General features: G+C 39.6%; 2 protein-coding genes across 8 annotated transcripts; both read left to right on the top strand.

Annotated features, from left to right (window-relative positions):
* Nucleotides 1-21,023: 21,023 nt before the first annotated feature.
* On the top strand, nt 21,024-33,398 carry GLYATL2 (glycine-N-acyltransferase like 2). 2 transcript variants are annotated; one of them, XM_036029491.1, is made up of 7 exons: nt 21,024-21,266; nt 21,964-22,078; nt 26,879-26,996; nt 28,114-28,221; nt 29,965-30,091; nt 30,186-30,366; nt 32,641-33,398. In XM_036029491.1, exons 3-7 carry the CDS (start codon nt 26,919-26,921, stop codon nt 33,047-33,049), a joined length of 903 nt encoding a protein of 300 aa, XP_035885384.1. In that variant the 5' UTR covers nt 21,024-21,266; nt 21,964-22,078; nt 26,879-26,918; the 3' UTR covers nt 33,050-33,398. The 2 variants fall into 2 exon arrangements, with proteins under 2 accessions (XP_035885384.1, XP_028373486.1); XM_028517685.2 differs by lacking the exon at nt 21,024-21,266 and having other exon boundaries at nt 21,820-22,078.
* Nucleotides 33,399-43,018: 9,620 nt separating this feature from the next.
* On the top strand, nt 43,019-64,412 carry LOC114500945 (glycine N-phenylacetyltransferase-like). 6 transcript variants are annotated; one of them, XM_036029488.1, is made up of 6 exons: nt 43,019-43,676; nt 48,944-49,039; nt 53,471-53,578; nt 61,081-61,207; nt 62,060-62,231; nt 63,915-64,412. In XM_036029488.1, the coding sequence occupies exons 2-6, from the start codon at nt 48,962-48,964 to the stop codon at nt 64,315-64,317; spliced, it is 888 nt and encodes a 295-aa protein (XP_035885381.1). In that variant the 5' UTR covers nt 43,019-43,676; nt 48,944-48,961; the 3' UTR covers nt 64,318-64,412. The 6 variants fall into 6 exon arrangements, with proteins under 6 accessions (XP_035885381.1, XP_035885383.1, XP_028373488.1 ...); XM_028517687.2 differs by lacking the exon at nt 43,019-43,676 and adding an exon at nt 47,100-47,204 and having other exon boundaries at nt 48,950-49,039; XM_036029486.1 differs by lacking the exon at nt 43,019-43,676 and adding an exon at nt 48,571-48,621 and having other exon boundaries at nt 48,950-49,039.
* The last annotated feature ends 7,677 nt before the right edge of the window (nt 64,413-72,089 follow it).

The following is a 72,089-nucleotide window of genomic DNA, read 5'->3' as shown; positions in this document are numbered from 1 at the left end:
GTAATGTCTCTCTGTGAACTGTTTCTCTTTTAATTTTCACTTTGCTTCAAATATACTCAGTTAATGGCCAGCATTGTTATCATCACGAGCCGAAGCCCCTCTCTCTGGCTTTCTTTGGGTTCGTATTCTTCCCTCCCACGTACACTCCCTGGCCCTTCTTGACCCTCCCTGGGCTTCCACCACTAAGCGCATCGTCTGCTTCATTCCTTATTTTCCATTTGGACTGGGTTAGCATCTCTGGTTCTACGTGCCAAAAGTAGAATTATTGGCGCACACACCCACGGTTTGTTCTTCTCCTTCCATGAGTTCAGACGGGTCACCCCACCGTGCCTTAGAAGCTCCCCCTATTTGAGAGGGCGGCGTCTCTAAACTTCCAGCATCCAGCTTTGCGGCAGCCCCAAGCCTCAACAGCCAAACCTTCCCATACAGACCCGTGGCCCACCTATGCTAAGAAAAGAAGGCACACATAGGAGGGCACCTTCCAGTACGGCTCCCCGCTGCCCCCACACATCCCTCTGTGACCCTACCTCAGCGTCCCCCGCTCTCTAAGTTTCAGCTTCAAGGACCACCCTGGCGTTTAAGGAGAGAACACTCAAACCACGCCCAGCGCGAGGCCTGAAGATAGCACCAGATGGCACACGCGAGGCCACGGGTACTCGCTGAGACCAAAGGCTTCTTCAGGAAGGTTGGAGTTCTGCGCTCGGCCTGAAGATGGCACCAGAAGATAAGTCTGATAGACCTGGGAGACGGAAAGCGGTGTGAGGATTGACACTCCTGGTGGCCAATGGGAGCACGGTATCAGTTTGTCCACTCTGATTATCTGGTGTCAGAGAGTTTCCCACCCCTTGAGGGGACTGCACGTGTGGGCAGGGTCTGGAGAGGTGCGGGTGGGAGATGCTGCGTCTAGTTCTCCCTGAAGGTGCACATGCTAGTCCAAAGTTGCTACAGCTCGTGGTTTTGTTTTTTTTTTTCTTTCCTATTTACCCTCTTTTCAGTTAAGGACCACCTCATCCATCTTTGACCAAACTTGTCTTCACTTTGGGTCCTTGGGGCTTTTGTAAAAGCCTTTGTGGAGGCAAAGCCAGCCTGGTGTTCGTCATTTCTGGCACTGTGGGGGAGTGGGGGTGAAGAGAGTAGAGGGGGAGATAACTTGTGGGAAGGGTCCACCGAATGCCAAGCATTGTGCTCTGGCATTGTTCATAGGATTGTCTCATTTCATCTGCTTTCTATTTAATTCAATTTCTGTTTCACAGATTAAGAAACAGGGTAAATAGGTTGTCCAAGGGCAGTGCTTCCAAGGGTGATTTTATCTCACGTCAGACGCCAAGCCCAGAGTCCTTTAGTGTGCAGAGGCTGTCCTTGTGGCGTTTTCATGCTGTAGGCCAGGTGCATCACCGCTCCCCACAGTGAACCTTCCTTCATCCATCCATTCACCTGTTCTTCATGAGGGACCTATCTGCAAGGCTTGGGTCGAGTTGCTATAAAAATATGAAAGCATAGGGACTCTGCTGTAAAGTAGGGGAGATTAAAAAGATGGTCACTGGACATTGATGCCTAGTTTTTTCCAGATAATATGATGAGGTCTGAAGATAGAGACGTGGATAAAGCCTACCCTTGCCTTTCAAAAGATCACTGCCTTAGGCAGGACCAATCTCTGAACTTTTCATTCCCCACCCCTACAGTTTTTAACAAATTGAGCATCTACCCCATATATCCGTATTTGAATTATAGTTTTCCTTTTAAAATTAATATACTCAGTGTCAGACACACTTCATTTCTTATTTTCAGATAAAAATATTAATGGGGTTTCAAGCATTTTCTTTGTTCACCCCAGTGACCGTCTTGGGCCCTTCCCTCGGGTTCCTCTGTCTGGGACCCTTGCCCACAGGAATGTGCCTGACTCTCTCCCTGCTTTTCTCAGGTTTCTGTCAGATAACAGGTTTGCAGCATGGCCTCCCCTGGGACTTTCTGTACCATGTTGCCTTCTCCCCCTCTGTCACCTTCTGTCCCCTTATCCTAATTTATACTACATTTTGATGTGTAGTAAATGTGATGATTGGTTTTGGTTTTGTCTTTTGGCATCAAAACGTAAGCCCCAAGCAGATCAGGAAGGTGTTTTCAAGAGTGGGGAGCATGAGAGGAAAGCAATAAAATCAAAAGAGTCGGGGGTGGAGGGAGAAAGCCTTGTCTAGGGTCTCCCGACAACCCCTGGGGCGGGCTGGGAGCAGAAGGAAGATGGGTCATCCTTCTGGTTCCTAATTCTTGCAATCCTCAGGGCCAGGATCACCCAGCCCTTCCCTCTACCCCTGTTATCTGCATTTTCACCCTCTTCTCTCTGACTTTTAGTGAGGGATAGCACATTTTCAGTCCCTACCACCATAGGTAGCAAAGATAAAGTTCTGATATGCAAAGACCTCCAGTAAGATTCAGTTATAGATCAGAGAAAGATGCTGCTGTTTGTCTCTCTCAGTATCTTCTCACCTTAGGTGTTTGTGGGGTTGCAGAAAGTGTTCTGGGCTAGGAGCCAGAGGACCTAATCTCCATACCTGGGTGTGCCTCCAAAAAAAGGAGTGAATGAAATGGTTGAACACCCTGTGCCCACACTATCCAATTCCCTTCCCTCATATAGGAGCCATGGACACCTAAGAATTGACCCTAGATTGAACTTCTTACCAAAACTGTAACCTGAACTCATGATGAATGAGGAACCTTCTCTGGTTGTAATTTCTCTGTAGGGTAAGGAGAACATCCTGAGAAACCTACACAGAGAAGTTATTCTATTGTATGACTTATAATATAATGTAGACATTATTTATTATAGGGCTTATAATTCATGGACCCAGCTGCACTGTGGATGGGAACCAGTCACACCTTCCCCTCCCATCAAAGAGCTAGCATGACCAGGAAGGTGTAAAGTTGGTTGTGCACACATGGACTTGCTTCTCTGTACTGAGATGGTGCACACTCCAGCAGCCAAGTGCCCAGCAGCCAAGTGCCCAGCAGGCAAGCATACTCCTCACTGTGGCTGGAACTGGAAGCTCACATGGGTCATTGCAGCCCTCCTGATTAGAAAACACATACTCTGCCAGCTCTTTGCAGCCCTGTATCATTCTTTAAACTTGAACTTGGGTTAAGTTCTATTTTATCCTAGGATTTTGATTGTTAATTCCAGTCAAACCCCCACTGTCAGTCATCCACCTCTGCCTAGCTGCGTGACCTTGAACAGATTACCTTCTTTCTTTGAGTCCCAGTGTCCTCATGTGTATAATGGAGACAGAAGAATTTGGCCAGCCTAAAACATGGGTTCCTCCCAGATCCATGAAAGGCATTTGTGGTTTTAGAAGACTTCAGAAATCATATCACTAACATACATGTGGAAAATCCTGGAGTAAGAAGTCTAATCAAACATAAAATAAATAGGAGCAGAGGCCTGAGTTGAGAGCAGGGAAAACAGAGAGGAAACAGCTGAGAAAAAAAAATCTGGCATGTTTTATGTATATAGTTAAATCTAAATGGACAGTGACAGACCCTCTGGGAATGTGTACTTAAAAGTTCTAAAGAAGGATTCTTTTAAACAATTTATTATGCGTTACTTTCAGATGTACAGCTTAGTGGTTAGACAATCATATACTTTGTGTAGTGTTCCCCTCAATATTTCTGGTACCCCAACTGGCATAACACACAGTTATCACAATATTATTGGACTACATTTCTTATGCTTTACTTACTACCCCCTGACTATTTTGAAACTATCCATGTATGCTTCTTAGTCCCTTCATCTCCTTCACCCAGTGCCCCAACACCCCTCCCTTCTGGCAACCACCAGTTCTCTCTCTGTATCTATGGATCTGTTGCAATTTTGTTTGTTCATTTATTTTGCTTTTTAAATTCCACATATAAGTGAAATGATATATATGGCATCTGTCCTTCTCTGGCTGACTTGTTTCATGGAGCATAATACCCTCTATCTAGGTCCATCCATGCTGTTGCAAATGGTAAGATTTTATTCTTTTTTATAACCAAGCACTATTCCATTGTGTAAATCTACCACAGCTTTTTTTATCCACTTGTCTATTGATGGGCACTTGGGTTGCTTCCATGGCTTGGCCATTGTTATCAACACTGCAATAAACATAGGGGTGCATATATCCTTCCAAATTAGTATTTTGTATCTTTGGATACATGCCTAGAAATGAAATCACTGAGTTGTAAACTGATCCATTTTTCATTTTTTGAGGGAACTTCATACTGTTTTCCACAGTGGCTGCACCAATCTGCATTTCCACCAGCAGTGCACTAGGGCTCGCTTTTCTCCACATCCTTGCCAGCAGGGTTCATTGTTTTAAGTGCATTTTATTCATTGTGATATTACAGTTGTCCACTGTCATTATGATTTCAATTTGCATTCCTCTGACAATTAGTGACATTGAGCATTTTTTCCCACATGTCTGTTGGCTAGAGAAGGATTCTTTAAATAGAAGTGACTCAATGAAAGGGGAGTTTTATGATAATGGAACTGAAATATCCAGGGCTTGGGCTCAGAGACAGTGGGGTAGAGGACCAGAAGCATATTGTCTCTCATCCATTCACTCTTCTGGGTTTGAAGTGGGAGAAGAATAGAGGAATGATGGTTTCAGGAAAAGAATCACCTTATTGGGATGCAGGAGAAAGCAGAGGGAGAAGAGCTGGTACTTCATTTCATATAATAATAGAGAAATTTGAGTTCAACCATGAGCACTAGGAAAAATTCAATTGATTTAATAACAACTTAACAAGGGGATATGATAGGTAAGTGAATTAATAAGATTTTAATGGAGGCAATATCTCTTTTGAAAAACATCTTTTGAACAGACAAAGTATACTTTTCAAAAGTAGAAAAAGCATATGCAGGTATAATAAATTAATTTCACTACATTCTCTAGACACTTAACCTTTCCAGAGAGGATCTATGTATGACTCTACAGGCATGTTGCATAGTCCTGTTGTATAGTCATTGAGTGAGTGGACATCACTCATTCACTGGGTTGTCAAGAGTCAGAGCCAACTGAATAATGCTGCATACCAACGACATATAAGCACTAACTCCTTTTCAGTATATTTTTGCAGGAACTAAGCAGTTCAGTGTTTGCACATGAGATTGGCTGATCTGGTCTGAAATGGAAAATTCTACCTCAGATATATTTCTCCTGAATAGTTTTTAGGAGGTCCGTGAACATCCTCAAAAGGGGATTCACAAAAGCACTACAACACATGAGTTTGGGGCAAAGAGAGGTAAAGATTTGGACTGATTTTAGATGAGATCAAGGGCCAAAGAGGATAGCTCTATGAGAGTGTGTATGGGGGGGGGGGAGGGCAGGTGTGTAGCTAGTGAGGTCCCACAGTCTCCAGGTCCTGGAGGAGGTCTTTGGGAAGACAGAGTGTTCTTCACACTTGGTACCCTTACTGAGATTTAAACACTTTGATTGTCATTCCTGAGCATCTTGTTAAATTAAGAAAACAAACAAACAAACTCAGCTCTGGGCACACAGGCTGTTCTTGGCAACAATGCAAGGCTCAGCTGCCAAGAAGTTCTGTTGGACTGTCCCTAATTTTTCCTTATGGAAATAAGAGCTCCTTCAGGGTAAGGAAGGAAGAAACTGTTCCTTTAACCTACTGTCTCTTCTGTGTACCCTGCAAAGGTAAAGTAAGTTCATCTTCTGAGACAGTGTATTGGGATCTACTTTGGTGCTGCCTGTACTCCTGAATTGAGGTCTTCACTGAGGGTAAAAGAAAAGAGTCCTTCTGTGTCAAGGGAAGATTCCTATGTAAAGCCTGAGACTCATGTAGTATTTGAGAGGAGTTGGTGTCTGTGGTCAAGTAGGATTGGCCCAGGTTCATCTGACTCTAGTGGCAAGTGTCTGAGGCAAATAGGAGGGACTTGGTACAATGAGGGGTGGGATCAGGGTAGTGGTGAGGAAATGGAGACAATTGTACTTGAACAACAATAAAAAAATTACAAAAAAATAAAACTCTGTAAATTTTCAAGAAAAAGATAAAAAAGGTAGTGATCCAAACACGTGTCTGCTTTCTTCACACCAAAAATGATATGAAGTAATGGAAGAAATAAAAACAAAGGAAATATACAACAGTAAAGCAAAAACAAAAAAGCACTATCATTGGACCAGAAATTTTGAGCAAATGGAAGAGCCTGGAGGAAACACATTGAGGGTGCACTTTGGAGATGGGAACTGTAAAAATCCTTCAAGTTTGGGATGCCAGAATAGGAAGTGGATGGGAGGTAGCCTAACATGTGCTTTCATTGTGGTCCATCTAGTCAACCCTGCCTTTCCTCGATCCTCACACCCGCATTTGTCCTAAGCCTCATGACAGCTATGGCATTTATTCACAGGCTAAAGAGATGGCTGTCCGCACTGGGGCTCGAGATGCAAAGCCTGCCCAACAGATAGAGGATGATCACAGGGAGGAGCGTCTAGACTTAAAAACTAGTACCCACACTCCCTGGTGGCAGCATATCCCTCTGCTCCCCCGTAGTCCCCGTAGGTCAGCCACAATAGACAGGCTGATGCACAGCTCTCAAACACAAAATAAGTAGATAACCAAAGATCTTCAAAATATCAAGTTATAATGGTATTGTGTATATCCAAATGGTCGTCTTCTTTTTTTGCTTTTAAATCGACTTGATCTGTTACTTGGTAAGGAAAGTATTCTGAATCTTCCCACTAGGATTTACTAATCTCTCCATGCATGTCTATATATTTGATAGCTTCATTTTTGTTAGGAAGATTCATGACCTACCTTATGGAAATCTTTTGTATTTATCAGATGAAATTCTATTTTGTTACATATTGATGTTATTACCTTTTTTCAGTTCAACATTAATCTACTGCAGTAATTTTCAACCAGTGTGCCACAGCACACGGGTGTGCAGAAAGACGTTTTAAAACATGCAATACCTGACTATTTAGTCAGGGGCACTGGCCTCTTTTCCTTTAGACTGCCCAGTTAAAAAAAGAAAGAGAAAACAGTCAACACAACAATAGCTGTCTGGTGTGAATGTCAAAATTATATCTATTTTTGTCAGATCAGCAAAAAATATATTTGGGGGGTACCACAGAATTTTAGTAATTAGTTTATGTGTGCCACGAGATGAAAAAGGTGGAAAATTATTGGTCTAGTATTTGTTTTTTCCATTTTTAACCCTCTCACGTTATTTATTTTAGGTGAGCTTTATTGAGCTCATGGAGTCAATGTTTGTGTCTATCCCAAATCCATGTTTAAGCTCTAAACTCCAGTGTGAGGTGGAGCCTGTGGGAGGTGATGAAGTTCAGATGAGGTCATGAGAATGTGGCCTCCACAGTGGGATTGCTGTTCTATGCAGAAGAAGAGAGACCATAGCTCTCCGTGTGTCCACATGTGAGGACATAGAGAGATGGTGGCCATGTACAAGCCAAGAGCAGAAGCCTCAGAATGACACCTACCTTGCTAGCACCTTGATCTTGTGCTTCATGGCCTTCAGAACAGTGAGAAATACATTTCTATAAACCACCTAGTATGTGGCATTTTGTTATGGCAGTCTGAACTAACTAATACATGCTTTCTGGACTTTGTGTTGAAATCAATTTATGAGAAAGCAATGTTTTAACAGAAAAATGAATCCATTCACTTTTATTGCGGTTCTTGATATTTGAGTTCTTATTTTTGTCATATTTAAAAGATCTCCTTCCTATTTCCTACACGTTCTTGTTGTTTCTTTAATCCAGGTACATGATGAAGTTTGAGAATCACTGTCTTAATGGAGTCATGCAGGGTCAGGTATAGCAAGCTGCCAAGTAGATTGTGCTAAGGTGGCCTGAGACGCAAACCCTGGATGCATATCCTCTTTTGGACCTGCCTGAGGCACCATTTTTAAATAGGCAAATTTTATTTACTTTCCCTTTTTCACCTTTGTATTCACCTGTACATTTTGAGTGCCAGAATATAGTTATAATAGTTTCATATAACACTAAACTCTACATTTTATTTTTTAGCTAAGACTTTTTTACCCTTCAAAGTTCAAAATATCTTTGCTCTTTTTTTTTCTCAGACCACACTTTCATTTAGTCAATATAACTTCAGCCAGATCTTAGGAGTTTAACAATCTGATTGGACTGATTTGTACTAAAGTGAGATTGGCAAACCTACCACAGTCTTCTAATATGAACTGGAATTTTTTAAAAAGCCCACTAACTTATATATTTAATTCTATAATTGCTGGAATTTCATTCTTTAAAATCATATAAAATATAAACATTATGTTCCATGGAGGTTTACCTTTTTGTGAGTAGATGGGGCTGGCATTTAATTACCCAAAGCCATTATTATGATTTCTTTTTTTTGCACAAGCTGCAGTGTCCATGACAGCCTGGGTTCCAGTGGCAGGGCTGCAGGGCAGTGACCAAAAATCCATTGTTCTGAGTGCTGTTTCTGAGTGCATTTATTTTTTTAAATTAGGGATTCTGAATTGGTAATATATAAGTTTTCAATCATAAGCTACTTTTTAATAGTGTCTGGCACATGGTCTCTCTTTCATCTGGAATTTCCCCCCACATTTTTCTGGCACATTCCTGCTCACGCTTCAGTCCTCGCCTTGTTGTTCCTTCTTGCAGGAACTGTCCTGACACCACTCTTACCTCTGAGACAGACACAGCACAAACAAAAAGGGCCGGACAAACAGCCAGAGTCTCGGGGAACATGTTACTTCAGAGCCAGCTTCACAAACAATTAGCAGAGGGCACAGGGGAGGAGCCACAGCAAACAGCCCCTCTGTAACAGAGTCCCTGGATCCACCAGGCTCTATTGTCTGGGTTCCGTTTTCCACACGACAGTGATGAAAACTGTGCGAGTGGGTGAAGTTAGCCTAGGGAAGCCATCTCTTTGGGATTTCTTCACCTTTCATACCTTATTAGTGACAAACTATGAGACTGGCTTCCTTGCTTCAGTGTATTTGCATATACCACCTATACTGACTAGGTATATTCTAGTGACAATTTTATTAAAATCCCCATTGATCTTCCAGATCATAGATTCTGTCATTCCAGTTTTTATGATCATATAGAGTTCTGAGCCCCAGAAGTAAGAACTGCCCCTGGCTTCCCAGGTACAGGCTTAATGGTAAACCCCTTCCTTCCCCAGAAGACATCATACATTTTGAAAATCCATAGTACCACCCACACTCCAACCCTCACCAGATTGTAAACTCCTCAGGATTATGATGGTGTCTTTTAAAAATACCAAATCTCCATGTTAGAAGAGTTCCTGGCATACCATAAATGCCCAATAAACATTACTGAGTGAAAGAGTTATTTTTGCAATGTCAGTCTTGAGAGGACTTTCCCAAGATGACTAAACAGCTTCACGGTTGGTGGAACTCATTTCTGTGGGTCACACTGCTATTGGCGCCATGCAAGTCGGGCCTCAAGGAGACCAGCTGCATCACGGATGTGTGGGATTTTACATTCTCTGCCAGCAAAGAGAGGTAAAATGCAATATTCTCCCAGTGGAGGTATTGTATGTAATGCATCATCAGGATGCCCTTGTGTTGGTATTCCTCCAGAGTAGACCATTCCCATGTCACTAGTTGGATCCATGACGGCCCATGTGACCAGTCCCCTCTGGATCCAGTGTGCAGTGAGCTGGCAAGGTCCCACACAGAGGAGGCTCTTTTCATTCTGACCTTTACGCCAGCAGTCATTCACTAGCCCCAGGTGAGAAACATTCAGTCGGGAAAACTTCAAGTTCAAATCCTCATTGTGGAAACAAAACAAATGAGCAAAACTTAGGATATATTCCCAGAAGTGGGATCGCTGGGTTAAAAGACAGTATACACCAATAATGAACTATCAGAAGGAGAAACTAAGAAAACAATCTCATTTATTGAGCAAAAACAATGCAGCAAAAAAAGGTACCTAGGAATAAATTTAACCGAGTAGGTAAACCTATCCTCAAAAAACAATAGAACATTGAAGTAAGAAATTGAGAGAGATATAAATAAGTGGAAGCATATACTTTGTTCGTATATTGGAAGAATTAATTTCATTAAAATGCCCATACTACCCTAAGCAATTTATAGATTCAACACAATTCATATTAAAATACTAATGGCATATTTCTCAGATCTAGAACAAATATTCCAAAAATTTATACAGAACCAAAAAAAAATCCTGAATAGTCACAGTAATCTTGTGAAAGAAGAACAAGGTTTGAGGTATCACAATACCTGATATCAAACTATACTACAAGGCCATTGTAATCAAAACAGCTTGGTACTGACATAAGAACAGGCATACAGATCAATGGAACAGAACAGAGAACACAGAAATCAACCCATGCCTACAGAGTCAATTATTTGACAAAGGAGGCAAGAGCATACAATGGAGTAAAGACAGTCTCTTCAACAAATGGTGTTGGGAAAATTGGACAGGTACATACAAAACAATGAAACTAGACCAACAACTTACACCATACACAAGAATAAAGTCAAAATAGATAAAACCTTAAGTGGAAGTCACAAAACCATAAAAGTTCTAGAAGAAAAATATAGGCAGTAAAACTTCACACATCTCTGATAGCAATATTTTTCCCCATATATGTCCTCAGGCAAGGGAAACAAAGAAAAAGTAAACAAATGTGACTATCTCAAACTAAAAAGCTTCTGCAAAGGAAAATAAATCATCAACAAAATGAAAAGGGAACCCACTGTACAGGAGAACATATTTGCCAATGATATATCCAATAAGGGGTTAAATTTCCAAAATATATAAAGAAGTTACACAACTCAACACCAGGAAGACAAACAATCCAATTAAAATGGGCAAGTGACCTGAATAGATACTTCTCCAAAGAGGACATACAGAGGGCCAAGAGACATATGAAAATATACTTCACATCAGTAATCACCAGAAAGATGCAAATTATAACCACAATGAGATATTACCTCTCACCTGCCAGAAAGGCTTTCATCAAAAATCAACAAATGCCAAACGCTGATGACTATGTGGAGAAAAGGGAAGCCTCATGCACTGTTAGTGGGAATTCAGATTGGTGCAGCCACTGTGGAAAATGGTATGGAGTTTCCTCAAAAAATTTTTAAATAGTAAATTTAAATTGTGTAATATCACAAAGTAATGTGAAGTTTGGTTAGGTGAGTAGAGGAAGACGGCTCAACACAAAATACAAGTTGGGAGCGAGACTTAGGGTTCGACATAGCAACAATAGAGTATTCAAGGGATTTTCTATCCCTTGTACTTTGCCCTGTACTTTGAAAGAGAATTTCAGGAATGTATAAAAGCTGATTTGGTTTTAAAAAATCAGTGGTAACTCATCTTTCATGGCCTGGCTTATTTCACTGAGCATATGCTCCCCGGTTCCATTTAAGCTGTTGTGAAGGGTAGGGACTCCTTCTTTCTGCTGCATAGAATTCCATTGTGTAAATGTACCACAGTTTTTGATCCACTCATTCACTGATGGGCACTTAGGCTGTTTCGGGCACTTAGGCTGTTTCCAGCACTTGGCTATTGTAAATAATGCTGCTATGAACATCGAGGTTCATAGGTTCTTTTGAGTTGGTGTTTCAGGATTCCGAAGGTATAATCCCAACAGTGGAATCACTGGATCAAAAGGCAGTTCATCCCATCCAAGTACTAACAGGCTCGATTCTGCCTAACTTTTGAGATCAGATGAGATTGGGTGTGTTCAGGGTTGTGTGGCCATGACCCAGCAATTCGACTGCTAGGATTATGCCCTAAGAATCCTGAAACACCTATTCAAAAGAATCTATGCACCCCAATGTTCATAGCAGCACAATTTGTTGTTGCCCTCCTTTTGGTAATGCGAGGAGGCACAGTGTACACACCTACACCTCTATCTTGGCTGAAAGGGTCACTTATTTTATTATTGGAACCTCCAGACACATGACTGGGAACACCAAGATAGTGGGAACATGGAATTTATGCAATAATATATTGCATTCAAGTTACCTGAGGATTTGGAAAGTTAGATCATTTCTCTTTTTTTCTTACAGTGTTTCAATAATGGCACGACCTGCAAAATTTCATGACATTTTGATGGTGGCCTTTCATTTTAAAATGTGGGAAAGCATTTCCCTGGGGTCCAAACAGTTTTAATCACAAGAACGAATGTTTATGATTATAGGTTGTACTGTGTCAGCACAGAGAACTGGATCTCCAGTGATGGTGGAGCTCATGTGTTTTTGAATAAATTTTTTTTTGTGAATGTTTGTGATATACTGATTACTCTAAACTATGGTGTTCAGGTCAGGGATCAGAGGCCCCTTTCACCCAAATACAATTAACTTCAAGTTCTCCCTCTGATTATGATGCGCCAAGTGCACATTGATGGTCTGCACCCCAAGGAATTCCACAAGACTTTTGCCAAGTTACCAAGTGAGGAAGTGGAGTCAGGAATCTCTCACCTGTGCTATTACCCTTACTCATCTGACCCCCCCCCCCCCAATTCCTTCTCTAAAGCAGAAAGCTTCAGGAAAACAATCACAGGTCTGATGATCAGGCTCCTCCTTCTTCCTCTTCTTCTCTCTGTCCTAGACCACTCGAAGGGTGCCTTGCTTGTCATATGTCTTTTTCTTTCATAGGGCAGCAACTCCCATGGCCTCAATGACATAAGCAGAAGGAAAGATGTCTATGAGAAGGGTCCTTCCAGGTTTAGTTTTTGATAAGAGAAAGAGGGAGGAGAAAAAAGCTTTGCTTCATTGTCTTGTTGTTGAGAACCAGAAACTAATCATTGATTCCTTGATTTTTTTATTGCATTCCTTTTCTAATGAAAGTCGTATCTCTCCCAAACATGCGCATTCATGTTAATACTATCTATTGAGGTATTGAATAGCTACATATATCTATATGACCTGAAATCCTGCAAACAACTTTGCATCCTTGGTATAATTGTCCGCGTTTGACAGCTAAAGAGGCTGAGATGTAGGTTAATTTTCCTAAAGCCACACAGCTAGTTAAATGGCAAAACTAAAAATAGGTTTGAATAAATGACTGAGTGAATGGAATTCTTGAATACATGGATACATCAAAGGAATACCAAATGAATGAATACCAAACATACTACTATTCTATAAAAACACTGTATCGGTTAAGATTATTGTTTGCAGGCCACTCTCTGGCTGACTAAAGTGAAAAAGAATTTATTGCAGTAGAAGAGAACTTAGAGTTAGCTCTGAAAACAGCGACTACAGAAAGTTCTGGAGGGCCAGGGAGCAAGAAGTGTAACAGCAGTGCCCTAGAAGCAACCCTTTGATCACCAGCAAGCTTTTGGCCTTGCATCAACCACTCAGAATTCAATATCTTCAGTGAAACATCTGGTTGGCGGATCTTCCCTTGTTACCAGGGGCTCAGGGGAATAAATTGTTTCCTTGAGTAAGAATGTGACATTATTAGGAAAAGCAGATGGATGCTGGGCCACCAAATAAAACAATATACACCAGTACACTGATATCATGGCAGAGAAAATAATACTCTGAAAACATACAGAAAGTTCTAGAAAGTGTGTTTAGTGCATCCCATGTATTATCTTGTTCCATCCTCACCACAGCTCTATGAGGTAGTTTAAATGTGGTAGCTCTGTAAATCGGGGCTATGGGAGGTGAAATTTCTCATTCAATAGCACACAGATTCTTTTTTGTTCTTTTTCTTTTTTTCATAAATTACTTTATTGTTGTTCAGTTACAGTTGTCTGCATTTTCTCCCCACCATTCCCCCCTACCCCAGCCAAACCCACCTCCCTCCCCTGTTCTCACCCTCCCCCTTGGTTTTGTCCATGTCCTTTATAGTAGTTTCTGAAAGCCCTTCTCCCTACTGTCCCTTCCCCCCTCCCCTCTGGCTATTATTAGATTGTTCTTAATTTTAATGTCTCTGGTTATATTTTGTCTGCTTTTTTTCTTTTGTTGATTAGTTTCCAGTTAAATGTGAGATCATATGGTATTTGTCCCTCACTGCTTGGCTTATTTCACTTAGCAATTTAAAAAAATTTCTCACCTTTTGACTCAAGCACTGTCTTATACTTTTGGGAACTCATTTTCAATCAGAACAGTTGCACAAAACTATCTCTAAGTATTTATTTAGCTATTTCTACCTTTTGTGGCCTTTCAGAGAATTTGGGTTTCCACCCAAATGAGGAAACTGGCAGATAATATGGTCTCAAATAGCTGATGGTGATCAGAAGGAGAAGGATGTTTGTCTTCTCATCTTGCCTGGACACTCTGGGTGAAGGCTCAGGGGAATAAATTGTTTCCTTGAGTAAGAATGTGACATTAGGAAAAGCAGATGGATGCTGGGCCACCAAATAAAACAATATACACCAGTACACTGATATCATGGCAGAGAAAATAATACTCTGAAAACATACAGAAAGTTCTAGAAAGTGTGTTTAGTGCATCCCATGTATTATCTTGTTCCATCCTCACCACAGCTCTGTGAGGTAGAGTTTAAATGTGGTAGCCTTTTAAATAAGGTTTCAGAGCCTTAACCCCTGGAACCAGACTACATGGGAGTCCTGGCTCAGTTATTTCCATCTTATGTGATCTTGAGCAGCTACTTAGTGTCTCTGTCTCTAAATTTCCTCCTCTATAAAATGTAATAATAGTCATGCTAACCTCATAGGGTAGTGGTGCAGATCAAATAAAACAATACAGTTAGTTAGAATGGGCCTGGTATATTTCTAATTACTTGATAAATGTTAGCCATTATTATTCAAAATCCAGAGTCAGACAATTTGGGAATATGTTTGAATTTCTATTAGTTACACTCTCATTGCCCTCTACTTGAATGTCCATAAGCAGATTTAAAAGGCTTCCCCGGCAAATAGCAAATCCTTCCTCATGAAGCGTGAGGGGAGGGTAAAGATAGGCTTGGGCATAAATTACAACCTATTGCAAAAGTTGTTATTGAGAAACATATAATCTCGTGTAAGGCACAGGGTTAAGGGGACTGACTGTAGAAGGTGTAAGACCACGAGAGCCCTATAAAAAGTAAGTACATTCACACATAGAGACGCATTTGGCCTTACAGTCACTAAAATACTGTAATAAACACCTCAAGTGAAATAACATTGTTATCAGTGTACACATTTTTTTTCCTTAACATAATAAGATTATTGATGCTTCCTCTAGTAGATCAGTCCATAGACCTAGATGTCATCCTTTACTTCTCAAGCAATCACAAAATTCTGCCAATCCTGCTTTTGAACTATCTCAAATCTACCCACCTCTTTCCCTCACAATGGCTACTGCACTAGCTCGGGTGGCATCTGTGGTGTGTATTCCTACAAAAGCCATCTGCCTCCCGGGCATGTTTCTCCAGTCCTAACTTTCCAGTGACTTCCCACCACCCTTGTGATGAGTTAGAAACTCCTGAACGGGGCTGATAAATCTCTTTCCACCTGGCACCCTCCCATCTACACTTTAGTCATACTTGAGTTCTTCAATTAGGTCCTCTCTCTTGCTCTGAGAAGTCACAGATGCTGTTCCTCTGTCAGAAGCATGGTCCTCGCCAACTCCAACTTCCCAACTGTTCTTCACTTGGCTGGCTCTAATTTATACTTCAGATTTGTCTTAATTATCACATTTTCCAATTCAAGACAGTGTCTAACAGAGTGGGTACTCAACCAGTATTTGTGAGATAAATAAAGGAATGGAATATAAGTGGTTTACTGTATCTAGCCACGTCCACTAAAGGACTTAAGGCAATTACTTCTATTTGTCTTTCTTTGAACCAAGATGTGAAGACACTCACATACATGCCCAGCAGAGAAGTTTATTAATTGTATGGCATGGTGATTATTATTCATCATTTTTATGTTGAGTAGGCAGAGGAGGATGGGTTAGTCTTGCCATCTAAGGGGTGGAGGAGGTGAAAGGGAAGCAGAATAGGCAGGAGAGGCAGCAGGCACACTCAGTGAAATCATCACAATTTCTGACTTTTTTGCCTTTTCATTTCTCTGAAAGTGTTTCTATATAGTACAAGTTCTTCTCCCACCATTTGCCTTAGTTTCAGTGCTCATATCATAGAAGAGTCCCTGTCATAAAAGAAGGTAAAAGCATCTTGAATAACTGGGACCCTTCTGCCAGACTGTCCAATGTCCATTTGTTTCTGGCACTGCTTCTTCTATGTCATCTTCCTCATCATCTGGCACCAGTTTGGAAGCATGAATCCCCACCAAGTCGTCTTCTGTTAATCCCTCTGGTGTGGTGTCTGTGAGTTCTTGAATTTCTCCATGATCCATATCTTGAAATCCTTCACCCCACCTTTTTCAATATCCACAATCTCTTTCTTAGTGTCCTGGATTGGCCCTGTTGTAAATCCTGTGAAGTCATGCACAGCATCTGGGTAGCTTTTTTGTCTTTTCTTCTCTTTTGAAAAAGATTTTATTTATTTATTTTTAGAGAGGGGAAGGGAGGGAGAAGAGAGGGAGAGAAACATCAATATGTAGTTGCCTCTTGTGCACCCCCTACTGGGGACCTGGCCTGCAACCCAGGCATGTGCCCTAGACTGGGAGTTGAACTAGTGACCCTTTGGTTCACAGGACAGCACTCAATCAGCCACATCAACAAGGGCTGGATAGTTTTCTTAAATAGTATTTTTTTCATCTTTATGGATTTCACATATTTTACTGTAACAACAATGGCATCATTAATGGTGTAACCCTTTCATACTTTCACAATGCTCTCTCTGTTGGTGTTCTTTTTTCATTACATTGACAATCCTTTCCATAGAGTACTGTGTTACCATGCATAGTGATGATCCTTAAACATCCTTATGACCCCTTGATCAAGAAGAGGCTGCATCAGAAGACATCCTGTCTGGGGGCAAGTAGACCACTTTGATGCCTTTGGTGTTGAACTCATAGGGTTCTGAGTGGCCAGGCGCATTGTCCAATATGAAAAGAACTTTAAAAGGAAGTTGCTTGCTGGCTAGATACTTCCTGACTGCAGGGAATATTGTCCAAGGAACCAATCCACAAAAAAGGTTCTGATTGTCCAAGCCTCCATTTCATACAGCTAAAAGATTGGCAGCTGGTGTTTTATCTTTTCCTTTCATGGCTCAGGGTGAACTGCTTCATAGACAAGAGTAGTCCTGATCATAATCTGATGGCATTTGCACAACACAGTAGAATTATCCTATCTTTTCCTGCCTTAAATCCTGGTGCTTGCTTTTCTTCCTTACTAGTAATGTCCTCTGTGGCATTTCTTCCCCAGAATAGGGGACTTTCATCAGCATTAAATACCTGTTCAGGCAGGTATGCTTTCTTCTCAATGATTTTCTTAATGGCATATGGGAATTCATTTTCCTCTTGGTCAAGAGAAGCTGCTTCCTCTATTATCTTTATATATTTTTAAGCCAAACCACTTTCTAAAATTATCGAACACTTCTTTGCTGGAATTGAATTCTCCAAGTTTAACTCCTTCCCCTTCCCTTGTTTTAAGTTGTCACATGATGGCTTCACATTTTCTTGAATCACCTTAAAGTCTGTAGGCATGCACTTCTTAGAGCACTCATGTACCCACACAAAAGCTGCATTTTCAACACAACATAAAAAGGTCTTTTGCAAAAAGTGTAAGGTTTTCATGCCTGCTGGCATAGCTGCAATAGCAGCTTTAGGGATATTCTTTTCTTACAATGCTCCTTACACTGGATTCGTTAACCTTGAAATGGTGGACAGCTGCATACCTCAATCTATGGTGGATATCGAGCAATTCAAATTTTCTTGAAATGTCATGACTTCTCTCTGCTTATTGGGACCACATCCAGTATCACTAGCTGCACTTTGCATGGGCCCCATGATGTTACTCATAGTATAACACTAAACATGATGAAAAAGGTTATGTACTCCTGTTATTATTATGCAGTTGTGATTTAACACTGTATCTTTATACTTGTTACATTTCTTGTGACTACAAATGATGCCATTCTGTGTCTGTGTGCATACATTTTGATAAATTTTAACTTTTTGTAATAGATTTGTGTATATTTATAGCAGTAAATAGATGTATCTGCATACATTTTATGTATTCATGACATACCTAATATTTTCTTAACTTTTTTCAATATTTCGAGTCTATGTGGTTCATCGGCAATTTTTTTTCAAATTGTCACAAACCTTCCCCAAATTTTCCAATATATTTATTGAAAAAATTTGCATATAAGTGGACCCATGCAGTTTAGACTTGTATTGTACAATGGTCAACCATAATTCTTTTCTTTCCAGTTTCCCTAAGGTAGAGGAACTGGTCTGTTGTAGAGAACACATTATGTGTGTGTGTGTGTGTGTGTGTGTGTTTGGTTTTCCATCCATATACCTATGCCTTTCTGATTTTAGTATTTAAAAGATGTTGGTTGCCTCCTCCATCAGTCTTTCTGCTTCACTTTGCACAATAGCTTATTTTCCCTCATTGTAGCATGTTCTGCACATGTTCACCAACATGTGCGTTCTCTCTAATTTTTCCTTAAGACCACAGTTAGACCCCATTGTCCACTCTCATTGGTAGTTAAGTACGGCTATGTGTCTGAATTATCCACAGTGGATTTTTAGGGAAGTGATGGCACCATTTCTATGGCTGGCCCTTGCTCTCTTTCACCACCCGTGAGCTGATCTGAGAGAAGTCTGAGGTCTCTGAGGAGGATAGAACCACATTATGGGAAAAGCCTTTATCCTGATAGGACTATATGGGACAGAGTACCTTTGCTACTTCATATGGAATCATGTTATGGGCAAGAAGTAAAGCTTTATTGTGCTAAGTCACTGAAAATTTTGGAGTAGTCTTCCCTGACTTAAATACACTTGTCCTTGCAATGTCTCAATGACAAGGTCTCTTATGATACTACTGAATCATCAGACTTCCTTCCCTTTTCTATTTTTAACTTTCTTTTCTACAAAAGACTGACAATGTGCATATGAAAGACGCAAACCTGCATAAAGGCATGAGTCATATGAGTGATTCCACTAGGGGTAGGACTGATTGGGGAAAAAATGTGACTACCCATAGAATTCTGCAGATGTAAGCAGGTGCATCCAGGAAACTTAACTAGTGATTACGTATCCTAGCTGTGGGGAGTGTCTAGGAAAATCCAAATGTCATGAAATAAATTTTTTTTCTCAGATGCGCAATTCAATTGTACAACCATTATGAGCTGTCCTCATAAAACTTTTTGATGGTTTGAGAAATTCCTCATGCAATAGTTATGGTGGGATACAAAATTGTGTCGTCTCTGCTCTGTACAACATGATCTCAGCTCTGCAAAGATGTGCTTTGACTGGCAGGAAATAGACCAACATTTTTAAAAAGGTGAATTAATAAGTAATACAATCATATCCAATTTTGTGAACAAATTAATTGCATGAAATTACAAATCTATAAATATTCTTTGACAGATAGCGCAAACTATTTTTGGTTCAAAAAATGGAATTACTGAAACTGTAAGACCCAAGGCCTTACCTAACAAGCACGTACACCGTTATGGCTAAATCCTCATTGGTGGTTTTGCATATGTCATCTGAAGTGAATGAAGCAGGTCTGTAAGAAGATATAATGGCCATGGATGGGTTGGGGGACCAATCCCCAAAGAATCATGATCTCATTAAAAGAACCTGGTTTTGACTTCTGATTGAGGTCCTCCTGCTGGCTACTTCTGTGACCCTGAGGAAGACATTAATTCCCTCAACATCATTTTCCTCATTTGTGTGAAAACAACTCTTGCTTTTCTCATTTCATGAACAATCAAAATGCGTGAAGTTGCTCAACATCATTTTAGAAAGTGGATAAAATTTTCATAGCTCCTTTTCTCTTTCCTCTGTCAAGATGTCTCCAAAATGTTAATGTAGATCAGACATTTTAGGTAGATTTTACAAAATACAGATTCCTAAACATTCTGGAAGACCCTGATTCAGTTATTTTGGAGAAGTTCCTGTATTTCTTTTTTTATTTTTTGCTGTTTAATTCTATTTATTTATTTATTTATTATTTAATTTTTAGTTGTTGTTCGAGTACACTTATCTCCATTTTCACCCCACTATGCCCTCCCCACTCCACTCATCCCTGCCTCCCACCCTGGAACCTATCCCCTTTGGCTTTGTCCATGTGTCCTTTATACATGTGCCTTGATGGCCTTCCCATATTATCTCCTATTATCCCTCTTCCCCCTCCTCTCTGGTTAATGTCAGTTTGTTCTCTATTTCACTGTCTCTGGTTGTATTTCACTTGCTTGTTTGTTTTGTTGATTATAGTTCCTGTATTTCTAACAGACCAGCTCATATGATCTTGATGTGGATGGCCTGAAGAACACACTTTTAAGAAATAATTTTTAGGCCCTGGCTGGCGTAGCTCAGTGGATTGAGCGCAGGCTGCGAACCAAAGCATCACAGGTCTGATTCCCTGTCAGGGCATGTGCCTGGGTTGCAGGCCACGGCCCTCAGCAACCGCACATTGATGTTTCTCTCTCTCTCTCTTTCTCCCTCCCTTCCTTCTCTGAAAATAAATAAATAAAATCTTAAAAAATAAAATAAAAATAAATAAAATCTAAAAAAAAGGAAATCATTTTTATCTCTATTCTTCTCCGAAACTAATTCTAATCCCTTCAAACTTTTGTCCAATAACTGTTCATTTTTCTTGTGTTTACAATGCCCACTCCCATGTATGTCTCCATTCATTTTAAACCACACAAAGGACAACATGTACAAAGCTCAGTTCTTGTTCTAACAGCAACTTCCCTGGAGAGTTCTTAGCTTTTCCCGGGTCACATGGTTGAGGGCTTTGGACGAGGCACTTTGAAGGGAAGCCAAAATTTTCAGTCTCTTGTTTGCTCTAATGATACAATTTAAATAACCCTGCAGCTGGACAATATCTGCCAATTGCATAACATTGTCTTATTATTATTGCTTTCAAATAGCCAATCAGTTACAAGGGACAATACATAAATTAAAAGCTTCAGTGGGAAATGTTTTATAATTGTAGAAGTTTCTCAATATTGAGCATATACCCTATCTTTCTGGTCCACAAAGTCTCTGACTTCCACGGACAGTTCCTCCAGTTTGCTCTTTAGGAACCTAATACTTCTTGGAGATTTGTGTTAAACAGTGACAGTTCAAGTTTAGTGCAGTTGAGTCTATAAGGTAGTGGCCACAGTAGCTTCTCCATTGCCACACTGAGTAACTACAGAAGGTGGTGTGTATACAGGTCTACAATAAAACTTCAGGTAAGCAGAATTGTTTTGGACAGCCAGTGTCTTGTGCTTTTCAACTTTTCAATTAATTAGCACCCTGATTCTAAAGAATTTGTATTTGTACTTTACATCTCCATTGACTTTTCTGTAACTACCAATTTGTACTTCTTAATCTCTTTACCTCTTTCACCCACTCATACCTAAACCCCCTCCCATCTGGCAACTGTCAAAATGTTCACTGTATCTATGAGTCTGTTTCCATTCTGGTTGTTAATTTATTTTGTTTTTTAGATTCAGCTGTTGATAGGTATGTATTTATTGTCATTTTACTATTCATATTTTTTATCTTTTTTTCTTCTTCTTAAAGAAGACCCTTTAATATTTCATGCAATACTGGTTTGGTGGTAATGAACTCTTTTAGCTTTTTCTTATCTGGGAAGCTCTTTATATGTCCTTTAATTCTAAACAGTAAATAATATTGTGATAAATATGTTGGATGGGTGTTAGATGGGTATGAGATTTATTGAGATGATCACTTAGGTTATATAATGTCTAATCACTGAGTTATACACCTGAAACTAATAAAATATTGTATGTCAAATGCAATTGAAAAATTAAAAATAATTTAAAGTCAAAAAAGAAAAAAAATAAATAGAATCTGTAGAAACTCCCTCCCCCCGCCAAAAATTTGTACTTGTTAATTCATTTGATTCTCCCTGCAAACCCTCAGAAGGACCACTCACCAGAATCCAATATTAAGAACCAATTTCTCAAAACATTGTAAGTCCCTGGAGCAGGAAAACACTTTCAAAATCTACAAAGCCAGTGTGTGTTATTTTGAACTGGTAAGCTGTCAAAATCTTTTCCCGGAACTATGCATTGTTGATACGTATCAACATACGTACCAAAAGGTACATACCAATACGTACCTTTTCCTGCCATCCTCCAGACACCCATAGTAACACAGTGAATAGAGAAAGACAAGATTCAGGCCAGCATTCTCCTGGCCTTCAGTCTATGGTTCTAAAGTTTTGTTTGTCCATTTGCATAGGAAAACTCTTCGTTCTTTGAATGCTATACCATGTGGTTAAGATGCAGTGTTACCCTTTCCTGTTGCTCTCTGACAAATTTCTCTCTGCTCATTGATGTATTTGGCACCCAGCTCACAGACATTTCTCTTCATTAAATTCCTGTCACATCCTAGTGATGTTTATGACACCATCAACACCCATTCCCTTATTAACTCCTTCTCTGTTGACTTGAAGTCAACAGCTGCATATCCAGAACTGATTTACTTCTGAAATCTTAACCTCTATAGCCCAGTTCCCAATCCCAGTCTCCTGGTCTCTGAATATATTCCCCCAGTCTATCACCATGGCTATTCTTTGACTTCATAAAGTGCTTTTATCCCTGCTTCTCTTCACTTTTTCCCACTTGATTGACTTCCATCCTAATTTACTCCCCCTTTTTTCTTAAATTACATCATTTTAATTCAGTTTAAGGGGTCTTATTTCCAAAAACGTTGCCCCTTGTCTTATTTGCTACTATGAGACGAAAATAATTGAATTCTGGTTCATTTTAATTTGTCTTCTCTTCTTCTGGCCTCTGGGTACTGAGCTCATACAGGTGAATGACTACCACTCCCAAATGAGGGTTTTCCACCTGCACCTGCTCCTAAGCAATCCCTTTATGTAACCCTAATCCACATTTTCTCCAGCTAACATCAGAAGCCATTTAAACCTTAATTGTTTCTATTAAAACCTTATTCTTTTTTCTATACACTTTTCTGGTGCACTCTCTCATCCTACTTACTTCCAAAGGATGACTTTCCATTCTATTTCTTCCAGTAAATAGATTTTAAAAGATAACCTATCAACTTCCTGATCTTTCTTCTAACCCCAAGTACTCATGCACGTATATCTGCATAAGACCTAAACAAAAATCATTTTTTTCCATTGTGTAGAAAAGGTATTCTTTCTGTCCAAAACTAATCCCAACATATACACTTAGAAATGTGATTAAAGATTAAATGAGTTAATAAACATAGAGGGTTTGAAACATTGCCTATCCCATGGATTTAGCTATTTTTCTTTCCCTTTTCCATCTCTTATTATATTGGCCCATCAATTATGGTCCATCTTACTTGCTTTCTGTAGTTAGTATAAATATGCTTAATTCTGTTGTCTAATAAGAAACTTCCTTTGAGCTCCCATACTCTCCATCCCTAAATCATATATTCATATTTTTCTCCTTCCTTTCCTGGTGAAGCTCTTTGAAAGACTTATCTTCATTTCCTTACATTTCATTTATCCTGTAATCCCCATAACCTGGATTTCTGCCTCCATCATTCTATGACTTAACTCTTACCAAATTAGAAATGATTTCCTAATTCCAAAATGTATTGACATTTTTAGTACTCATCTCTCTAAGCTTCTCTGCAGCATTTGACTCCTCTGGTCACCCTCCTTTAAAATACCAAAAAAATTGGAAATAAAGAACAAACTGACAGTGACCAGAGGGGAGGGGGTAATGGGAGATGATGGGGGGAAAATGGGGAAGGGACATGCTAAGGAACAAGAATAGAAGATTCATAGGCATGGACAATGTTGGTGGGAGGATAGATTGTAGGAGTGAGGTGGGACAGGGCAGGGGAGAGTGATGGGGAAAAAAGTGGGACAACTATAACTGAACAAGGGTAAAAAAGAAAAAATAAATAAATAAAAATTTATTATTTATTTATTTATTAATAAAAAGAAATTTAAGATAAGACTTAATTAAGAACATAATATAATAATGTCATGTAATAAGGGGAAAAATGCATAGGCATTAGTCCAATGTTAATTAAGGACTATAGAATCTAAAAGAGAAAAAAACAGATACTGTTATTACTTTTACCCCTTTATGCACATAATTGGTAGTTGAAAAAAATAAAACTAACTCCTTTTAAATAAAAACAAAAGAGATAAAGTTTCTCTTATTTTGACTTCTGAGATACTTCTCTTATTTTTCACAATGTTCTTTGACCATTTTTTCTCAATATACTCTGTTAGCCCCTCTCCTTCTCTGATCTTGTTAAACATTTATAGTCTTCAACTTATGTTTATGTGTGATCATAACACAGTATCTACTGGATCAGGTTAATCTGGAAAAATTCTACTGCCACAAGGCCCCAGGGTGAGTTGGCAGCTGACAGAAAGGGTGATCCCACATTTGCTTGAGGATAAACCAGGAGGAACAACCAGTGAGCAAGACAGACCATGCAACCTAGGGTTCCAGTATGGGGAAATAAAGCCTCAAACTCTGACTGAAGAAAACCTGTGGGGTTTGAGGTGGCAGGAGCAATTCCCAGCCTCACAGGAGAGTTAATTGGAGAGACTCACAGGGTCCTAGAACACACACAAAACCACCTACTTGGGAATCAGCAACAAAAGGCCCCAATTTGCTTGTGGGTAGTGGAGGAAGTGACTGAAAGCTGGCAGAGAGCTGAGCAAGTGGCATTGTTCCCTCTTAGACCCCTCCCTACATACAGTGCTAAAATGCAAGGTCAGGGGTTGCCCTGCCCTGGCAAATACCTAAAGCTCTGCCCCTAACTATGTAACAGGAAAGTCAAGACAAGAAAAAAAAATAATGGCTCAAATGAAAGTACAGATCAAAGGTCCAGAAAAAAAATACAACTAAGCGATGAAGAGATAAACAACCTATCAGATGCAGATTTCAAAACACTGGTAATCAGATGCTCACAGAAATGGTTGAGTATGGTCACAAAATAGAAGAAAAAGTGAATGAAGGCTATGAAAAGTGAATTAAAGGAAAATGCACAGGGAACCAACAGTGACAGGAAGAAAACTGTGACTCAAGTCAATGATTTGGAGCAGAAGGAAGAAATACACATCCAACCAGAACAGAATGAAGAAACAAGAATTTTAAAAAATGAGAAGAAACTTAGGAACATCTGGGAAGACTTTAAACATTCCAACATCTGAATCACAGGGGTGCCAGAAGGAGAAGAAGAAGAGCAAGAAATTGAAAACTTATTTGAAAACATAATGAAGGAAAACTTCCCTAATCTGGCAAAAGAAATAGACTTCCAGCAAGTCCAGGAAGCTCAGAGAGTCCCAAAGAAGCTGGACCCAAGGAAGCACACACCAAGGCACATCATAATTACATTACTCAAGATTAAAGAGAAGGAGAGAATCTTAAAAGCATCAAGAGAAAATGAGACAGTTACTTACAAAGGAGTTCCCATAAGACTATTGGCTGATTTCTCAAAAGAAACCTCACAGGCAAAAAGGGGTTAAGAAGAATCATTCAAAGTCATGAAAGGCAAGGACCTACATCCAAGATTATTCTGTCCAGCAAAGTTGCATTTACAATGGAAGGGCAGATAAAGTGCTTCCCAGAAAAGGTCAAGTTAAAGGAGTTCATCATCACCAAGCCCTTATTATATGAAATGTTAAAGGGACTTATCTAAGAAAAAGAAGATGATCAAAACTATGAACAGTGAAAGAACAACAAACTCACAACTATCAACAACTGAACCTAAAACAAAGACAAAAACAAATTAAGTGAACAAGTAGAACAGGAATAGAATCACTGAAAGAGATCACATGGAGGCTTACCAGTGGGGAGAGGGAGCAGGGAGAATGGGGGAAAAGGTACAGGGAATAAGAAGTATAAATGGTAGGTAGAAAATAGACAGGGGGAGGTTAAGAATAGTATGGAAAATGGAGAATCCAAAGGATTTATATGTATGACCCATGGACATGAACTAAGGTGGGGGAATGATGGTGAGAAGGGGTACAGGGTGAAGGGGAATAATGCAAAGAAAAAAATGAGACAACTGTAATAGCATAATCAATAAAATATATTTTTTAAAATAGATATACCATCATTAACTTAACCATTTCTTTATGATAAATGTTGGATCATATCTAAATTGATAACCTCATAACACTACAATGAATTTCCCTGTGTTTATATCTTTACAGATATCTTCTATAGATTCATTTTCCTGGGATGAGCTTCTAGAAGTGGAATTATTGAACAGAAGCATTTGCTTTATTTTTAAGGTTACTAGGATATAATTCATAGATTTTGCCAATTTATGCTTGGGTAGTCTTATTGCTAATCAACAATTTTTCCTCCTATGATTTTGTTCCTTGGAAAAAAGGGACTACACACAATATGCTTTTCAAGACCTTTTCCAGAAGATCTCATTATTTCATGATAGCTGAAAAATATTACTGATGCTATGGCAATGTTGGAGTATGGGTGTTTCAATGCCTGGGGGCCTTGAGGGTCCTTAGGGACCATTTCTGAAGAGATGCATTATTCTTTATTTGCATCTGAACAACTGAAGACATTCACCTCTCAGATTCTTGGCCTGAATTGAATCAAATGGGCTTGTGGAGATTTGTTTCACCAGATATGTTAACTGTACTTGTTACCTTGGAATTGTAGAGAAATCACCAAGAAGCCCTGAGGTCCAGTTGCAGCTCTGGCCTTTAGTTTCTCATGTGAAATGAAAGGTTTGGACTAGACAATTTCTCAAGTCCTTTACCTCTGGCAGTATATGGTATCCTAGGTGACTTCTCCTTCCTGTCACATATTTCCAGGTATTTTTGTTTGTGTGTTTATTTCTTTAGATCATCTTCCTGAGGAAAGGAGGCTGAGGTGCTACACAGGATGTTTGTGATTAACGAACCCCAGAAGCTGCAACTTCTGTATGAATCTTTGGAAAAGAGCATCCCTGAGTCCTTTAAGGTGAGGGAGTAAGGGGTGGTGTGGGGAGAGAGGGCTGAGGAGTGAGGAGGATGGCTTCAGGGCTCAGAACCTTTCCTGGGCAGATGGAAGTACAAGTTCAAAGTCAGATTACTTCCCCAGGGATGCCCTCAATACCCATATGTATTCACCTACTTTACTTCTTTTTTTTTTGCCTTTTAAACATCTTTAGACTCTGCTCTATGCTATCTCTAATAAAATTCCTTTTTTGCTCTAGGCTATCACAATATCTCCCTGTTTTCACTATTACCATCCCACCTGCAACTTGGTGACCAGAGTCATCTATCTGAACAAATATAATTATATCAGTCCCTTGTTTTAAAATTTTAGTAGAGGTCCATGTCCCTGGCATAAAGCCAACAATCCTTAATCAGGTATACAAAAGGGTGTGTGTGTGTGTGTGTGTGTGTGTGTGTATCTCCTCTTCTACTTCTCCCAACATTCCCCTGCCAGAAGCTACATGCTTCTGAGCCCGCGATTATTGAGTCCCTCACAGTTCAGCAGGTATGATATAGGATACAATCTGCTACCCATTCAAGCATTCATTCATGCTTTTCTTCCTACCTGAAATTAGTTGCCTCACTTCTCTCTTTATTTTGCCAAAGAAAACTTTACTTACCTTACAAGACTCAAATCAAATATTACTCCTTCTGTCAGTCTCCTACCACTTCCTCCACGCTACCACATGCATACATTCACCAATATGTCTCATTATGATCAGACTATGTATTTCTCTACCCTTCTAGACTTGAACTCACCTTTGAATTATCTATACTTGAAACACATCTGATATATAATAGATGCCAAATAGGTGATATGTTAAGAAATTTAAAAATGAGAAAATGGTATGAATTTTGAAACAATGAATGTCATGGGACCTAGTTCCTAATGATTCAGCTATTGGCTTGGATTTTTGTGGGCACTTACTGGCCATTTTGCAAGCATACCTTCCAATAATAGTCCAATGAGCTATTCTAGAAGCCCTAGTTCTATCCTGTTCAGTCTTCTTAACTCCTGGTTTTATTTCCCATATCACGCCCAAGACCCTATCTCAAAGAAACACTTCATCCTCTCTTGTTTTGTTCTGTTGCCCTTGTAGGTGTATGGTGCCATTTTCAACATTATAAATAAAAACCCATTCAACCTGGAGGTGTTAGTGGATGCCTGGCCAGATTATCAGATAGTCATTACTCGGCCTAAGAAAGAGGTGAGACCTCAAGCTACTAAATACAAAGCCAGTCATGCTCTGAATGTTCTCTGTGTGGGAATGAAGAAACTGAAGCTGGGAATTGGGGAGAAGAACCTTGGCCCCCCTGATTCATATAGATTTTGGAAAGACTGCTTGGGGGAGAAGGTAGGATGGTGAGATAAGGCATGGGAATAGCCCAAGTAGCTAATAGTCCATGTCTTGTAAGTAACATTAGGATTCCGCCTAGTCAATTCTAATCCATTAAGGTTCTGATCACAGGCACACACCTTAACATAGATGCCTATGGCTGGAAGTGGTTAGGAAATGTCTTACTTTCCCTATGACTAGATGAACATAATTCAATATTACTTGAATCAGTGTTGGATTTGAGATCTGAAACTGCCAAGTGATTAGTTGTGGGAAGATGGCTGCTCTCTTAACTATGAAAAGTGAGGTTGATATATTATTACAAGGGGGGACCCCAAAAACCCCTGAATTTATTCATTAAAAATGTGTATTTATCCTTACATGTTTAAACTTCAGTCACCTTCAAAGTACCAGCACTCTCCATTTCATGCAATACACCTATCCAAACACTTTTTCCACTGCTCAAAAACAGTGTTTGAACTTGTCAATTTTGATGCCTTTTAGAGTTTCTGCCATTTTTTTGTTTCACTTCTTCCACATCAGCAAAAGGGTTCCTTCTGAGGACTTTTTTCATCTGCGGAAACAAACAAAAAGTCGCTCAGGGCAAGATTGGGTGAAGAGGGAGTGTGGAGCATGGGGATCATGCTGTTTTCGGCCAAAAAAATTGCTGAACACTCAGTATAGTGTGGGCAGGTATGCTTGAAAGTCACCCATCATGAAATGGGTGAATGCACTGGAAGAGTCTTCAGAAAAATTCACTGAAGCTGAACACAGCCTTTTCACAAAAAAATGTCAGCTGGTATACCGATACAGATGGGTTTCTAGAATGCTCACCTAACAGAGGAAGCCTGTACTACAAGGGGTCTGTCCTCTAGAAGATAATTCTGTTTTTTGAGCCCCCTCTTGTATGTGAGAGAATTGTTAAACAATAGGCAAATCATGTATATTTAATAGAAATGTCTTCCCCATCTTCCAAGTCTGGGAAGTATAAGCAGTGAATCCCTTTCATCCCAGAGTAGGGATCTTTTACCCTCCCTCTATTTACATAGTAATCAGGGGAATTAAAACACAACACTACCTGCAGTGACCCGGAGGACCACCAGGAGAGTGTCAACAGTAGAAAGATAGCAGGTAGGCAGTGGCAGACTTTGCTTTCAACTCCAGGTGCTTTTGTGAGCTCTGGCATGATGGGTCTTTCTCCAAGTCCTCTCTATTCACATGCACACCAAGGGTCAATCACCCCAGAATGCTGGGTCAGAATTAGCTTAGTCATTACCTCCTCACAGTCCCAGAATGTTGACCCCCCAAAACTGTTTCTTATACTTTTTTCCATACTGGAGAGACTCTCTGTTTTAGACCCTTAACTAGTCCTGGTGTTCCTTCCATCCCAGACAATGGAGCTATTTACTCACCCACCCTAGGACAGCTGACTTCAGTGCATCATCGGGAAGGAAACACCTTCAGTGTGTCAAAGAATTCCAAGGCCATTTTATGCACTTCTCAAAAAAAAAAAACAGGGGGTATGAAACAATCAAGTCCAGCACTCCAGATGTATGCAAGAACATTTGGTAAATTATAGAGCTATGTAAATATGTTTGATATTTGTTATATCAGGAGATGACAGATGATCTGGATCATTATACCAATACTTACCACATCTTCACCAAAGCTCCTGACAACTTAGAAGAAATCCTGGCATGCTCCCAGGTTATCAACTGGGAACAAGCCTTCCAGATCCAAGGTAACTGGTCTGAGTTAAAAGGTAAATACCCCCTGGTTTATTCATAGCAGATATGGGTACGGTTATACAGAGCCCATCTTCCTCCTCCCTCCAGGTTGCCAAGAGGATCTGAATGAGACAATAAGAAAGGTTTCAGCTTCAAAATCAGTGCAGGTGGATTACACGAGGACCATGCTCTTCTCATTAGGAACACCACTGGAATTCAAGACATTAAGTAATGGCAAAGAGAATTTGACACAGATGTTTAAATTGTCCAAAGTTGATGAAGCTAGCAGGTGAGATTTTACTTTTATGCTTCTCAAATTCCTGATAGAATCATTAAGTTGCCATAAGGGCCAAACTTGGAAATGTAGGATTTGAGACTAAATTATGATGAGGTACATAGTTGCATGGGTAAAGGAAGAGAACTTTGTTTGCTGAGCCTTCATTATGTGAGGTCATTTACATAAACTAACTCACACAGGTCTCATAAGAGGGTTCCTGGGAGGGTATTAGACATCATGTTGGCACCAAAAAATCTTTACTAAATTTTGCAAAAGTGCTACATGCTCTACAAAGTATATAAGTATTCAAAGTAAAAAGTCAAAGTTTGCTTACTTGGATTCCCCACGATTTTCCTGTCCAGGTATAAATATTGTTAGTTCTGGTGTATACGCCTTTCATACTATGTGTGTCTTTGTTGTTTTTTTTCCACAACATGCACGCATACTGTGCGGCAACTTGCTTTTTTCACTCAGCAATATGTTATACATACATCTTTCATGTAAGCTCACACAGATGCCTTGCATTTATTTTGGTAGTTGGATAGATTTCTATAATAGGGAGATACATACTTATACATTCCTGTATTGACACAAAAATTCTGTAATAAATGTGTTTGTAAATAGATCGTGGCACAAGTGGTGTACATATTTCTGAAAGATGGACTCCTAGATTTGAAATAGTTGAATCAAAAATATGTATATTAAATTAAAATATTACCAAATTAGATGGCAAGACTTTGATGAATTTCATATGTGATAGCTATCACATATGAAACAACCTAAGTGTCTATGAGTAGAGGCATGGATAAATTCATTAAGGTACAATCCAAAAAATAGAATAATATGCAACCATTGGCAAGAATGAAGCAGCTCTGTATGAACTGGTAAGAATCCCAAAACATATTGCTGAGTGAAAAAAAGAAACAACAAATGAGATAGACAGAACGGTGTCCACTGTATGCTATCACAGTACCCACCATCCAAAATTGCAGCGTCCCTTTAGAAGATGACATGAATATATTGCCTCGCCAATTCCCACTAGAGAAGATAACTCGGTAACAGGGCATCAGAGAAAAATGTAATTATTCTCAGTTAATATCTATTTATTCTTTATAATTATATTACTAATTCAAAGGAATAACTGAAATCTAAACACCCACTCACACACACAGTTGATATAGCTAGGAGAGCCAACAATATACAAATCTTGTTTTGGCCCAGCTGTGTTTCCACAAGAATCTTAAGATAAACTAATGCACAGGGGAAGATGGTAAATAGGGGTTGAATAATATTTAATATTATAACTCCGGCAATCTGGAATAAAGTATTTGTCCTCAAGTGTTTCTTTCCTCTGAGCCCACACGCACAGCCATCCTACCAGAGGAGGGCAGGTGACAATGTTTGAGGCGGTTGAGGAAGCAAGACTAGGGTCCCATCAGGCATGAAAAAGAACAAAAAGAAAGTCTCACCGATGTGCAGACAAGTTAGTGCTCAGTGACCTCACACTCTAGCAAACACAGAGCAACTCTGAAACTGACAAGTTCCTGAGAACTCTTTCTCTTTGGGGAGGGGAAACCTTCTTTGGGATCTTCCACCTGCCCCAACTTCCCCTTCCCATAAAAGGTGTTATATTGACTTTGCAGATGAGAAAACTCAGTCTGAGACAACTTTTCCAATGAGAGAATGAGGATCAAAATCCTGATTGTTCCCACCCCCAAAATCCAATTCCGTCCCTGTATCCGTACTTCTTAAATCACACTTTTGGTATTTCTCCAGAGGGGATGTGTGTGGTTATGGGCTCTGCAACACACAAAGCTGTAAGAGTAACATTGCTCTCGTCTTCTGGTGACAAACTTTTTATTGAAATATCTGTTAAAAGAAATATCTTGTGTATTTAGATATTTTGTGGTGTAGAATTCAGAACCCACGCGTTTCACATGTGGGTCTTCGAAGAAAATTCAGCTGTGTGGGAGGTAGCCCTGGTGTACATCTTTGCTATTTTAGGAACATGAGCTCATTTTTTTCTTTCTTGGGGTATTTGCTTGGACTTTTTTTTTTCCTTGAGATGTATTTTCTGCATCATAAAGCAATTAGGATTTTCTCCCTCTTGATTATTTGGAAAGATTGTAAAGCAGACATAGAAATAATACTTTTCTTTGTGCATTTGTTTCCTCCTTTAAGCTGCAGCATCCTTGAGAAAAGGAATGGTGTCATATTAATTTTCTGCAGTCCCGGTGTTTGGTGAAAGTTAGCTGAATAAATGCTCTTTTCTTTTTTTCTTGACAGGGAAGAAAACGTTTCAAGCGTCTTCTTGGATACCTCACATGCAAGGCTTGTGAATGAGCCATGGAAATTTGGAAAAAATGAAAGGAGCTTGAAATATGTTGAACGCTGCCTCCAGAATTTCCCAGCATTTGGTGTCCTGGGTCCAGAGGGGCTCCCTGTCTCTTGGGTTGTGATGGAACAGTCCTGTGAGCTGAGGATGGGCTATACGGTCCCTAAATATCGACAACAAGGCAACATGGAGCTAATTTATCATCACGTGAGAGAGTATCTTATTCAGAAAAAAATACCATTTTATTTTCATGTGGCAGGAAGTAAAGAAATTATTGTACAGAAACTGATAAGTTTTGGATTTAAGAGCCACCCTTGTGGCTGGCATCAGTGGAAATGCAACCCCAAGAAATATTGCTGATTGGTGCCATTGTCCATTTAAGCCTTTCTTATCAGTGGAAATGCATCAGTACAAATACACAAAAAGCATCCAATTATCTGGGGTCCATACATTACTTCAGCCCATCCTTATGTAATACTTTAGTCTTCCTTCTCCTTCATATTACAGAAAATTAGAAGCTTGACCCTTTGAGGCCATACTTTTCCTTTATGGTGACAGACATTTCAGAATTATTATTGCCTGATGACAATCATTAGTGTCAAGAGAACCCTTTCAAAGCAGTATGTCCTTCTTTGAAGAAGCTATCTTTTGTGAAAAGAATCATGTTTTTTTTATGCTTCTGTGATTGAAAATAAAAAGTCTGCTTTGACAAGTGCCTCCTCTGGTATCCTCCCTGTCCTCTTACAAAGTTTTCCAAAGGATCTTACAAAGATGTTTCTTTCACTCAGCATCATTGCTTTTGGTCCTGGGTATCTCCAAAGAGCTTTAAGATGCTCTTCTGTATGTCTGCATGTGACTGTCAGTGACAGTTTAGTTTCTGACAGGGGCTTGGCAGGTTGAGTTGTGTGACATCATATTTTCAATATTATTTTAATGTCTATGCTATATTGGTTTCCTATTGTTGTAAAAAATTACCACACACCTACCAGCTTAAAGCAACAAAAACGTATTACCTTATGTTTTTAGTAGTCAGAAATCCAAAGAGGGTCTTATGGGATAAAAGTCAAAGTACCAGCACGACCTGCTCTTTCCAGAGGTTCTTAGGGAAGAATTTATTTCCTCATCTTCTTCAGCGCCTGCAGGCTGTCCTCATGCCCAGGCGTGGGGTCCTGAATAACACTACCTTTCCTCTCTCTATTTCCATCCATTTCACTTACCCTTCTTCTTTTCTGTATTCACATCTTCCTTCTTCCCTCTTACTAGGACACTTGCAATTACACTTAGGGCCCACTTGGGTTCTACTCCAGGATAACCTCCTCATCTCAAAATGCTTAACTTAGTCACCTCTGTAAAGTCATATAATTTAATAATCAAAGCTTCTAAGAATTCACACCTGGATATTATTGGGGGATATCATTACTTAGCTTACCACATATGAGCTTCAAGTTACGTTTCTCCATGAGGAAAGTAAACTCAGCTTCCCTTTTCAGACTGACTAGTATTTCTTTTTTTGTTATTTATTGAAGTTATTGGGGTGACATTGGTGAATAGGATCATATAGGTTTCAGTGTACATTTCTATGATACATGATCTGCATAGGACATTGTGTACCCACCAGCCAAAGTTAAATCATCTTCTGTCCTCATATATTTCGTCCCTTGTACCCTTTACTACCTCTCCAACTCCTTCCCTCTGGTAACCGCCATACTGTTGTCTGTGAGTTTCAGTTTTATATCCCACACGTGAGTGAAATCACATGGTTCTTAGCTCTTTCTGCCTGACTTATTTTACTTAGTGTAATATTCTCAAGGTCCATTCATGTTCTCCCAAAGGGCAGTATTTCTCCTAGCTCCTCCTGCAGATGTCTGATTCAGTGGGGCTGGAATGTGGCCCAGAAGGGGCATTTCTCAAGAGGTGAGGCCAGTGCCGCTGGTGATCCACCATCTTGAAGGCCAATTGTTAATTTCATTAGACAAAACCTAAGTATATTACAAATATTTACTCATTCTATCCTCATAACAACTGTAGAAGGCAACTGCCGTTATCCTCATTTCAAAGGAAATTGTGGCCATAGAGACATCAAGCCACTGGCCTCAACATGCACAGCTATTAGCAGAACCGGGGTCAAAACCAAGCAGTCAGGCATGGTGGCCTTAACTCCTAGCCATTGCTTTCTCTTCTATTGTTGCAGTCAGTCTGCAATAACCCAGCCCACTTCTTGGCCCTGCTCCTTTCTAGTACAGCTCCCCGCTGCCCCACCCATCCCTCTGTGACCCTGCCTCAGAGCCTCAGCTCTCCTATTTGCAGCTTCCAGGACCACCCCAGCACTTGCAAACAGAGTCCCTAAGAACCATGCAATACTGGTGCCAAATACTGGCACCAGTATTTCGTTCCAGCAATACTCGCTGTGACAAAGGCTTCTTCAGGAAGGTTGGAGTTCTGTGCTCAGCCTGAAGATGGCACTGGAGGATAACCCTAATGGGCCTGAAAGAGATAAAGGGAGAGGGGCAGGAAGCGGTGTGAGGATTGACACAGTGGCCAAAGGCAGCAAGGTGTCCGTTTGCCCACTCTTTGATTATCTTGAGCAATAGAGCTTTCCACCACTTTAGGGGACTGCACTTGTGGGCATGGTCTGGAGAGGTGCAGGTAGGAGATGCTGCGTCTAGTTCTCCCTGAAGGTGCACATGCTAGTCCAAAGTTGTTATAACTCATGGTTGTTTTTTTCCCTTTCTATTTACCCTCCTTTCAGTTAAGGTCCACCTCATCTGTCTTTGGGCAAACTCATCTTCACTCTGGTTCCTTGGGGTTTTTGTAAAAGCCTTTGTGGAGGCAAAGCCAGCCTGGTGCTAGTCATTTCTGGTGCTGTGGGGGAGTGGGGGTGAAGCAAGTAGAGGGGGAGATAACTTGTGGGAAGGGTCCACAAAATGCCAGGCATTGTGCTCTAGCATTGTTCATAGGATTGTCTGCTTTCTATTTAATTCAATATTTGTTTCACAGATTAAGAAACAGGGTAAATAGATTGTCCAAGGGCACTGCTTCCAAGGGTGATTTTATCTCACGTCAGACACCAAGCCCAGAGTCCTTTAGTGTGCAGAGGTTGTCCTTGTGGCATTTTCATGCTGTAGGCCAGGTGCATCACCGCTCCCCACACTGAACCTTCCTTCATCCATCCATTCACCTATTCTTCATGGGAGACCTATCTGCAAGGCTTGGGTCGAGTTGCTATAAAAATACGAAAGCATAGGGACTCTGCTGTAAAGTAGGGGAGGTTAAAAAGATGGTCACTGAATATTGATGCCTAGTTTTTTCCAGATAATATGATGAGGTCTGAAGATAGAGACGTGGATAAAGCCTACCCTTGCCTTTCAAAAGATCACTGCCTTAGGCAGGACCAATCTCTGAACTTTTCATTCCCCACCCCTACAGTTTTTAACAGATTGAGCATCTACCCCATATATCTTTATTTAAATTATATTTTCCCTTTTTTAAAGATTTTATTTATTTAATTTTAGAGAGGGCAAGGGAGGGAGAAAGACGAGAGAAACATCAATGTGTGGTTACCACTTGAGCACCCTCTAATGAAGACCCGGACCCCAACCCAGGCATGTGTCCTGACTGGGAACTGAACCTGTGACCCTTGATTATATCAGGTTTCAAAAACATAGGGTCCCCTCAGTTCACCAAATTATCCATCCATTTTTCCACCCATTCAATAATGAGTAGAAAATTAATTGACTGTGAGGATACCAAGGTGGACAGAATATTGTCTTTGGGATCAAAGAGCTGACCATCTCATGGGGTAGCTGGTCATATTTCTCACTTTCTTTCCTTGGTTTTCATAACACAGGATTTTTTCTTGCTTTTCCTACTACGTTTTAACCTAAGTTTTTACTTAATTTCCACCTTTGACTCTTATTAGTCTATGGAAATTCCAATGATGGGCACTCCCGTAAGTTTTATGTGCTCCTTAATTTTCACTCTTTTCCCCGGGTGAATAAACTTCATAGATTCAATAGTGTGTCTTGCCAACATTTGCAATTCATGTTCACTCCTGTTTTTTTGATTGCCAGACTGTAGTAAATAACTACATAACTGACATCTCCACTTGTACGACCCACAGACATCTCAAACCAAATATGCCCAGAATTGAGCTCAGCATCTTTCTTCTCACATCTGACTGGCCAGAAATTCTTATATTGCTGACTGGTATCACCATCACTCCTTTGTTCAAGCTAGAAAGCTACGAGCCATCCTTGGCTTCTTCTCCCTCCCTAAAAATATCCAAAGCCATTGCCAAGCATTTTTATTCTAGTTCTTAATAATATATCTATTTCATTTATTTTCTTTATCTCCAGTGCAACCACTTTAGTCCAAGAAGCAATGATTTCTCACCCAGACCTCTAGAATAGCTTTTAAATTACACAACGCCCCCCACCTTCCACTTCTGCTCCTCCTCTGTAGTGAGTGTAGTCTTCCTAAAGTGTTGATCACTTAGTTGTTTAAACCTCTCCAATGGTCTCTCATAACCAGAGTCCCTTGCATAGTTTACACATCATTGTATGAAGCAGTCATCATCACCTCTCTTCTAATTCATGCATCATCCTCTGGTCATACTCGCTGCCTACAGTTCTTCAGGGACAGTTTTCTCTTTAGTCTCAGTCTTGTTGTACCAGCAATTCCCTTTTTCTGGCAAACTCACTCATCATTCAGTCTCAGCACACATGTCACTTGGGGGAACCTTTCCTCACTTCCAAATAGTTCTCCCTGTAATATGTTCTGTATACATCATGCTCTCATTTATATCACTTATTACACTTACATTAATATGGTCCAAACCTTCCTTTGCATTGAAACTCATGAAGGCACAGACCATACCTATTGTCTACTGCTATATTTCCAGAATCTAACACAATGCCAGCCACATAACAGGTGATTAATCAATATTATGGCAGCCCTAGCAACTAATACAAGGACTGTGATATATTCTTAAGTGTCTCTTAGGTCTTGACCATCCTTGACACATGGCAATTGGTCATTAAATTTCTTTTTTTTTTAAGATTTTATTTACTTATTTCCGTAGAGGGAAGGTAAGGAGGAAGAGAGAGAGAGAGAGAGAGAGAGAGAGAAACATCAATGTGTGGTTGCTGGGGGCCATGGCCTGCAACCCAGGCATGTGCCCTGACTGGGAATCGAACCTGTGATGCTTTGGTTTGCAGCCCGCACTCAATCCACTGAGCTACACCAGCCAGGGCTGGTCATTAAATTTCGATAAGTAAATTGGTAAAGTGCGTTCTGAGGTCACAATGGGCTTTAATCCCTCTTATTTGCTCCTATATTAAGCATCATAGTGACATCCTTCATTCATCATTTATTTCCTTTTTGTTTCTTCCTTCCCTTCCTTTCTCCTTCCCTCCATCTCTTTTCTTCTTTCTTCTATTTTTTTCTTTTTGCCTCCTTCAGTCCATCATTTCTCTTTTGTTCATACAAAAAAACCTTTCTGAACACCTAAAATATTCCAGACCCCATACTAAGGAGTCAAAGATGAAAAAATATACTGCAGAACTTTCAGTCAAAATGGAGATGTGGGTAAATGCAGCTCACCTCCTCACACAACCCCATCAAAATTACAACTAAATTAAAGAACAACTGTTACTTAGAACCATCAGAAATTAAGTTCAATGGAAATCTAACAACTGTAGAACTAAAGAAACCACAACCATCTAGACTACTAGGAGACATGGAGACATGGAAAAGTCTGGCCTCATACCCACCTGTGATAGATAAACATTCAGGAGGAATATCTTGGGAGCAAGGAGTCCTAGCCTCACACCAGCCCCCTGACCCCAGAGTTCTAGTGGCAGGAAGATAAGCCCCCATAACTTCTGGCTATAAAAGCCAACAGGGCTTATTTGGGTCAGAGAAAGAAACTACTGGATTCCTAAGTAATTCCTCTTAGACACATCGTACTTAAAATGACAAAAGTTAAAGATAAAGAGAGAATTTTATTTTATTTTAAAGACTTTATTTTTATTTTTAGAGAGAGTGGAACGGACGAAGAAAAAGAGGGAGAGAAATATCAATGTGTGGTTGCCTCTCACACTCCCCCAACTGGAGACCTGGCCTGCAACCCAGCCATGTGCCCTGACTGGGAATTGAACTGGGAATCCTTTGGTTTCAGGCCAACACTCAATCCACTGAGCCTCACCAGCCAAGGCAAGATAAAATTTTAAAAACAGCAAGAGAAATGCAGTTAGTTACCTATAGGGGACTTCCCCTAAGACTATCAGCTGATCTCTCAAGAGAAACTTCGCAGGTTAGAGGGGATTGGCAAAACATATTCAAAGTCATGAAAAGCAGGGAGTTATGGCCAAGATGGCTCTATCTAGCAAAGCTATCATTTAGAATCAAAAGTTAGATAAAGAGCTTCCCAGACAAGAAAAAAACTAAAGGAGTTCATTATCACCAAACCATTATTATATGAAATGTTAAAGGGACTTATTTAAGAAAAAAAAGATCAAAACTATGGACAATAAGATAGCAATAAACACATACCTATGAAAAATTGAATCTAAAAGGCAACTAAGCAAACAAGAAGAACAGAGACAGAATCATGGATACAGAGAGTGTTTTGATGGTTGCTGGATGGAAGGGGGTGTGGATGAAGAGGTGAGGGTAGTAAGAAATACAAATTGGTAGTTACAGAATAGCCATGGGCATGTAAGGTACAGTATAGGAAATGAAGTAACCAAAGAACTTATACGCATGACCCATGGACATGAACAATGGTGGGGAAATTGCCTAAGAGAGTGAGGGGTGCTGGGGGAGCAAAGGGGGAAAATTGGGACAACTGTAACAGCATAATCAATAAAATATAATTTTTAAAAAGAAAGAAACATGATTTAAAGAGTTTATTTAAAGAGTTTATAGCATAGTGGCCTGGGAGAGCATAAACAAAAGAACTTGAAACCATGTGGTAAAGCTCCAATATTGTGGTATAAAAAAATGGAATTGTTAGAACTTTTGAGGAGAGGTCTTCAATCCAATGCAGGGAGGGTCTCTTGCATGTTGTAGCATCTGGACTGATTTAAAGGAGCTAGCATAGTCCCCCACCCCTTTACACACACACACAAATGTATCGATAGTTTCAAAAAAAATACCCTCCCAAGGAGGATAATTCTGAGGAGAAATGTTTGTGCTTTGAACCTGTGATGCCTGGTTTTCCCACTCCTCTTCACTGTCTACTTCCCTGTCATTCCTCCAAGCCTTGAACATCTCCTTTTCCTAACATTTATCAGTCAGCACCAGGAGATGTCACTCTTTCCCGGTTACAGTGAACTCGTCCTCTCTCATCTGATGACTGAAGGACTTGGAAAGTTCTCATGACATGTTATGGGAGAAACTCCCAGAAACTCAGCTCTTCTCACCAACGCAGTAAGGAATTACACATCAGCGCATCTATCAGCAGGTAAGCAGGGTTTACTGGTGCTGTGTTCTCAAGGAAGAGAATGGGCCTCACCAAGGTGGGCAAGAAAGGCAAGAGCAAGGGGCAACAGCAGGGGTGGCAAGAGCAAGAGAGATATTCTTTGTTCTGAGGACTTACATAGTTGGCAGGATGGGGAGAGTGAAGAAGTTACTTATTGATTGACAGGTAAAGGTGGTGCTAGCTTTCCAGGATGGGGGTGTGAATACCCAAAGATGTTAATGGGCTTCTATCTTAGGCACTATCAGCCCTTTCTGGCCTTTCAGGCCTTGGGATGAAAACACAGTTTCAAAGGCTTTCTTTCCCAGGTAATGGAAAAGATACATAGAATTTTAAGGACTGCTGAGTCAGTGGGTGGGAATGGATCCCTCCTCCTCCCTGCCTAACAGACACGCAATGGCTGTGATCTCTCCAGCCTCCTGACTTTTGATTTGCGTGCTCAGCCCCCTAGGCACAGATGTCCTCTCTGTTGTCGGTGCTTTGTCTATCAAGGGCATCTGTGGTCTCCTACAGTCCATATAAAGCTTCTCTGAAATTCTTAACCAAATGCTAACTATTTCTTTGCCTCAGGTAAAAAAAAAATACTCCATTGACTGAACAAGGCCACACTAACAATGAGCCCTGGGGAACTCTGCAACATCAGAGATTGTTGTCAACACTCCCAATCCTGCTTGGGGACTCAGGGTCATTATATTTTTATTTTCTATTTTCTTGGGATCTGTAAGCTACCATCTCCCTAGAGATGAATCATATTTTAGTCAAATTTCAGGAACTCTGATCATTATAACAGTACCTTGCCTGTTCCCATGTCTGTGGACCCCATGGTTCCCAAACACACCAACCCTAGAGTCTGTGACCAGTCTCCTAGCTGTGCTGTGGCCTTAGGAGAAATGCTAGGAAGTGATTTCATTATTCCTTCTTGGCTTCCTTCACAGGAAAGTCTCTTTTATTTATTCGGCAATAGATTTCACAAACTCAGTAGCTTAAACACTATAAATTTATTTTATCATAGTACGGGGGCTAGAAGTCCATGAACAAGTTGCCAGCAGGGTTGTGTCCTATGAAGCCCTTCCAGCTGGTTTGTAGATAGATGGCTGTCTTCTCCCTCCGTCTTCACATGGTCTGTCCTCTGTGTGTGTCTTTGCCCTAAACTCTTCCTGTAAGGACATGAGTCATATTGGATGAGCCCCTCTCACCCTCTATACGACCTCATTTTACCTCAGTTACTTCATTAAAGATCTTATCTCCAAAAGCAGACACTTTCTGAGGTACTGAGGATTATAACCTCAACATATGAATGTTGAGGGGAATGCAGTTCAGCCAGTGATAGTTCCTAACATCATAGTCTGGCAATCTGCTACATTATTAGTCAGGTTATCAAAAGACCTAACCGGTGAATATTTATTTTTGGTTTGGGATATTTGGAAAGAGGGGCCTTGAAGCCCTTCTTAATAGTCACTCCCCAGCCTTCCAGTGTTGCTTCTTAAATGTCAAGGTATTGAGACTCCGCAGACTGGCCTCAGGCTCTGCTGCCGCCTTCTAGATCACCTCGTCCCCACCCCCTGACTCTGGCCAGCCAGCAGCCACAGCACTAGCACGGACATGCGCTCTGGTAAGTGAGTGGTCAAGGGCGCGGCCGGGGGCGGGGTCCACAGGTGGAGCGGGGGTCCTGGCTGGGAGTCTGGTTTCGGGCTGGGGTTGGAAGCTGGTGGTCAAACTTGGGTCGCTCTCCTTGCACGCGCGCTTGTTGGTGTGGAAGTCATTGCTCAATCACGTGTAGCATTTCTCAATGATGACCTGGGTCACCTTCTTCACGATCTTAGTGTGAACGCGGCCCATCTTGGCAGGTCCCTGGTAAAAGAGCCATTAGGCCTAGCAAGAAGCTCCAAAAGAAGATAGCGAGCTATGTCACACCTCTGATGAAGCGGGTTCAGCGAGGCCGCATGAGAGGCTTCTCCAGCAAGCTGCAGGAAAAGGAGAGACAAGGAGAGAGAATTATGTTCTTGAGGTCTCAGCCCTGGGTCAGGAGATCATTGAAGGTGATCCTGACACTAAGGAGATGCTGAAGCTCCTGGACTTTGGTAGTCTGTTGGACCTGCAGGTCACTCAGCCTACAGTCAGGGTGAATTTCAAAGCACCACGTGGAGCTGTTCGAATCCTTCTGCTGTGCTGTGATATTATCAACAAACCATTGACAACCATTAAAAAAACACAAAAACAAAACTAAAAAATCTGGGTCTGGGCTGGGCCTCAACAGAGGCTGCCAACTTTGGTTTCCCAGTCGAAGGCAGGGGTGCATGTATAGGGTGCACCAAGCCCAGAAGAGGTGAAAAGACCAGAGAAGCTCCGCTCCCACTCCCCACCCCCCACCTGGCCAACCTGAGTGCAGCGGCACTGACAGGTGGGAGTGTGGATTAGGCCCCATTGGGACCCCCTTCCCAGGGGCCCTCCAACTTAGAGCTCTGTGGCCCTTGTAGTTATTAAAAACTTTTAGTAACTACATCTCGTCTAAGAAAAAAATTTAAAATATGTCTTATAATACTGGTTTGGTGGTAATAAACTACTTCAGCTTTTTCTTAACTGGGTACTTACCTTTTTCTTGTCCTCTCTTGCTTTTTCTCATTTTTCTTCCTTCATTTTTTCCCTTCATGCTCAGATTAACAGCCAGGCTGACTCTAGTGTCTCCGCATAGTAAGGCTGAAGCACTGTGTTATGCTTGCCTGTAGCACAACAGTGTGCTGAAAGGCTGGTGGGGTCCAGATGCCCTCTGGATTGGGCACCACAGTAACCCAGAGGAGTTGTTGTGAGTAGGGGTGTGCCCCTCACACATCAGTCTGGGAACAGTATGTTTTTTATGTTACGATCACATCATCAGAATATGATGAAAAACTTAGTGCCTCCCAAAGCTCTTGGAAATTGCTAATTAATCTGACTTGTGTTCCAAGGCTTCTGTGGGCCTCATCAGCTCTGGACAATGCTGGCCTTAGCGTTGTGCATTGCCTAAGCCCAGGTCTACTGTTACTTTTTTTAGTATGGTAGTGATAGAAAGTTCATCAGAAGGTCTCTTGGAAAGGGATTTCAGATATTATCTCGGATATTCCCTATGCAACTCGGGTTTGTAGTCGTGGTCCTTGGGTTTCTTATCTGGTTCCTGGCAGTAGGCCTAGGTATTCTCGGAATTTCTGTCTTCTTTTGATGAGTTCAACCTGCTTGTGTCCTAGAATATGTTACGGAGAATACAGGAAAGTTAATGGAAGTTGAAGGTCAATAGAGAGGTGGCACCACCTGGTGACAAAGCCACTTGAACTTAGGACCCAGGGGGAGGTTCTCCGTCTCACTCGTGTCCTGAAAAGAACCTCAGCTCAACAGTTTGGGGAGAAAACAGATCAAAGCACACTCTTTAAGATGACTAGAATTAGACGATATATTTCATCTTCTGGAATAATCTGCTGCCTATTGTGTTTTCCTGGGACTCTCTGCAGAGACTGAAAGAGCACAGCTTTGCAGGTGAGAACAAAAGTGAATCATTTCTCTGGGACCCCTCATCTTTTGCTTCCCCACTGAAGTGAAATGACTCAGAATGCTACTGTTGCATGTGAATAAGAATTTCTCACCTCATTTGTGTTGAGAATTTGATCAGTGAAAAGGAAGCTCTTCCAATTGAAAAACCTGCATCAGGATGTTCAGGGACAACTATAAAGGACACAAGGACAAAACCAAGGCAGGGTGGGATCAGGGGAGGGAGGTGGAAATGGTTGGGGTGGGGGGAGTGGTGGGGTGAAATGCAGACAACTGTAGTCAAACAATAAAAAAATTAAATTTAATTTTTTAAAAAAGGAACCTACTGTGTATAGGGCAGTACCCTAGTTCTGTGAGAAATTCTTGACTGGCTTAAGTCAGGCTTTTGTCTGAATTGTTAAATAAATGTAAAAAATTTTGTAAGGTCACCATTGGAGGTAGGCAACAGAAACTGTAACAGCCTCTGGAACAGAATGTGCCTGTCCAGAATGGAATATGCTGGTCCAAGTGACATTCATATGGCACAGTTTGTAAACATACTATGCAAATGTTATCCTAGTTAATCCTTAGTAACATTTAAGGTAGTCAGATAGTTTTCTCTGGATAAATAATGACTAGGAAAATGAAGTTCCCTACTTAGAATTTCAAAAGGACAAGCTAGATTCTAGTACAATACAAATGAGATTAATTGTTAATTAAAAGCATACAAAAGGAATGTAATTTTAAAAATCTCAGGTGAACTATCATTTGTCTACCTTTTTCATTACAGCTCTGTCATACGGCACCATATACATCATAACTTTCATGTGAATGGGTTTTAGAGTAGTTAAATAATGAAAGATTATTGATGTAAATTATCCTTACAAAGAGAAAAAGCTTGTCCAGTATTTTCCCATAAGTTAATGTTACTTCACAAAAGGTCAAGGACACCAAAAACAGAAGAAAGGTGAACTTGAAAAGAACAGTCAGGAGAGTAGGTGGGTAAATGAACTTAGACATAAGTGACTTCCTCCTGCTATTAACAGGGGTTTGCAAATTCAGGACTAACACACCCTGAGTCTCACAAGAACACTTGCTGCATAGTTCTAAACAGAAGGAGTTAGCCAGTGCTTCCCAGGAGTATGGCAGCTAACACCATCCTTCCTAAATGGCCAGTTCTAGTGCAGCCTCATGCAAGAACCCTAATATGAGCTTCCCTTAAAGGTAATACCTCCCTCTCGTGAGATCTCATTGACTTTAAGCCAAACACTTGATTTTCCTTGGTCCATCATTTTTAGTTGCCATGTTATGACCCAATAATTTTGAGAATCCAAAATTGATACAGTGATTGAAAATATACAAGTGCTCTTTATATTATGTAGTAGTATATACTGTATGTATCAGACCCTTAGGTTTAAGGAAGAAATAAGGCTCAAGAGAATGTGAGTATTGGGGCTGCAGGAAGTGAATCAGTCTTAAATATCATTTATTAATAAAAATGAAATGAACAATGATTTACATTTTAGACCACATCAAAGTGTCCCCCATAAACATGGTGCTTCAAAATGTTATTAAATCTAGGGCACAGGTAGGAGGTAATTTGGTTCTCTCTATGGGGCATTTTTAAGTTATGTGCATTTTTAATTTCCTTTATTAGATTATGAGTTTTTAGGTCACAAGAAATCTATCTATTCTACTTTATTCTAAGCTCCCTGTCACTCAGATGATTGATTGGAGTTAAGTGTATCAGTCAGCATCCAGAGAGAGAATCAGTGGTAGATTAGTTACCAGATTCAGCCCTCTGCACTTCTGTGTGCTAGTTAAGCTAGCTTCCATAGGGCTGTTATTCCCATCTGAAGCAGAAGATTGAACTACACAGGAGAGGTGGTAACTGGGAAAGAAAAATGAATTTAAAGTGGGAGAGGTCAAGAACTGGAAATATGCAGGGAAGGGAATCCCAGGAAATGTAGTGCAGCTGAGCTTAGGTGGCACCTTACAAAGCAACCACAGTTAAGTTCAAAATCAACAGTATAGTGATTATCAGAGGGGAGAGGCCATGGGGGACAGGTGGTGGAGGGTTACTGGGGGCAAAAAGAGACAGAAGGAGACTAAACTTTAGATGGTGATTGCACAATGCAATGTGCAGATGACGTATTGCAGAATTGTGGCCTTGAAACCTGTATATTATTGCCCAATGTAACCCCAATAAATCCAAATTAAAAGTTCTCAGTCAATATTTATTGAGCAAATGGATAAATGAATAGATTGCTACTTAGATTTCCAAGAGAGTCACAAAGTTCATTTACTTATAATGAAGCTGTACAAATCATTGCTAAATAAAAATCAACTCTAGACTTAGATTAGGAGGCAATTTATTTGAACAGATTATTGCAAGACATGGGAAAAGGGTTGTTATAGTAGGCAGAGGGGGACTATTTCAACAGGGAAACCCTCAGGGAGAGCCCCCTGAAAGGTCAGGTAGAAATGAGTATTCTTGTTTTGTGTGTTCATTTGTTTATTTGTTTGTTTTCTATTTTATTTGTTTATTTTTATTTTAGTTGTTGTTAAAGTACAGTTTTCTGTCTTTTACTCCCATCCAAGCCCACCCCCTAGTCCTCCCCACCTCCTTCCCATTTTCACCCCACCCTAGTTTTTGTCCATGTGTCCTTTATACTTGTTCCTGTAAACCTTTCCCCCTTTCCCCTGAAATTCCCTCCCCTCTCCCCTCTGGTCACTGTCAGCCAGTTCTCTATTTCAGTGCCTTTGGTTATATTTTTCTTCTTTGTTTTTTTTGTTGTTTAGGTTCCTGTTAAAGGTCAGATCATATGGTATTTGTCTTTCACTGCCTGACTTGTTTCGCTTAGCATAATGCTTTCCAGCTCCATACATGCTGTTGCAAAGGGTAGGAGCTCCTTCTTTCTTTCTGCTGCATAGAATTCCATTGTGTAAATGTACCATAGCTTTTTGATCCACTCATTTACTGATGGGCACCTAGATTGCTTCCAACACTTGGCTATTGTAAATTGTGCTGTTATGAACATTGAGGTGCATAGGTTCTTTTGGATTAGTGTCTCAGGGTTCTTAGGATATAATCCTAGCAGTGGAATTGCGGGGTCAAAAGGCAGATCCATTTTTAGTTTTCTTAGAAAATTCCATACTGTTTTCCATAGTGGTTGCATCAGTCTGTAATCCCACCTTTTGTAAAGAGGAGTAAGCAAGGTACAAAGATTGTCTTTCTGCTAAAGATGGCCTTCCTGCTGCCAGCATTGGCTCTGGTTTAGTGTGTGTCAAAGTTCAGTCCGGTGTAGAGGAGAGAAGCTTAAAGATTGGCAGAGTGCACTAACACTTTGCTAACACAGCAGAATTTTGTTCTGGTGGAATGGTGGGGTTAAACTGTCAAGCTAACCATTTATAAGGGAAGAGTAAACTGGGCCCTAGGGAATTCAGGGGTGGGGGAAGAAGAGTGGAATCAAAGAGAGGCAGCATGGACACAACTCAGAGAATGTTTACCCTGGGTTCAGCCTCTTGTTGGTAGAGGTAAGAAGGTGGTTACATTCTGACCCAGCCCAGGGGACAGAGAGAAATTAACTTGAATTTGGTTAGCACATAGTTTGTTCTGAAATATCAGTGGAGATTCATAGTTTAGCCAATCATTTACAATACAAAAATTGGCAACTAGAACATCAGCATCTGGCTTTTTTAGAGGTAAAAAAGGAGAACATTCATGTGTCTTAAGTCACATGGGGGAAGGCTGGTTCTCTACATTGAACCATTTCAGGAACACAAAGTCGGTGGATGAATTTCTTTAACATTCACGTTGTCCAGGATAACAGGACTTGGGTCAAATTCAATGCTGTCCACCCACCAGAGAATTACATCTACTGAAATACACTTTGACATCAGTGTTTTGGCCTGCTTTGAGAATTAGCTCTACAAGAAACAAGCAAAATACAACCAAAGACACTGAAATAGAGGACAGGCTGACAGTGACCAGAGGGGAGAGAAGAGGGAATTTCAGGGGAGAATGGGAAGGGTTTCCAGGAACAAATTTAAAGGACACATGGACAAAAACTAGGGGGAGGGTGGAAATGGGAGGGAAGTGGGGAGGGTTGGGTGGCTGGGCTGGATTGGGAGTAAAAGGAAGAAAACTGTACTTGAACAATGATTAAAATTAAAAAATAGAATATAAAAAGAATTAGCTCTACAAATATTTTTGCTTTACTGATTTGAAGAGTATTGTTGAGGGTTTTAACTACTATGTTGATGGTTCTGAATATGATTGCACTGGAGACTTTTCTGGAGAAGTGTTGGAGAGGATGTGGAGCACACAGAATGCGCCAACACTGCTGTGGAAATATAAACAAGTGCAGCCACTTTATGAAAACCGTTTGGCAGGTTTTTTATGAAGTTCAACATTGACTTACTCTATAACCATGAAACTACACTTCTGTGCATTTACCTGCAAGGAATAAAAGCATATGTTCTAGTGGTAGTACACAAATTGTTCACAGCAGCGTTATTCGTAATCATCATCAACCAGAAACAAGAAAAGATATCCTTTGTTTAAGTTACAATGACAGAAATAATAAAAAGTGGCTGACAGGTACTGAGGGCTACTCCATTCCAGGTACTCTGCTAAATTTTTAAAACTTATTATCTCATTTACCAGGTGCCAAATTATATGAATTATCCCCCATTTAATCCTTACCACAAATTCTTGTGCAGAAGTGTTACTCGATGGACCTTTTTGGATGACACTGTAGGTTAACTACTGCTTCTACCAATGACAACAAAAATGATAATCATTAAGATAATCATTAATAGAGTGTTTACTATGTCCTGGACATGTTCTGAGAACCTTACATGTATTGATTTATCTAAGTGTTCAACTGCTCTATGTGACAGAAACTGTAGTCATTGTCATTTATCAATGAAAAAATCAAGGCACAGAGGAGTAAGTAACTTGCCCAGTGTCACATAGCTTCTAATTGTCAAAGTCAGGCTTGTCATCAATGGAAACTTAATCTCAAAGAATGCTCATTCATGCTACAGAATATATTTGTTAATCTCAATGAATCTTTATTTATTGGAATTCTGGTAAGTCTGCCAGACTTACCCTTCCTTGGAGTAAGTAAGGAGTTGAGTGAATGAGACACCAGTGGAACAGCTGGGATAAAGGCCAGGTCACTAGCTACAACTGCCTACTGGGTCCATTTGGTGTCATTGTATGTCTCTCAGCACTTTCAATTTCTTGATGTTTCTTGTTCCCTCTTTAGGCTAAGGTACCTGCCAAGATGTTCCAGTTACAAGGCCCACAAATGCTGCAGATGCTAGAGAAATCCTTGAGGAATTTCCTCCCTGAGTCCTTAAAGGTGAGGGTGAAGCCTTCTTAGGGGGAAAAAAAGGACTAGCAACTGCCTTATGAAAAAAGTCAGAAGATAATTAGCATTCACTGAGCACCTGTTGTGTGCCAGACACTCACCCATCTTGCATCTTATTTACTTTGTACCATCTTGCTGCAAGGCAGTTATATTACATCCACCTAATGTAACGGGATCTGGAGGGTCAGTTACATGACTTGACCAAGATCACACCAGTAGTGTGTGACAATGCTGTTTTGAGCCCACTATGATCTTTACTGTGTGATGACCCAAAACCATTCATTGCCTTGTGCCCTTCTAGAATTGTGTCAAATAACAATAAGAGTTTTTCCACAATGGCAAAGTTATTGAAACTAACACATTAATGTTTAAATTATTATTTCTAAGCAATCAAGTGACTGATGAAAGGCTAACCATTATAGTTTTTTGGAAATTAATAAAAAGTCAGTTTCTATTTTGTCACACTTGAATAGATTATGTTTAATTTGGGGGAAGATGGAAATTTAGCTTTAGAAATGGATCAGTGACATTCTACAGTATGAGGGCTTTTTTGGCTTCTGTTTTATGGGGTTTTTTTTTTTGCAATAATATATATTTCAAAGGGATTTGAATATTACCAAGAAAAAATTGCCATTGTATTTTGGTCAAATTATTAATTCACCAAAAGACCAAAAATGCTAAAATATATACACTTAACAACTGAGGTTCAAAGAACATGAGGTAGAAACTGATGAGACTGAAAGAGGAAATAGGTAAAGCCCCAGATATAATTGGAGCCTTCCCCACTTTTCTCTCAGTAATTTACAGAATAGCCATAAAACCTGTAAGTATATAGAAGAGCTGAACAATACCATAAACCAACAATAGGCAAATACATATTATAGTTAAATGCACATTGAATACTTACCAGGGAAGACCATATTTTTTAAAATATATTTTGTTGACTATGCTATCACAGTTGTCCCATTCTTTTCTCTGTGTTATTCCCCTCTGCCCTGTACCCCCTCCCACCATCATTCCCCTACCTTAGTTCATGTCCATGGGTCACACATATAAGTTCTTTGGCTTCTCCATTCCCTATACTATTCTTAACTCCACCCTGTCTATTTTGTACCTACCATTTATGCTTCTTATTCCCTGTACCTTTTCCACCATTCTCCCCCATCCACTCCCCACTGATAACCCTCCATATGATCTCCATTTCTGTGACTCTGTTAATGTTCTAGTTGTTTGCTAGTTCATTTTAGGCTTTGTTTTTTTATGTTCGGTTGTTGATAATTGTGAGTTTGTTGTCATTTTAATATTCATAGTTTTGATCTTCTTCTTTTCCTCAGATAAGTCCCTCTAATATTTCATATAATAAGGGCTTGGTGATGATGAACTCCTTTAACTTGACCTTATCTGGGAAGCACTTTATCTGCTCTTCCATTCTAAATGATAGCTTTGCTGGATAAAGTAATCTTGGATGTAGGTCCTTGCCTTTCATGACTTCAAATACTTCTTTCCAGCCCCTTCTTTCCTGTGAGGTTTCTTTTGAGAAATCAGCCAATAGTCTTATGGGAACTCCTTTGTAGATAACTGTCTCCTTTTTTCTTGATGCTTTTAAAATTCTCTCCTTTTTAATCTTGGGTAATGTAACTATGATGTGCCTTGGTGTATGCTTCCTTGGGTCCAACTTCTTTGGGACTCTCTGAGCTTCCTGGACTTGCTGGAAGTCTATTTCTTTTGCCAAGTTAGGGAAGTTCTCCTTCATTATGTGTTCAAGTAAGTTTTCAATTTCTTGCTCTTCCTCTTCTCCTTCTGGCACCCGTATGATTCGGATGTTGAAACTTTTAAAGTTGTTTTGGAGCCTCTTCCCATTTTTTTTTTGAATTCTTGTTTCTTCATTCTGTTCTGGTTAAATGTTTATTTTGTCCTTCTGCTCCAAACCATTAATTTGGGTCCCAGTTTCCTTCCCATAACTCTTGTTGGTTCACTGTACATTTTCCTTTATTTCATTTTTCATAGCCTTCATTTTTTTCCTCTATTTTGTGACCATATTCAACCATTTCTGTGAGCATCCTGGTTATCTGTGTTTTGAACTCTGCATCTGACAGGTTGGCTATCTCTTCATCACTTAGTTGTATTTTTTTCTAGAGCTTTGATCTGTTCTTTCATTTGGGCCCTTTTTTTGGGGGGGGGGTCTCAGCACACCTGTTACATAGGAAGGGGTGGAGCCTTAGGTATTCATCAGGGAGGGGTAACCCAGGTGTATGCCTTGTAGCTGTATGTGGGGGAGGGGTCTGAGAGGGAACAATGCTGCTTGCTCAACTCTCCGCTGGCTTTCAGTCACTTCCTCCATTACCCACAAGCAAATTGGGCCCTTCTGGTGCTGATTCCCAGGTGAGTGGGTTTGTGTACCTTCTAGGACCCTGTGGGTCTCTCCAATGATCTTACCTGTGAGGCTTGGAGTTTCTCCTGCAGCCTCAACCTCCTCAGGTTTTTTCAGTCAGAGATTTTGAGGCTTTATTTCCCCATGCTGGAATTCTGGGTTGTGTGGTCTGTCTCTCTCCCCAGTTGTTCCTCCTGGTTTATCCTCACACAAATGTGGGACCACCCGGTCCACCAGCTGCTGTCTTTCCTCAAGTCCTCTCCATCCCAGCTGCTCATCTCCGCCCTTCCTACTGGTTTGGATAAATGTTTCTTCTTTAATTCCTTGGTTGTCAGACTTCCATACACTTCAAATTCTGACAGTTGTGGTTATTTTTGTTTTTAAATTTGTTGTCCTTCTTTTGGTTGTGTGTGGAGGCAAAGGGTATCTACCTATGCCTTCATCTTGGCTGGAGTTCCTATATTTTTAATAATTAATTTTAAAAGAATTAAAATCATTTCATGTATATCTTTGAACAATATGGAATTCAACTTAAAATTTTAAAAACCATAAAAGTATCTGGAAAGTACCCAGATGTTTAGAATTATACAACACACTTTATTTTATTTTTTAAAGATTGTATTTATTTATTTTTAGAGAGGGAAGGGAGGGAAAGAGAGAGAGAGAGAGAGAAACAAACATCAATGTGCAGTTGCTGGGGGTCATGGCCTGCAACCCAGGCACGTGCCCTGACTGGGAATTGAACCTGCGACACCTTGGTTCGCAGCCTGTGCTCAATCCACTGAGCTACGCCAGCCAGGAAAACTCAAATATTTAAAAAATTTAACCTCTGTATTTTTCCTGAAACTGCACGTAATATTTACATGGAGCCCTTACTGATGGCAGAAATTAAATCACTTTATAGAAACTTAGTAAAGTCAAAGATTGCCTTCTCTTCTTTCTCCTGAGCCTGAAATAAACATTTCATGACAAGGGTAGGAAAGCACAAGGAGAGGTATGGTCTTTGGTTATTGAATTGTTCACTATTCTATTGGTCCTGATCTTTAGCATCTTTCCATACCATGTGCAACGGCATCATGTTTCAGCTGCACTGAGGGCCTGAGTTTGTCCCTAGTATGGACTGCTGTTTAACCTGTCCCAGCAACCACAGTGCCTCCTCTAGCTTAGAGGCTCTTTCTTAGCCTCTTCAATGTTCTTCTTGATGAACATTGCCTGTCGACAGATTCAATAGATGCCTGTTCAAAGGTCTAAACAGATCCCCAATGGGTAATGTTCTTAGACTTTGGTCGCCAAACATTATGCTTTGTCATTACTCATTAAGTGGGAAGGAGGTTATTGAACCTTTCAGGAGAGTTATTTGGAGATACATGTAAGAAAAATCATTAAACAGCAGTTGACCTTTGTCCCAGCAGACATTTCCCTTAAAAAATCTGTAATAATAGGCATATTTGCAAAGACTTTTGCAAAATAAATGTTCCTTGAAGAATAACTATTAAACAAAAAAATTACAAAAAAAATGAAATGACCAGCAATGGGAGATAGAAAAATTAAATTAGAATTCTTCCATATAATGGATATTATGCAGTAATTAAAAATGGTTTTGTAGATTTGTGTTTATTGACAAAAAATATGCCCATTGTATAGTGTGTGTATTTGTGTATGGGTATGTGGATGGGGTGGTTGTTAAACAAAATATATATGTATATATAGGTAATTTAGAGATGTTATTTAAAACTTATGTGTGACTATGTAAATAAGTGGAATAAAATGGAATGATATGTCAATAAATTCTAGAATGTAATATTGGATGATTTTTAGTTAATTTATTTTATTTATCTGGATATTTAACTATATTCACATAGTATTTTCATGGTTTGTCACCAAAATTTATTTCCATTAAAATAATAAAGTAGTACCTGAAAACTGTTGAGTAGATGTCCTACAAGCTACTTACTGTGATTTCAAAGAAATAATCCTTGTCCTGATCAAACAGAGCACTTTGCCACCTCTCCCTGATAAGCTGACCTTCTCGCTTTGTGGTGATGTTGCAGGTTTATGGGACTGTCTTTCACATGATCAAGGGAAACTCATTCAACCTAAAAGCTCTGGTGGACAAGTGGCCTGATTTTAATACAGTGGTGGTCCGTCCTCAGGAGGAGGTAAGGTGCCAGATGTAGAATTCATACACTTCTATCTGCTCTATATGCCTACCCTGCACCTGGCAATGTAGAGCCATGGGACACAGAAATGTATGCCAGTAATGGTGAATAAGTCCTTGTCCACAAGGAGCTCACAGCCTGGAGGAAAAGATAGATAAGCAAATAAATTACAACATGGTGTGAAAATGTACAATAACATATAAGAACTTACAAGCTACAGAAACAGCACTGAGCAGATGATGATTAAAATTATAGATGTCAGGACATGCAGAGAGAGGATCAGAGAACCTTCCTGGTAAACATTTCACCTAACCTGGATTTTGAAGATAAATAGGTTTTTGACAGGTTGACAAGAACAGAGGGTGCATTCTAAGCAGAGACAATAACACCTAAAAATATGTAGTTAAATATGAAGAATGTTAGGGAAACATAAAGAATGAATTGCAATGCCTGTGTTTGGGAATATGTTTTTAGGACCAGACTTTTAAAAAAACTTCAAACTCATATATGATACACCCACAGCTAACATCATACTAAATAGGGGAAACTGAAAGAGTTTTCCTCAAAATCAGTAACAAGATAGAAATGTCCAGTTTCTCTACTGTTGCTCAACATAGCACTGGAAATCCTAGCCACAGAAAACAGACAAAAAGAAGTAAAAGGCATCCAAATTGGAAAGGAAGGTGTAAAGGTAGGAGCTCCTTCTTTCTTTTAGCTGCATAGTATTCCATTGTGTAAATCTACCAAAGTTTTCTGATCCACTCATTTACTAATGGGCACTTAGCTTGCTTCCAACACTTGGCTAATGTAAATTGTGCTGTTATGAATATTGGGGTGCATAGGTTCTTTTGAATTGGTGTTTCAGGATTCTTAGGGTATAATCCCAGCAGTGGAATTGCTGGGTCAAAAGGCAGTTCCATTTTTAGTTTTCTGAGGAAATTCCAAACTGCTTTTCACAGTGGCTGCATCACCAATGCATTCCCATCAATAATGTACTAGGGTTCCCTTTTCTCCACAACCTCGCCAGCACTTGTTTGTTGATTTGGTTATGATGGGCATTCTGTCTGGGGTGAAGTGATGTCTCATTGTGGTTTTAATTTGCACCTCTCTCATGGCTAGTGATGCTGAGCATCCTTTCATATGTCTCTGGGCCTTCTGTATGTCCTCCTTGGAGAAGTGTCTGTTCAGGTCCTTTGCCCATTTTTTAAATGGGTTGCTTGTCTTCCTCGAGTGGACTCGTGTGAGTTCTCTCCATATATTTTGGAGACCAATCTCTTTTCTGAGGTACCATTTGCAAATACATTTTTTCCCATACAGTTGGTTTCCTTTTCATTTAGCTGACATTTTCTTTAGCCATGCAGCAGCTTTTTATTTTGATGAAGTCCCATTTGTTTATTCTTTATTTTGTGTCCCTTGATCTAGGGGACATATTTGTGAAAATATTGCTGCATAGGATATATGAGATTTTTCTCCCTGTGTTCTTCTCTAGGACCTTTATGGTGTCCTCATTTATATTTAAGTCTTTTATCTATCTTGAGTTTATTTTTGTATATGGTGTAAGTTGGTGGTCGAGTTTCATTTTTTGCATGTAGCTGTCCAGATCTCCCAACACCATTTGTTGAAGAAGCATAAAACTCCATTTTATGCTTCTGCCCCAATCATCAAATATTAATTGACCATACAAACATGGGCTTATTTCTGGGCTCTCTATTCTGTTCCACTGATTATGTGTCTGTTCTTATGCCAGTCCCAGACTGTTCTGATTACTGTAGACTTGTAATACACTTTGATATCCAGAAACTCTTTGATTTCTTCCTTGATCTCACTCTTAACCCATTCATTGTTTAATAACATGCTATTCAATCTCCATGAATTTGAGTGTTTTTGAGTTTTTTCCTTGAGGTTGGTTTCTAGTTTCAGGTCTTTGTGGTCCAAGAAAATGCTTGATATAATTTCAACTTTCTTCAATTTGTTCAGGCTTATTTTCTGTCTTATCATGTGGTCTGTCTTTGAAAATGTTCAATGTGCATTTGATAAGAATGTGTACTTTCCTTTTTGGGATTAAAGTTTATATCAGTTAACTATATTTGATCTAGGGCATTGCTCAATGCTGCAATATGCTTGTTGGAAGGTTTTGGGAGATCTATCCTTTTTTGACAGTGGGGTGTTAAAATCCCCTAGTATAAGTGTGTTGGTGTCCATATCTTTCTTGAAGTCCTCCAAGATTTTCTTATATATTTTGGTTCTCCTATGTTGTGTGCATATATGTTTACAATGTTTATGTTTTCTTGATAAATTCTTCCTTCGGGTATTATGAAGTGCCCTTCTGTGTCTCTTTTTATGGCTTTTGTTTTGAAGTCTATTTTGTCTGATATAAGTATTGCTGCACCAGCTTTTTTTTTCCTGTCCATTTGCTTGGAATATTTTTTCCAACCCTTCACTTTCAGTCTGGGTAGGTCTTTTTTTCTGAGGTGGGTCTCTTGTAAGCAGCATATGTGTGGGTCATGTTTTCTTATTCACTCAGCTACCCTATGTCTTTTGATTGGAGCATTTAATCCATTTACATTTAAGATTATTATTGATTAGTGCTTATTCATTTCCCCCCTTAATACCTGTATTCCTCTCTCTCTATATATATACCTTTTTCTTCCTTCTTCCTGTTCTTAAAGCAGTCCCTTTAGCAAATCTTGCAGTGCTGTTTTGGTGGAGGTGTACTCTTTCAGCCTTCTTTTGTCCAGGAAGCTCCTTATTTCACTTTCCATTTTAATTAAGAGTCTTGCTGGGTAGAGTAGTCTTGGTTGCAGGCCTTTGCTTTTCATTACTTGGAATATTCCTTGCCATTCCCTTCTGACTTGTAGTGCTTCTGTTGAGAAATCAGCTGCAAACCTTATCAGAGTTCCCTTATATGTTACTTTCTGATTCTTTCTTGCTGCTTTTAAGATTCTCTTTGTCTTCAAAACTTGATATTTTAATTATGATATGTCTTGGGGTGGGCCTCTTTGGGTTCATCTTGATTGGGACCCTCTGTGCTTCCTGAACTTGTGTGGCTTTTCCTCTCTCCAGGTTTGGGAAGTTTTCTGTCATTATTTTTTCCAACTGGTTTTCTATCCCTTGCTCCTTTTCTTCTCCCTCTGGTGTTCCTATGATTCAGATGTTGTTGTATTTCATGTTGTCTTGCAGCTCCCTTATGCTATCTTCATATTTTTTTAGTTGTTTTTTTGTGTAGATGCTCTACCAGGCTATTTCTTTCTACCTTGTCTTCCAGTTTGCTAATTCAGTCCTCTGCTTCATCCAACCTGCTTGTAATTCCTTCCAATGTGTTTTTTATTTCAGAAATTGTATTCTTCATTTCTTCATGATTCTTGTTTATAATTTCTATTTCCTTTTTCATACTGCTATGTTTCCTGCCCAGTTCCTTGTAGTTGTCTGTGAGTTCCTTGAGCATCCCTATAACCATTCTTTTGAATTCTATATCTGATAGTTTGCTTGCCTACATTTCATTTAGCTCTTTTACTGGGAAGTCTTCCATTCCTTTTGATTTTTGGTTCTTTCTTTGTCTCCCCATTTTAGGTGACTGTTTGTTTCTGAAATTCTTGATGCTCTGCTTTGCCAGGTGTCTTTGCAGGATGAACTTCTGTGGTAGGAGTTCTGTGGGACTCCGTGTTATGGTCTCCTTGTTCTCCTTGTCTTGATGCTCTAGGAGTGCCCTTTATTCCATTTGTGCGGGCTCTCTTGTTGTACCTGTTGGTGGGTTCTCTTCTCCAGCAGGCTTACTGGTATTCACAACTCCCACCTTGTCTTGTATGTTGTTGTACAGGTGTTGTTTAACAAAGCAGTGTTACCAATTGATGCAATTTTTTATAAATTACCAAAACTAGAACAAATATTTCAAAAATGGATATGGAACCACAAAATACCCCCAAATAGTCACAGCTATCTTGAGAAAGAAAAATAGAGTTGATGTAGCATGGTATCCAATATCAAACTATACTACCAGACTATAATATTCAAAAAGCATGGTGTTGGCATAAAGATAGATACAGAACATGGAAAAGAATAGACAGCTCAGAAACAAACCAATTCCTCTATAGTTAATTAATATGTGACAAAGGAGGCAAGAACATGTAGACCACTTTCTTACAGCATATACAAGAATAAATTTAAAAAGTATTAAAAACTTTAATGTAAGACTCAAAATGATAAAAGTCATAGGAGAAAACATAGGCAGTAAAATCTCTGACATTTAGCATTATTTTTGCTCCTATATCTTTTGGGGCATAAAAAAGAAGAGAGAAAAATATACAAATAGGACTAACTCAAACTAAAAAGTTTTTGCATACAGTGGGTTTAGAGGAATAATGCCTGTAGGACAGTGAAGAAAACCATCAACAATATGAGAAGAAAATCTATTGAATGAGAGAAGATATTTGCCAATCATACATCTGATAAAGGGTTAATAACCAAAATGTGTTACATAAGGAACTCATAACACCAAAATAACCCAATTTAAAAATGGGGACAGAACCTGAATACATACTTCTCCAAAGAGGACACACAGATGAACAATAAACATATGAAAAGTTGCTCAACTTCACTAATCATCAGAGAAATGCAAGCTAAAACTAAAATTGAACATGGTTACGTGGAACTGACTGACAGCTGTGGGGGAGGGGGAAGACTGGATGAAAGAAAGTTAAGGGATTAGCCAAAGAACATGTATGCATAACCCATAGACACAGATAATGGTGTGGTGATGGCCAGAGGGAAGTGGGGTGCAGGCTGGATGGAGAAGGTGGAAAGAAGAGAGGAAATGGAGGCATTTTAATAGTGTCAATAATAAAAATAAAGAAAAAAATGAGATGTCACCTTCAGCTGTCAGAATCATTATCATCAATAAATCAACAAACACCTTGTGTTGGCCAGGTTGTGGAGCAAAGCAAATCTTAAGTCAGAATGCGGACTGGTAAAGCCACTATGGAAAACAGTATGGAATTTCCCCCCCCCCCCAAAATTAAAAATAGAACTTCTTTATCATCTAGTGACTTCACTTTTGAGTATATAACCAAAGGGGTCATACATGTGTGCAGTGAATGTTGCTCTGCCATAAAAAAGAATGAAATCTTGCCATTGTATGGGATTGAAAGAGAAAAACAGTTGAACAAAAAATAGTATGGAATTGAAAGGGCAAAATAGTTGAACAAAAAATACAGATACAGAAAAGATTGATGGTTGCCAGGGGGAGAGTAGCTGGGGCACCAGGTGAAAAAGATAAAGGGATTGAGAAGTACAGATCGGTAGTCACAAAACAGTCTCAAGGATGTAAAGTACAGCATAGGGAATGCATTCAGTAATATTGTAGTAACTGTGTATGGTCCCAGGAGGGTACTAAAAATACCAGGGTGCCACTTTGCAAAGTATGTGATTGTCTAACCACTATGCTGTACACCTGAAACTAATACAAAATAATATTGAATGTAAACCTTAATTTAAAATAAAATTAAAAAATAAAAAATGGCCCTAGCTGGTGTGGCTCGGTAGATTGAGTGCCAACCTGCTAACCAAAGCGTTTTGGGCCAGGCCCCCAGCAGGGGGCATGAGAGAGGCAACCATACATTGATGTTTCTCTGCTTCTCTTTCTCCCTCCCTTCCCCTCTAAAAATAAATAAATAAAATCTTTAAAAAATATATAAAAAATAAAAAAACACTATGTAGCGTCTACATTTCAAATACAAATATGCTATAAGCATATTAGAAAATATAAAGCAAAAAATTATGCATAGGAATATGTAGCCATATATCATTTTAACATAAAATATTTAGAAATACAATTTAAATTTATAATGCTGTTTAAGAAAATACTGACAGAGACAATGAATACATGGAACAGACTGACAGCTGTGTGGCAGAGGAGGAGGGGTAGGGAATGGGTGGAGGAGGGTGGGACTGGATGAAAGAAGGTGAAGGGATTGATCAAAGAACATATATACCTTACCAACAGACAACAATGTGGTGATGGCCTGAGGGAAGGGGGTTGACAAGAGCTAGATGGAAGTAAACAAAGAAGGAAAAATGGAAACATCTGAAATAGTGTAAACAATAAAATAAAGTTTAAAAAATACCAAACTAAACACAAGCCAATCAAAGATATTTAAATTAAATATTGGCCCTGGCTGGTGTGGCTCAGTGGATTGAGCACTGGCCTACAAACCAAACGGTCATGGTTGGATTCCCAATCAGCGCACATGCCTGGGTTGCAGGCCAGGTCCCCAGTGCAAGCCACATGAAAGGCAACCACACATTCATATTTCTCTCCCTCTCTTTCTCCCTCCCTTCCCCTCTCTCTAAAAATAAATAAGTAAAATTAAAAATAAAATATTTATTAAAAATAAATTAAATATTAAAATCTAAAAATAAAATTTTAAATGTATTTTATTGATTATGCTATTACAGTTGTCCCATTTTCCCCCCTTCACTCCCCTCCACCCTGTACACCCTCTACCACTCACATTCTCCCACTTTAGTTCACGTCCATGTGTCATAAGTTCTTTAGCTTTTACATTTCCCATACTATTCTTGCACTCCCCCTGTCTATTTTCTACCATTTATGTTACTTATTCTCTGTACCTTTTCCCCTTCTATCCTCCTCCCACTCCCCTGTTGCTAACCCTCCATGTGATCTCTATTTCTGTGGTTCTGTTCCTGTTCTAGTTGGAACTTAGTTTGCTTTTGTTTTAGGTGTGGTCTAGTGGCTGGGATTGGGAGCAAATTTTTTTCTTTTTAAATTGATCTTAAAAGCTATGATTGCCAATGGTATTAATGCTGAGTATTAGTGCATTTCTGTGTGACACTTTTCAGCTACTCTACCCTCATTGGGTTGTTTTTCTCTAACTCCTTCCTTCATTCTCCAATAACCCCATCTGATACATTAACTTTGAGAAGATACATTGAAGAAATTTTGAGTTTCAGTTTTGTTAGAAATGCAAATTACTTTTAAAATAATAGTGCATTGTGGTTTACATCTGAAAGAGATTAGATATCTTTATCTTGTATAGCATTATCATATATATGTGAAAATTCTAATACAAGGTACCTTGTTGATTTCAATATTGTCATGTTCATTATTCATTTGTTCTGAAACTCTTTAAAATAGAGTAAGATTTACTCTTTCAATAGAAGGTAGTTTGCCTTTAATAATAATACTCTCTTTCTCTTGAGGATTTCAGAATTATAGCAAAATAGTATAATTTTGGTTGATTCAAAATTGTAATGCAACATATGAATACCTAGTTTAGCAAGTTTTTCTTAATTACAAATTGCATCATTGATAAATCTATGATGTGGTCTCATAGTGTAAATTATTCAGGGATTGAGATAGTACATTAAGAAAAAATATCAATATTTAAGTTTGCAAAAGATTAAAGTATACTGAAATTCCTTAACTCAAGCATTCCAATCACTTGGTCTAATCAATTTGATTTATCCCACATTATTCAACCAAACAGGAGATGAGAGATGACTTTGATCACTACACTAACACCTACCAAATCTATTCTAAGAACCCCCAAAACTGTCAAGAATTCCTTGGCAGGTCAGATGTCATCAACTGGAAACAACATTTACAGATCCAAAGTAAGTAACATCTGTGATGTGTCAGCAGCTGAGACTGCTAATGTGTATACCTGCCAGGTCACTTTTCATTCCAAGCACACTCCCCTATTACCTTTACTTCCTTATGTTAAAACCCAGACACTCACCTTGATGTTCATTCCTTGTAGCAACTGCCAATACCTCTTTCTGCAGTAGAGTAGAATTCAAACATTCCAATCTATGGAATTAATATGAAGAAATGTGAGTCATGTAATTTCTTGTTATTTGAGAATACATTTTGCAATTGTATTCAGGATCTCTTAAGGTGATTAAGTGTAAGAGAAGAGCTCCCCCTGTGGCCTTCAGGTCTGTGGCATTCAGAATAAGAATGACAGCTCCTTATGCCCTAAAGCACCTCCCTGGTCACTGGGACCATTGCCATGGTTATGAGCATGCCCTCCAGAATCAGACTTCCTAGGGTTGCATCCTTACTCTGCCAGTTACTTGCATTGTGATCCTGAGCAAGTGATGTAACTTAACCATTATTCAGTTCGTATATAAAAAAAATAAAGATAATAGATTACATAAAATATAGGGTCAATATAAGGATCAAAATGATATTAACCCATTACTTGGACATATTGTAGAGGCCCATGCAAGTTTGGTTACTATTGGTTAATAATCACTTCTTTGATTTCACAGTGATATAGTCAAGATTTCTAGTAGTAGTGTCTCTGTTTCACATAAGAGGAACATGCTCAGGCAGTGACACGGCAAGGTCATGTGGTCATGGGTAACACCGGAAACAACATTGCCTGACTTTAAATCCTGCAAACTTCCATTGGGAAGCTTCTTGTAGCATCTAACTTCTCCCCATACTTTACCCCTCTCTAGGTACACAGTTCAGCCTGAATGAAGCAATACAAAATCTTGCAGTTATTAATCGGGTCCAGGTCAAGCCAGTACAATGCATCCTCTATTTGGAATCCAAGATGGCAAGAAGACTGCTCCCTTCCCTGCCACAGACAAACAATTTACCTCTTAAATATGGAAAACTCAAAACTCTGTGAGTTTGAAAAAAGATGCTCTCACCATTCACATCTTTAAATACTTCCATCCCTACATTCACATTGGCCTCCCAGCAATCCATTTCCAGAGTGATTCTTTTACTGTAATATGTAACATGGATCATGTCAGTCACCCACTGAAAAGCCATTGCTGTTTCTCAGCTGCACTTTCCAGGTCCTGCAAGACTGGCATTTATCACCTTTCAGACTTCATTATCTTGTCCGTCTTGCTTACTCAAATCAGCAGCTCTGTTCTTTCTGCAACTTGATCTCATAGACTCATGCATGCCTTTGGGCCATTGAATTTGCTCCTTGTCTACCTAAAATGCCCTTCCCTGTAATCTTCACATATTTGTCTTTTTTTTGTTTTGACATCTGTACTTTCAAATGTCATTTCCTTGGAGAGTACTTCTAAGAGCACTGTGTCAAAAAACACCCTCTCACATAATTTTTCAAGACATAACCCAATTTTTATTTACTTTACTGCACTTATCAAGATTTGAAATCACGTTCTTTGAGGCATTTACCTACCTGCTTGTTGCTTGATCCTCTTCTATGATATTTCAAACTTTATAAGAGCAAGTGCCCTGTTTATGTTGTTCATTGATAGATCCTCAGTAGCCAGAACACAACACATGCTAGATGCTTAATAGTCATGATGAATTCTTAGTGCAGAAGATTTCCAGTCATGAGATTTTAAACAAATTCTGATTTCCAGTCCAACACTGAATATAACAGAGCAGTAATGGTGAAAATTTGATTTGGAGATGTCCAATTCCATGGCTCCCCTTCTGTGTGTTAATAAGTATAGAAAAGTTTTATTCACATATTACACCTGAAAGACATGTCCAAGTGTATAATAATCTCATTGGGTTTTCTTGTTTTTCCCATGAGATACACAAAGTAGGAGATATTGTCCAACTATTCTTGACATAAAACAGGGCAAGATGAGGAAATAGCTTGTTCAGCTATATCACGTGGAAGTTCAAACCTTAACTGGAGATTGAGTCTGCATTTCCAGCTCTGCATTGTGGGATCTTTCCAGGACACTTACTGAAGGCTGTTTACACCATAGCAAACACCTTCAGACTTCAGTGTTCTATACCTGGGGTGCCACCTGCACTCCATGTCACTGCCCCTTTCTGGACTTGAACTTCCCCACAGTGGTCAAGGGTCCCCTCTCACTAACATTCTAAGAGTTCATGATTATTGGCTCTGGTTTAAAGCTTGCTAGCAGGTACTTTGGGACTCTTGCTTATTTTCTGTTTACCTGTATTTCTTATCTGTAAAACAGGGGTGATAGCAATACCCCCATCTTAAGTGGAACATCATAGCAATGTCCAAAAGAACAATATTTAATTTTTATGTAATTCTTATTGTTTGTGGGGCACAAGTCCTATACTTACACAATACCTCATGTAATATTCATAATCTGCCTTTTGATGAGGATGCTATTAATATTCCTGTTCTATAAAGAAAAAATGGAGGCAGAGAGACATTACACTGCCTGCTCAGGATTGCACAGCTAGTCAGATTATGCATCCAGGCCTTCTGGTTGCAGAACCTATACCTTTACCTGTGTTCTTTTTTGAATTATCTAAAGGCAATTTAAGGGAGAACAAATATAGTACTCCAAAGTGTGTGTGATATAATGGGCTTTTCTTCTCCCTTGTTTCCAACAGCAATGAAGACATGTTTAGCTTCTCATCCCTCAGTGTAACCCATGCTGCCCTGGTGAATAAGTTCTGGCATTTTGGTGGCAATGAGAAGAGTCAGAGGTTCATTGAACGGTGTATCCAGAGCTTCCCCGCCTTATGTCTGCTGGGGCCTGATAGGAACCCTGTGTGCTGGGGTGTCATGGACCAGACAGGAGAGATGCGGATGGGAGCCACCGTACCTGAGTACCGAGGCCAGGGTCTCGTGCAACATATCATGTTTGCCTATTTTCAGGCTCTGGAAAAACTTGGCTTTCCCATATATTTCCATACAGACAGAGCCAACCATACCATACAGAAAACCAGTAAAAATATGCCCTGCATCCCCATGCCTTGTGACTGGAACCAGTGGAAATGTGTGCCTCTGTGAAGCAGCCGTGAACATAAGACAGTGTTGGGTGGGCTGGTCATATAATTAGAGGAACATAAGTGTAAAAGGAAAAAAAATGATGACCTTCATTAAAATAGTTCATTTTATTTGGGCTCTTGGGAAGTAGTTTGTATTGTCAACATTACTGACACTGCCCCTGTTCACAAATCACTAACGGATTTCCCTTTGGGTCCAGCAGATCTGGCACGTGCCAACCTGGCACGTGCAGACCTTCCTGTAGTGAACCCTGGTCTTTTCCTCTTTCCTACACTTCTGGATCTCAGTGATACTCTTTATTCAGCTTCTTGCTGCCCTAATGCTTCTCTGGAACTCTTATGTCACATATGGTTTGTTGTCAATAGGCATATTTTACCTGTTTTGCAAGATGTAGTATTGTACGTAGTGTAATTTATACCATCTCTTTTCATTGTCCTCTGGTTTTCTCATCTCAGTTCTGTTGAGTAATAATTGACAAAGTTGTAGTATATATGTATATATAGTGTGCAATGTGATAATTTGATTTACATATATATTGTGAAAGGATTCCCACAATCAAGTTAATTAACACACCTGCCACCTAACATACTTATTTTTAAAACATTTTAGATTTTATTTGTTTATTTTTAGAGGGGAAGGGAGGGAAAAAGAGGGGAAGAGAAACATCAATATGTAGTTATATCTCAGATACCCCCTACTGGAGACCTGACCCACATCCCAGGCATGTGCCCTGACTGGGAATCGAACCATGACACTTTGGTTTGCAGTCCAGGGCTCAATCCACTAAGCCACACCAACCAGGGCCATACTTACTTTCCTTCTGTAAAAATTCCTATGACTTACATCATGGCTACTGTGATTTCTGGATCATATGTTACCTGTGTTTCTTAGCAAATTTCTATACTATAATATAATATTATCAACTGTAGTCACCATGTTCTAAATCCTCAGAACTTATTCATGTTATAACTGAAACTGATACCTTTAACAAACCTTCTATTTCCTCCACATCCTTACCCTGACAACCATCTTCTACTCTTGTTTCCCTGAGTTTGACTTTTCTTTTTTTAGATTCCACATATAAGTGATACCTTGGAGCATTTGTGTTTCTCTGTGTGGCTTATTTCGCTGCTTTACCAATATCTTTTACTACATATGGTGATTAAGGAAATATTCATAGTTAATAAAGAATACCTGCAACCCACTATTCTAGTTGTGTCATTTATTTTTCTTTGCAGTAGCATATTTGTCCTTACTTAGTCTGTGTCCTGGGATCCAGAACTAGAGAACGCAGTACCATGTTATATACAATACAAGGTCAATTTAACATCTTGATATTCAGAAACAATATGCATGCAGTAAGAAACTTGTAAAATCGTTATTTTATATAGACAAAATAGTTCAAATTTAAGGTAAATCAGGATAAATCTACAAAATTATATATAATCTCTGAAATATTATCACACGTAACATTTATATTCTATTTAATAAATTAGAATGATCAATATTGCATATAACTTTTGCTAAATGGGTGAGGAAAAAAATGACATGTTATTGACTTGTTTCAAGTTATAATATGAACATGAATTAGGCAAGATTACTCTGAATAGTGAGAGCTATTGTAAGAGAATTGTCTGTTGTGTGTGAGGAAGATTTTATTGTTAATAGCAGCCATTATTCTTATACCAAATTCTAGGACATTTTATATAATTTAATGATAGATATAATATATTAAATATAACCCTACTACTAACACTGTATGGTATCCACTAAAGTTTTGCGCAGTTCCAGAAATTTCAAGTTTCAAAAATATTCAGGAGGATGACTTTACATTGAATTTTCTCTTGTAATACAATCCACCATTCTAAAACTTCAGAAAGTAAGAAGAAAAGATTTTGCATTGCTGTCATATATAGGTGTAAATTAATAAATATTTGTCTCCCTCAAAAAGGAATTTGAGGAAGAATAGTGCGTTAATTTTAGAATAGAATAGTGCATTAATTTATTAACACATTGAGAAAGCTAAACAACAAAATTCTCACATCTTTCATGAATTGGTGTAACACAGGTATGAGTGTCAGAGAAGATAGACACTGGGGATGTACAATGGTAGAGAAAAACACAGAATACTCTAAGCTGAGGCATCAAGGAAAAGGCAAAATGACCTAAAATTCTGCTGGTCTAAGCACTTCTATGTGGCATCTGTGATTATCATTACAATATTGAAATTTTCCAAATACTGAAAACACAAAACAGTGTAGATTCCAGTGATAAATTATATCAGCATGTTGCGCATGGGTCACCGGCCAGCAGTGACCACAGAACACTGTGGATGGCTCGCCGAAAAACACGCGAGAAACAAACATACACAGAGACAACCAGGTCCTGTGGGGAAGTAGGGACAGAATGGCCACCCCCCCCTAGTGGGGAGGGCCCTGATTTACCGTCCATACATGCTTTTATTGGGCTCATTTTGCATAATAACTCAGGTAAGGTACAGTACTTATTGGGGGAAGTAAGGAACTATAGAAAACAAGGAACTCTGCTGGTCTATTGAGTCGGGGTCAAAGAGCTGTAAGACTTTGAGGAACAAACTTCCTTCTTGGACCCCTCTTATTCCACTGAGAGCATTCTAAACAAAGAAGGTTTCACAGGAATTTACATGTTCTTTCTTAGGCCTGATCACCCAGGGAATCTGCCCCTTTTCAGCACAGAGCTGCACCACCCTGTCATTGTTTCAGGCTTAGCACGGGAACTAAGGCAATAAGATTTTCTCCCAGACGATGAGAACTCAGGCTATGTCAAAGCCGAGGAGCGAGGGTCCGTCACCCTCCTCTGCTTCAGCCCCCAAGTCCTTCTTTTGGGGGGCCTCCCAAAGTGATCGTGCCTGCCTTAGGTTGTTCCCCCCGTGGGGAATCTTACCCGTCTTTGGCTAACTGACCAAGCTTTTTGGGGTTCAGCAGCAGAAGCAGCATTCCTGCCAGGGAGATAAGCTTTTGTCTCCTTGCTGGCTTACGGTTCCAAGGGCATTCCCTTAGCCTTAGCCTAGGCAGGGGTTTCAGCTTCTGATACCAGTCAGGGCGGTTCCCAACATCAGCAGCTTATCTTTATCTAAAAATGATTTGAGTGCTGGCTGGGTGTAGCTCAGTGGACTGAGTGTGGGCTGTGAACAAAAGTGTCACTGGTTCAATTCCCAGTCAGAGCACATGCCTGGGTTGTGGGCCAGGTCCCCAATGAGGGCCACATGAGAGGCAAACACATATTGATGTTCTTCTTCCTCTCTTTCTCCTTCCCTCCCCCTCTCTCTAAAAATAAATAAATAAAATCTTAAAGAAGATAAACACGGCTTGAGAGGAGTTTTAAGACAGCAGCAGAGTTGGCGGATCTTTCTTGCACCTATTCACAGAACCAAACTGGAAATAAAACTAAAGTGGGGAACAATCACCCTGAATTACCAACTAAGGCCAACTGAAGTAAAGACTTGTAACCAAGTTCTGGCAGAAGAAATCACCATGAAACTGCACCTGCACAGCAGCTTGCCTGCCTGGGCCAGGTTTAAGCCTCACAGTCAGCCAGCCTGAGGGTTGAGTCCACCCTTGGATAGGCCAAAAGCAATTAAAACCCAATAACACCCTGGCTGGTGTAGCTCAGTGGATTGAGCACAGGCTGCAAACCAAAGCATCGCAGGTTTGATTCCCAGTCAGGGCACATGCCTGGGTTGCAGGCCATGGCCCCCAGCAACCACACATTGATGTTTCCCTCTCTCTCTCTCTCTCTCTCCCTCCCTTCCCTCTCTAAAAATAAATAAATAACATCTTAAAAAAAAAACAATAACAATAGGACAGTCCACATAAACCACACAAGGTACATTCTTAGAGCACCCAGCCTAGGAGATCAAGGAGGTGAAAACAGTGGGTCTCACAGGACCTATACTATATAAGGACACCCCATAAAGACTGTAAGTCATAGAGGTTTTATCAAGTGCATAAAAACAAACACAAAAAGATATCCAAAATGGGGAGACAAAGAAACCTCAAATGAAAGAACAATAGAAATCTCCAGAAAAAAAAGAGTTAAATGAAATGAGGCAAGCAATTTATCAGAATCAGAGTTCAAAGTAATTGTTTTAAGGATGCTCAACCACATGAAAAAGGATGTAGAACCCATGAAAAACAACCAGTTGGAGATTATGAATAACTTATCTGAAGTAAAGCATACACTAGAAGCAATAAACAGTAGTCTCTATGAAGCAGAGGATCAAACCAGAGATATGGTTTGGATTCCATCAGACAAGGTTATTAAAACAATCAGAGCAACAAAGAAAAGGGAATTTAAAAAACAAGGATAATTTAAAGGAACTTCAGGACAACATGAAATGTAAGAACATTTGCATTATCAGAGTACCATAAGGAAAGAAAGCTAGAAAGGGATAGAGAACCTGATTGAAGAAATAATTACAGAAATGTCCCTCTCCTGGTGAAGGAAAAAGTCACACAAGTTCAGGAAGCACAGTGATTCCTGATCAAGATGAACCCAAAGATACCCACAACAAAACACACTATAATTAAAATGGAAAAGATTGAAGATAAAGAGAGAATCTTAAAGGCAGCAAAAGAGAGACAATTAATTACCTACAAAAGGGTTCTCTTTGTCTTTCAGCACCTGGCTTATTTCACTTAGTGTAATACTCTCTAATCCCATCTGTGCTGTCACAAAGGGTAGGAGCTCCTTCTTTCTTTCAGCTGTGTAGTATTCCATTGTGTAAAGGTACCATAGTTTTTTGATCCACTCACTTACAGATGAGCACTTAGGTTGTTTCCAGCACTTGGCTATTATATATTGTGCTGCTATGAACATTGGGGTGCATAGGTCCTCTTGAATTGATGTTTCAGGATTCTTAGGGTATAATCCCAGCAGTGGAATTGCTGGGTCAAGAGACAGTTCCATTTTTAGTTTCCTGAGAGAATTTCACACTGTTTGCCACAGTGACCACACCAGTCTGCATTCCCACCAACAGTGCATTTTCCTCCACAGCCTTGCCAGCACTTATTTGTTGATTTCGTTATGATGGGCATTCTGACCAGTATGAAATGGTATCTCATTGAGGTTTTCATTTGCATCTCTCTGATGGCTAGTGATGCTGAACATCCTTTCATATGTCTCTGGGCCCTCTATATGTCCTCCTTGGAAAAGTGTCTATTCAGGTCCTTTGCCCATTTTTTAATTGGGTTGTTTATCTTCCTGGAGTGGAGTCATGTGAGTTCTTTATGTATTTTGGAGATCAAACCCTTGTCTGAGGTATCATTTGCAAATATATTTTCCCATGCAGACTTGTATCACAAAAGTACAAAGGATTGTAAGTAATTGCTACAAACAACTATATGCCAATAAATTTGAAAACCTGGGTGAAATGGACAAATTTCTAGAAAAATATAATCTTCTAAAACTGAATGAAGAAAGAAGATAAAGCCTGAATAGACCAATAACAGCTGATTAAATCAAAGCAGCAATCAAATGACTCCTGGCATTTTCCAAGGAGAATTTTACAAAACATTTAAGGAAGAGCTAACCCCTATCCCTCTCAAGCAATTCCAAAAAATCCAAGCAGAGGGAAGACTTCTAAACTTTTTATGAAGCCAGCATCACCCTAATTCCAAACCCAGACAAAGACAACAAAGAAAGAGAACTATAGGTCAATATCACTGATGAACACAGATGTTAAAATCCTCAACAAAGTATTGGCAAACCACATCCAGAAACACATTAAATAGATCATACACTATGATCAAGTGGGATTCATTTCAGGGATGCAAGGATGGTACAATATTTGCAAATCAATAAACATAATACAGCACATAAAAAAAGAAAAGACAAAAATCACATGATCATATCATTAGATGTGGAAGAAGTATTTGATAAGGAACAGCATACATTTATGATAAAAACACTCAGCAAAGTGGGAGTAGAGGGAGTATTCCTCAACATAATAAAGGTCATATATGAGAGACCTATAGCCAACATCATACTCAATAGGCAAAAAGTAAAAGCTTTCCCACTAAGATCAGGAACAAGACAAGGATGTCCACTTTCACCACTTCTATTCAACATAGTATTGGAAATCCTAGCCATAGTGATCAGACAAGAAAAAGAAATAAAAGGTATCCAAATTAGAAAAGAGGAAGTGAAACTGTCACTGTTTGCAGATGACATGATAGTATACATAGAGATCCCTATAGACTCCACAAAAAAACTACTCGACCTAATAAGTGAATTAGGTAAAACGGCGGGATGCAAAGTCAATATTCAGAAATAGAAAGCATTTTTGTACACCAACAATGAAATATCAGAAACAGAAATCAGGAAAAATCCCATTTGCTAAAGCAACAAGAAAAATAAAGTACTAAGGAATAAATCTAACCAAGTAGGTAAAATACCTGTATGCCAGGTACTTTCAATGAAGGTATAACTTAGAATCCAATACTTACTTGCCTCTCATTTGAGGAAAAGTTTGTCCATTTTTCTGTGTTCAATATTAAATACATTTTATCATAGCTGTCACCTTCACCTGAGTCAGCTTAGGACAGATGCTTGACTTACTACGTTCTGAGTTCAGCAGAAAAAAAAAGGTTTAATGAATTAGGCCATTGAAATAAGGAACAGTGGCAGGCCTACATAGTTTGCTAAACTACACTGAATTTCTCTATCAAGCCTCCAAATATGGCTGAAAATAGAATAAATTCAGAGAAACTCAGTCAATTTAAAAAAATCTATTCCCTTTCTATTACTCCTTGGTCTAACTGGTATAGTCCTTAGACATATTCTGTCCAAGGTGAAAACCATTAAAGTATAAATATATATATATATATATATATATATATATATATATATATGTATATATATCTTCTGGATCTTTGTTCACTGGCTTGTTTTCATGCTGTTATCTGTGGAGGCTCTATGTTCACAGTTGTCATGAGGCCCATGTTGGTACCACTGTTTCATTCCCCCAAACCACAAGGACAATTAATATCCACAGGCTCAATTCCATTCATTCCCCCTTCACTCCTCCCTCTCTCTTATAGCTTTCACAACAAGGTTGAGGGTGGAGATCCAAGTTTGGCCCCAGGCTATGGGGCCCCACAGCCCATTCTCCTGAGCACTACAGCACCATGCTGCAGTCTCTGCTGGTGGTGAGAGTTCATTTAACCTTTCCAGAGGGTGCTATGGACATATACATTAAAGACTTCTAAGCATAACCATTGAGCCAGCAATTACTCTTCTGTGTAATCTAAGAAAATATCAGGTGCCCATGCAAGGATTTCTCTATAAAGAATTATTTGTTGCCCTGGCTGGCATAGCTCAGTGGATTGAGCACGGGCTGTGAACCACAGGGTGGCCAGTTCGATTCCCAGTCAGGGCACATGCCTGGGTTGCAGGCCACAGCCCCCAGCAACTGCACATTGATATCTCTATCGCCCTCTCCCTCTCTCTCTCTCTCTCTCCCTTCCCTCTCTAAAAATAAATAAACAAAATCTTAAAAAAAAAGAATTATTTGTTAAAGTGAACATTTGGAAACAGGTGAAATGACCATCAATAGGCAAACAAATATATGAAAGTGTGATATATCCATGTAATAGGATCCTATGCAGCCATTAGAAAATAATTGAAAATTTTTGTGTTTTATGAACGTAAAAATATGCCTACCATTTGTTCTTTGGGGAAAACACCATACATCAGATTTTTTTAATTTTTGTAATATTGTGTGTCCCTATGTGTAC

This window comes from Phyllostomus discolor, chromosome 6 (assembly GCF_004126475.2).
Source record: "Phyllostomus discolor isolate MPI-MPIP mPhyDis1 chromosome 6, mPhyDis1.pri.v3, whole genome shotgun sequence".
Lineage (NCBI taxonomy): Eukaryota > Metazoa > Chordata > Mammalia > Chiroptera > Phyllostomidae > Phyllostomus > Phyllostomus discolor.
This window is presented reverse-complemented; position numbering and strand designations above follow the sequence as displayed.

Excerpts from the sequence above, each read along its gene's own strand:
- GLYATL2 (XM_036029491.1), top strand. The coding sequence starts at position 26,919 with ATGTTTGTGATTAACGAACCCCAGAAGCTGCAACTTCTGTATGAATCT. Across the intron at positions 26,997-28,113 it reads GCATCCCTGAGTCCTTTAAG|GTGTATGGTGCCATTTTCAA; the intron begins GTGAGGGAGTAA and ends TTGCCCTTGTAG. Across the intron at positions 28,222-29,964 it reads TTACTCGGCCTAAGAAAGAG|GAGATGACAGATGATCTGGA; the intron begins GTGAGACCTCAA and ends TTGTTATATCAG.
- LOC114500945 (XM_036029487.1), top strand. The coding sequence starts at position 48,815 with ATGAGACACCAGTGGAACAGCTGGGATAAAGGCCAG. Across the intron at positions 61,208-62,059 it reads ACAACATTTACAGATCCAAA|GTACACAGTTCAGCCTGAAT; the intron begins GTAAGTAACATC and ends ACCCCTCTCTAG. Across the intron at positions 62,232-63,914 it reads TATGGAAAACTCAAAACTCT|CAATGAAGACATGTTTAGCT; the intron begins GTGAGTTTGAAA and ends TGTTTCCAACAG.